Source organism: Dermacentor albipictus, unplaced genomic scaffold, assembly GCF_038994185.2.
Source record: "Dermacentor albipictus isolate Rhodes 1998 colony unplaced genomic scaffold, USDA_Dalb.pri_finalv2 scaffold_11, whole genome shotgun sequence".
Classification (NCBI taxonomy): domain Eukaryota; kingdom Metazoa; phylum Arthropoda; class Arachnida; order Ixodida; family Ixodidae; genus Dermacentor; species Dermacentor albipictus.
In genome coordinates, this window is record NW_027225565.1 from 4,843,466 (window position 1) to 4,902,272 (window position 58,807).

At 45.6% G+C, this 58,807-nt stretch overlaps 2 protein-coding genes across 3 annotated transcripts; both read left to right on the forward strand.

Annotated features, from left to right (window-relative positions):
- Positions 1–11,504: 11,504 nt before the first annotated feature.
- On the forward strand, positions 11,505–14,759 carry LOC139051360 (uncharacterized). The gene is made up of 6 exons (XM_070528379.1): positions 11,505–11,771; positions 12,177–12,364; positions 12,969–13,037; positions 13,466–13,513; positions 13,844–14,342; positions 14,750–14,759. Exons 1-6 carry the CDS (start codon positions 11,653–11,655, stop codon positions 14,757–14,759), a joined length of 933 nt encoding a protein of 310 aa, XP_070384480.1. The 5' UTR covers positions 11,505–11,652.
- Positions 14,760–19,087: 4,328 nt separating this feature from the next.
- Positions 19,088–58,333, forward strand: LOC135911378 (uncharacterized). 2 transcript variants are annotated; one of them, XM_070528275.1, is made up of 7 exons: positions 19,088–19,345; positions 22,588–22,852; positions 38,727–39,077; positions 54,735–55,088; positions 55,926–56,054; positions 56,184–56,283; positions 57,978–58,333. In XM_070528275.1, the coding sequence occupies exons 2-7, from the start codon at positions 22,589–22,591 to the stop codon at positions 58,010–58,012; spliced, it is 1,233 nt and encodes a 410-aa protein (XP_070384376.1). In that variant the 5' UTR covers positions 19,088–19,345; position 22,588; the 3' UTR covers positions 58,013–58,333. The 2 variants fall into 2 exon arrangements, with proteins under 2 accessions (XP_070384376.1, XP_065299694.1); XM_065443622.2 differs by having other exon boundaries at positions 55,926–56,283.
- The last annotated feature ends 474 nt before the right edge of the window (positions 58,334–58,807 follow it).

The window sequence follows — 58,807 nt, forward strand, 5'->3', positions numbered from 1 at the left end:
GATTCGGGTTCTAGCAAATGTTTTTGTATTTGCCCTTTCGTAACGTGAATTGTCCAAATTATTGATAAATGTTGTAAAGGTACTAGAAAGCAGGTTCACTTCAATCGTTCCACCGTACTTACTGAATCCGTTACTGCTTGAGGAATTTAGGGAAGTCACATTGCCAGAACTGGCGTACGTCGTTAGCTCTCTGCCTTTTTCAGCATCAGGTGCAGCTGGAGTTTCCGCAGCCGTGATAAAACTTCTGTATAAATTTTACCCCGCAAAAAATTCTAAACATGATCAATTACTCTTCAAAAAATAGATGGATACCTTCAGAATGGAAGCTTGCTAAAGTAATTCCGATCCCTAGAAAACAGGGAGGGGGGCATAGTTTTGATAATGTTACACCAATTTCTCTCGCATCAAATCTGGTTAAACTAATTGAAATAATTTAAAATTGCCGCACGACGACCAATTTTTCTGTAAATTCAATACTTAGCCACAGTCAAATTGGCTTTAGATCTGGGTCCTCGACATAGTGTTGCCACGCAGGCATAGACAGTCGCACACAACATGCTCGTTGCCGAAGAGAATATTCAGCACTAGTGACCCTACATCTAGCTAAAGCGTATGATTCTGTGGAGCATGGCATGCTGATAAAGCAACTACAGAATTACAGGGTTTCGAAGTACACCACGGCATGAGTTTCAGAGTTTTTAAGAGAAAGAATTCATACCCAGGAATTCTGAATATGCGTTTAGTTTCTATTTTCGCCACCACGTGGCGTATCAACTTTAAAGATTTGAAATTCGCGCCATGACGTATGCCATGACGCTAACTAAAGAAAACACAATAAAAAGAAGCACACACCCTGAGAGTGTTGCTTCCCCTCGGCACTTGGAAACGAGCGCGCTTATGTATCAGCGTTATCTTGAAGACAACCTGCTACTTGCTCGACTTGCAATGAATCGATGATTTTGCCAGACACCTTGCCAGACAGCTCGTCGGCATTCCGGGTGAGATGTCTGGCCGAGATAACAGCCCCCGCAAAGCTTCGTTGGGTTCCCTTTCTTCGTTTTTTTCTCTTTATTTGTGCACGACTGCGGCCGCGGGCTTCGGTATAGTCAGCGTTATTAACGCGACAGCGTTAAGGAGCTCGTGTCGCAGAAAACCCGGTGTCGTCGGCGTCGGTGTCGGCGTCCGCGGCGTTGACCGTGAGCGATAAATCCCAGTAGGCACTTCATAAATAAAAAACATCTTGCAACATGGGCTGGTGGGAATCGAACCAGGGTCTCCGGAGTGTGAGACGGAGACGCTGCCACTCAGCCACGAGTTCGTTCCTTCAAAGCGGGACAAAATCGCCTCTAGTGAATGCAGTGTGGCCTTCGAAACGTGCAGTCGAAAGTTATACTGCGGTGTATATCGGTAATTATGACCATGTAACTTACAGAAGTCGCAGTTTCACGAGTAGCGAAGTACGTTTCCACTAAATTTCTTCTGCGCTCTGCGCACACGCAGGGCCATCTTGCGGCAAAAACAGAAGACCTCTCCTCGGAATGTACGGCGCTGCCCCGACACGTGGCGCGCCACTCGCCCCATGATCGCTTCCGCCTTCATGGCGCGTCGGGGCCCGGTTATCTGTGGCGATCGCGACGTTTGGCTGGCGTAGCGCGTTTGAGTAGGCGGTGCGAACGGGGTGCGATAACGCTATCGCGTTCCACTCTTGAAGGCGAAGCTTAAGCGTCCTCCAATTTTTTTTTCTTGCGTTTTCTAAGAACCAGTGTGATTCAATAAGAGGAAGCTTTAGCTCGGGCCCTTCTTCGATGCCGGCTGCTCAAATACATGCAAAATGCATAAATGATTTTATGAGAAAATCGCTCTAACGATATGAATGAAAATTGTTGCATTCAAGAGAGAACGTTTGATCACAGTGATCGCTGCAATAATAATATTGAACTAGGCCATGGCATTATTGACAAGAATTATAGGAAATCGGGACATTTGAAAAAGAAGTACGAAGTTTACAAATCCGTTAGTTTGGATAAAAACTGATATCGCCTCCCTCTAAACTGCATCCCTTGGAACATCTCAATCGGACAAATCCGATGTATGAATTTATAACTTATGTGAAGTTACAATGCCTGTTAAGATTTTGCGAATACCATATTCAGGAGTTAGGGGTGTATTTCAGGGTGTCATGTGATATATCATTTTTGTCTGCAATAAATGAAATATTAGGTGCACCTTAGAGAATTCCGATATCGCTTTTAGTTGCTAAGGTACAGAGTCGTATACTTTGAGTATTGTTTCTTGAGATTTCGCATTTTTTTTAAATTAGAAAAGTGGAAGCTAAATAAAAATTGGCTTTCCGAAATCTAATTTTAACTGTTTCTTTTAAGTTCAACATAACTCATGAGTTGCGCTGCAGTGGTTGTAAGAGGAAAGGATTGATGATTTCCCAGGTAGGAGCTAAAGCTTCCCGTTAAGTTAGGTTTAGACTAATACTTTTGCTGAGAGAAGAAGCAAGACGAGTATACCGCATATACATTATGGCGGCCACAGTTCGATGGGGGCGAAATGCGGAGACACACGCGTACTTAGATTTAGGTGTACGTTAAAGATGCCCAGGGAAACGAAATTTTCCAGATTCCCCAACTACGCCATGCCTCATAATCAGATCGTGGTCTTGTCACGTAAAACCCCATATTTTTGTATTTGCAGAATGTGCAGTAATTTACAGTAATTGACAAAGCCAAGCCTAGAGCATGCTAGTCATTAAAGCGTTCTCTTCTTCAGACCTAAGCTCGTGCTCATCTTCCTCAGCTTTGTGCAGAGCTGCGCATCATATTTCCACTTGGTGTGGAAGCGCCCTCCCGATGCGTTTTAGGCAGAAAAGGACTGGTAGCGTTTTAGGCGGCTGACCTGAACGACGTCATGGGAAGTCTGGATGGAGCGAGTAGTAGGTGTGACCGGAGACATATCGTAGGTCACGTAGGTTACCTGACAGAGAACCCGGTAAGCGCCGGAGTAGCGGGATATCAGTTTTTCCGAGAGGCCGAAACGGCGGGTGGGAGATCGAAGAGGGACAAGATCACCGAGAATATAATCGGCGTCCCGGTGACTACTGTCACAAATGTTCTTGTTCTGTCTCTTGTTCTGAGAAGCACAAAGGCGACGGTGAGCAACTTGGTGTGTTTCTTGGGCTCGAGCAATGGCATCGCTTTTATACTATGACACAGACTCTTGAGGGGTAGGCAGTATAGTATTAAAAAGCAATACTGAATCTCGGCCGCACAACAAATAAAATGGCGAGTAACGTGCAGTGTCGTGGCGTGATGAATTGTACGCTAATATGACAAACGGGCGAACAGTATCCCAGTCACGATGGTCATCAGAAACAGACATGAAGAGCATGTCTGTTAATATTCGATGAAGCCGCTCTGTAAGACCATTGGTCTGCGGATGACATGCATTAGTAAATTTATGCTTGGAATAAGGATGGAGGAAGTCGCCCACAACTGGATAGATGGATGGATATTATGAGCATCCCCTTTGGAACGGGGTGGTGGGTTGCGCCACCAAGCTCTTGCTATTATACTGCCTAATGTCCTACCTACGTTAAACAATAAGAAAGCACTATAGACTACCACACCCAAATTTTCTGATACCCTAATGCCAAATGTGCTTTTGTACGTCTCCGTTTTTTGTCGTTTCCCTACTTTTCTTCCACCAATCCTCCAATCGCCTTTTAGTAATGCCTATTGCGGACATGTTTACTTTTCCACTGCTCCCGCTTAACCTAAGGGCGTCAAGCAGGCCAGTGGGGCCACAATCGACCGCTGGGTAGACGTCTTCACATTCTAACAAAATATGCACCGTAGTTTCCTTAACTTTACCGCAGCAAGCACATGCTTCTTCTTCCTTCTTATATCAGGCTTTATAGTAGCGTGTTCTAAGGCATCCCGATCTCGCTTCGAAAAGTAATGAGCTTCCGTCTGAGTTATCATAAATGATTTCTTTCCTGATTTCGTTTTTTCCTCTGAAGTAGTTACTCATGGCAGGTTTCTTTTCCATTGCCGCCACCCATGAGATTATTTCAGGCTCTCTGACTTTCAGCTTGACGTTCTTTGTTGCTGTGTTGCCCACCCTACAGGCCGCATACTTGCTGGTAAGTTTCCTAGTTCTTTTCCTCAACTGCGAATCAATGTTTTTCCTGTACAGATACCTCAACACTCTCCCAGCCCAGTTACTTTCTTCCATATTCCTCAGCCATTCGCCATACTCAATTTTACTGCGAGCTTCCCTCACTTCAAAACTAGTCCAGCCGTATCACCCTGCACAGCTTCATTTGTAGTCTTCCCGTGAGCACCCAATGCGGGGCGATCCACTGACCTTTGGTTCCCATTGAGTCCTGATTGTACCCCTGATTTAAAGGAAACAACCGCATTTCCAAAAGTAAGTCATGGAACCATTACACCTTTCCACACACCTCGGAGGACCTCGTCCTCCGAGGTAAAGAGAAAGGAGCGACCCCTGTCGGTAAAAAGTTGACGAGGAGCGCCGGGGCGAACAATGAGGTTGTGCAGTACAACAGTAAGTAGGCTACGCCAGTTGGAAGTTTACCCGCCATGCTTGCTCAGTGGCTATGGTGTTGGGCTGTTGAGCTGTTGAACACGAGGGAGGGGGAACGAATCCCGGCCAGATTTAGGTGCACGTTAAAGATCCCCAGGTGGGCGAAATTCCCGGAGTGCTCCACTACGGCGTGCCTCATAATCAGAAAGTGGTTTTGGCACGTTAAACCCCATAATTAGGTTACGTCAGTTGGAAGGGCTCTAGTGAACGCGAACCAAATTGTATAATGTGTTGCGACGGCAATACACTTGTTGTATCAGTCAGATCTGGGGAAAGGTACCAAGAGATCTACACCAACGCGATAGAAGGGAAATTTGTCATAATGTACAAATGCGTCAATTTTGCTTCTTTAAAGAAATCAAACGGAAATCAACCTCAAAAATGATAGGAATGCGGTCGCTGTTTGCAGCACAGTATACAGCATTCCATAAGCATATGTTTAAAGACAAGCTGGAAAATGTAAGCTGTATTACTGGTTCAGACTAGCCGCGAACAAATGAACAAACGCACACACACACAACAACAACAACAAAAAAACAAAGTGAGGGAAGTAACGCTCAGCAGCAAGAAACCGCCTTCTCTTCTGTGGGCGCAATGTTTTCAACTGTCTTATTGGATAGTGACGTCAGAGTGCATTTTTTGGTCCGAGAGGAAGTTCGGGTTCATTTCTGTGAGATCGAGACACCATGGGTGCTTTCTCCCTCCGATTAGCCAGTAGGCAAAAGAGAAGTGGCAAAAAATGTAACTGAAGACAGTGGAGTGCGCCACTTGCCACTACAGCTTCATTTGACAAATATAAAGTTCGCTGATGTACAAGCAGTTTGACACGGTAGCTAATTTGAGATTGAATTGAGTTTGGTTCCCCACACTTTTCCTTTCCTTTTTTTTTCAGGCGCCTCCTGGGAGTGCGTCGCCGTTTCCTTTTGGTGCGTGTGCTGTGCACATGCGTGCGTGCGTGCGTGTGTCTAATGAAAATTTGCGTTCTATATTTTTTTGCAGGGATTGGTAGCTCTATACGAATATGTATATATAGCTTATGTATACAATAATTTTGACCTCTTCAATGCGTCGAACAGTACTTTGGGTGCTATGTACGTTAGCATGGAGGTTCTGTTTTCTTTTTTGGGAGTATTGTATAAATATTGTATAATCTTGTTTTGTTTCCTTTTGTACTTGCTCATTATTGTATACCTGTTATTACCATGTGCAATTGTATTTGTTTTAAAAGTCTCGCTGTACAGGCTCTGCCAAGCGAAAGGGGGCTGCGGCTTTGTCAATCTGTATCTGACAGCATTTTCTGCGCCTCCGCGATCTGTACCTTTACAAGGCAGAAATGAATAATTTGAATTTTAATAAATATTTATCGTCAAAGCATCACGTCTATATGTGCACGAAGTTCGATAGGTGCGTGCATGCATACACAGTCAATACGCTTTCCAGGGAGATTCGCACGGAAATGTCAGATATGCTTCACAGGAGACGGCGCTTGAAAAAACACTCATGATATACCATGAAGTTATTAATTCTTGACTGCTATGATTGTTGAATGCCATTAGTTCATTGAGCAAAAATTGGAAGAATTTGATCTAACTCTAGTTCTTCCCAATCAAATGCACGTCGACAGCGGAAATGCTCCATTTTATGATTTACATTGACTGGCATGCAGCCTTAATCATTCTCAGACGAATAGACAATAGCTACAAAAATTGCAGATTTTGACATCTCTTCACAATTCGGCTTCGTATAATCGCTTCTTCCACCCTCCCCAGTGAAAACATCCAACTGAAATGTTTTCCTAGAACTGTACACTCCACGAATCGCCTGCGCTTAGATCGTTTGACGATTGTTGCTGTGCTGCAATAGGGCCGTTTACAATAACAAGGCGTTCGCGAACAATTTTGCTTTACTCTTTCCGCAGTTCAGATGACTATTACGAGAACTGTCTAATGCAATATCCACTTGAGTAAATTTTGTTCCCAGTTCAATAGTTATTTTCTCGATAGTATACACTTAGACAAAAATTAAAGAAAGCAATAATGAACGATGTAATAGTGTTAGAAACATATCCGTTTTCAAAGTATTGAAATCTCGCGATTTTTCGTAAAGGAAATGTAATACTTCCGCCACGTGTATTCTTCCTGCTACTTCCACATTGTCCACTAACAGTTATTCTCATAATAGTGGGCCGACTGTTTTCGGACGTCGGGTGGCCAAGCTGCCGACTATTTCCTAACAATCGGCCAATCATCGGCAGTCGCCTAGGGTTGCTTGGGTATACGGCCGGGCATGCGGTTTCCGCTACGCTCCCAAGCACTGGCGCTGCTTCGAACACCGCGTACTGCGAACAAGCGGTAGGTCATCGGACGCATACGATCTTATTACAATAAATTATGGGGTTAAAACCACGATCTCGTCATGAGGCACGCCGCAGTGGAGGACTCCGGAATAATTTGGGCCACCCGGAGTTCTTTAACGTTACGGGTGCTTTCGCATTTCGCCCCCGTCGAAATGCGGCCGCCGTGATCGGGATTCGATCCCGCGATCTCGTGCTTAGCAGCCCAACACCATATGGCCATTAAGCAACCACGGCGGGTAAAACATATAACATATGTTTTACATGATACATATGTATCGGCGAGCGAAAGAGAAAGGTGCACTCCAACTCAAGCTAAGCTTTGCTTAAAGGGAAGCTGAAACACTTTTCGAAAAAAATGAGTTCTCTGCGGCATTCTACAGTTTTGAGTCCCCTGAACACGAATATCTCGTTCAAGAAGGGCGGAAACAAGCGCAAGCGGCTGTTTTTTCATGAAAACGCGCACCAGCGCCTCAGAGTAGCGCGCGAACGCCGCTGTTGCCCGTGATTGGTCGGAGCCGCTGTGACGTCAGTGGCGGCAGTCGCCGGTCGGCGCCGCCGTTTGAGAGCGTAGCACGCTGTTCTGTTCTGGCTGCATAGCTGAGTTGTAAGCATTATGGAACGTTATCGCTGTCTCGGACAGCTTGTATTTTCGCCGTACATGTTCGGACCGACAGCCGATACGGAAAACGATGGCGGCAACGGCGGCAACGACAATGTTGAGTGTGCCAAAAGCGAGAGCGATGTGTACACCTTCTCGCGTGCTGGAAATCTTAGCTGTTACGTATGCTTTTTTTTTTCATGTAGCTGCACGTTCCAATGACGGGAGAAAAAATGCGCTAAAGTGTCACTGGGAACTTGCTGCTGGAAGAATGCCGAAGCACTAACTTCTCATTAGATTGTAAACACGGGTACAATTCCGCGATGTCAAGCACCTTGCCGCTGCTTGTCTGAAGTCCCGTGGTTTTCTGAGCGTTGATACACGATCGCGAACATAAGTGCCGCGTTTCAAAGCGCGCACATGCAGTGCTGCGAGGTACAGTCATGGAAGTTGCTTATCATACACATCCAGATCGAGATGGTCAGGGGGATTATATGTGCAATATTCAGAATATGGTTCGACGACTTTGCGATTGTGGCTCGATCAAGAAACGGTATATGCGCGCTCCGTGCTAGTGTTGACATAAAGATATTAGGCAGTTTTAGCACCGCCGTGTGGTAAACATGATAACTGCAACCGTACGTCGAATGTCACTAGGCAAGCCTATACTGAAATTTATACCTCAGGTGCAACGCTGTGGAAGCTACGCACGAAGTCTGGTTACCAAAATTTATTACTGCGCGCGTTTCCGTCTATGGTTCGCAGCGTGCCAGCGGCATTTGCTCGCGCGAGCATGCACGTGAAGCTGCCGCGACGGGCTGCAATTAAAGAATGCCGAAAAGAAAATTGATTTAAAAGAACGTGTTAGCAGCCGTATAAGTACACGGATTGTTTCTATGGGTAAATTCTTTTTATGCGAAGCATATTACGAGAGCTCAACCCAGCTCCTCAGGCGCGGCGGTGTCGCCATGAAACCACGTGACACCGTGACGTCACGACAGAGGAGAAGTGGCTTTGGCTCAACTCTTGCAAGACGGGCTGGGTGGGAATCGAACCAGGGTCTCCGGAGTGTGGGACGGAGACGCTACCACTGAGCCACGAGTACGATGCTTCAAAGCGCTACAAAAGCGCCTCTAGTGAATGCGGTGTTGCCTTAGAAACAAGCTGTTTCTAAGGCTCAGGCGTGCGTCGCTTGCTCAGGCGCACATTTCGTTGCCGCGCCGAACGCTGCTTTGCTCGACGCTCACCGCGTCCAATGCGGGGCGCATAGTCGCTGCCCTGTAGCCCATTGTCTTACACCCCTTGGCGGGTCGACGGGAACGCTGTCGCGTTCCACTCTTGAAGGCGAAGCAGTAATGCATGAGTTGTTTCTTCGTCTAGCCGAACCAAATATAGCCAAGCAACAGCAGTTCACCAGGCTAAACAAGGGTTCAACAACTAAAATAAAGGCTAGTATGCTTCGCATCCTGGGCTTAACCTTACCTAAGCCACAGCCATTTTTTTTTCATTCAGAACTGAGCTTATATATGAAAAGTTTTCTCAAAAATCGGGTCAAGAAACACCGAACTTTTTCTAAGTGCGAACGCAGCCACTGCAAGAAGTATCTCAAGCCTCCACAGCGTTGCACCTGATGTATGAAACGGAGTATAGCAACGCTAGCAACAACGCGTTTCCGCATTTGTCGTAAGGCTATCCGGCTATCGCGGAAATAGTCCGAGCACAGCACAGTTGATTTCGTCGGCACGAACTTATCTCTCCTCACCGCACTGCGCTGCAAGCTTCTTGTGCTTCGGGAACCTGTGAAACACCACATCGTCTCGCCCGCGTGTGTTCGCGCAGCCGAATGCTGCACAGAACGAGGGCATGTTGGGCGCCCTTGGCTGTAGGCACTCATGCAGCACAGAAGGAAAGAACAGTTTACGAAAATCGCAAAACAAACGTGAGCGGCGGCGGCGGCAAATCTCTCGTAGCGTCGTTCAGTAAAGTGCAGGACGGAAAGAGGCATGCCAGCGCATGCCAGCACGCCGGTCCGGCAGCTCGGTCCCCGCCAGTGACGTCACTCTCGCCGGTTCTCTCCTCTGGTAACCTCCTCACCCGGCGCTCCGGGAAGCGATGGGGGCGTGTCCGCGGGGGTGATTTAGAAAGCGATTTCCGCCCCTTATATTAACAAAACGAAGAAAAAAATTTCGTAACCGTAAATTATTAGGTCTATTCTTCCCAATCCCAGCAATTCATGGATATTGAAAACCACTTCAGCTTCCCTTTAATCCTTCACACGAGAACTGACCAGCCTACAAAACAGTTTTTAGCCTCACTTTATATAAGTGAAGGATATGCCGGCTTAGCTTCTGAAACGACAACAGACATCACTACGCAATTTACTGCAACACGAACCGCAGCGCACACTTGTCGCAAAAGCAGTCAGCAGTGTAGCAACGCCGCGCACCTTTCAGAGAAGCCTACAAGATTTGCCTTGAACTTCCGACACGCTTGAGAGGCACTCTCTCAGATGCGGCTCGCCGAACGGACACGCATAGTGGAACGCCGCGATTTGATGCTTGAACGCGGCAGAAAGCGAAAGTGCCGCGATGGTAGCCATGTTTTTGTTTGTTTGAAGAGCTTCAAATGGTTTCGAATGTGTATCGAAAAACAACAAAAGTCAACCAGGAGTAATAAAACCTACCGCGCGCTCTGACGCTTCTACACGTGTTGGGCCGCCATAAGGATTCAATCGCGTTGCTGGCGTTGCGGTGTGCTCCCTCCTATTATTTTCATCCTCCATTATAGCAAGTATATTCTAGGCCTTCAAGGCACTCTACTCTAGTGGTGTCGAAGTACACGCTCCCATAACAAAAAAATAATAATAATCTATGGAGGCTCCATAGCGATACGCTTTGAATTTAATATGCCGATCCTAAAGGCTATACTTGTGGCGAAAGTGATAATGACAGCCGTAAACACGTCACAGACATTAAGTATTTCGTTGTCCAGCAGCGCTGTCATCAGTTCATTATCATCATCATCATCATCACCGTATTTCATGTGTTTCATGTGATGTTTCTGTCAGCTCACGTAGCGCCATGGTAGCGCTAGTTACTCCCGTTCGTTGATTGGCAGTCCGGCCAGGCTGGCGGAGTGTCAGCAGTTGTTCCAGGGGGGGGGGGACACTCCTCGGCTCCGGTGGCACAGGAAATTGGCGCCATCTCTGTAACGGGCGACGCGAAAATTCGGTTCCCTTGCATGGGCTCGTAGATCGTCGCGCGCACGCGCGCCGATCCAGGTGGCCAAGCCCTTACCCCCGCTCAACTCCTCTCCCTACGCCCTCTCTCGTAATACCCTCTCAACTCCCTCACCTTCGACCACGGAGGAAGGAAACTAAGGAGAGGCCCTGACGTCACTCTTTGTGAAGCAAAAGTGAAGCCGGAAGTTGGCGTTGCTCATGGCGATGCTCCGCCTTTTGTGCCACCCTCCTCTCTTGTTTACATCTTTCGCGAAACCACGCCGCGCTGCGCGTGGTTTCGCGCGCGGAGCGCTCGCGCTCGCGCAACATCCGGCAGAGCACGGTGCAGGTAACACAGCGCAACAAGACACGGTGACTAACGCAAACCCGCCCACACAGCGCCTTTGCCACGGCACGAAACCCTACCAGAGCAACACGTGTGCGCGCTCAAACAACGCCGCCATTGTGACCCAAAAGGCGTGACCATACAGCAAAAAAAAAATAAAAAAGCAGCAAAAAATGAGAACCTACTACGTCATTTCCGCCACACTTTTTTCCTAGCGCGCGGAGGGGGTAGGGCCTCTCCTTAGTTTCCTTCCTCCGTGCCTTCGACTGTCTACGGCGCCGCCGTGCCCTTCCCGCCGGCCCGGCGGCTGCTAAGTCCGCTACGTAACGCTTTATTTTTGTTATCTACTGTCATCGAGGTGCGTGCACGGCGCCAGCGGCACCGCGCCAATTTAGCGCTCTACATGAATTGCATATTTCGCTATCTGTTGTTATCGGGAAGCGTGCGTTGCGTGTGTTTGCCGGCATGGTCAGTTTCGTCAGTTTCGCGGCCATCAGTAACTGTGCTAGCGCTCCGCGATGTTTCCGATGTTTCGCCCGTTCCAGGACTGCGCGCACCGCACATGCATTGTGCAATGGTGCACGAATACCCCGAAAACGAGCCATGCAAGGTTCTTCCGGGTGCCTAAAGACAGCAGGTGAGCGGACAGCTTGCTTCCCGGCTTTCATTTGTGCTAATTAGTGTGCGCAGTCATACATAGCCGTTCTGGAGTGAGGCAAAAGTTAATTGCAAGTATGGCTGATTTGAGAAGAACAAATATGTTGCAGTAACACCGTTGGACCAACAAGCAGCTAACACAAACCACTTGAAACATACTGTATAGTTTCACCTTTGCGTCTCTCATATAACCACGTGCTTGGGTGTGTGCTTTGTATTTGTCTCCTACTGAAAACTAATTATCGTTGAAAAACTCGTTTCTGAGCCTCAAGGTAGATGTATCACAACTTTTGCTGTGCCGAGATGACGAAACGAGTTTTTATGCGTGATCCGAGTGCCCACTTTATCACGTTGGAATTTATGCTTTTCACTTACGTTTCTTCAGGATGGAAGCATATCTCGAGTACTCTGGGAGGCAAGACCTCATGGGTTTGCCCAGGCAGAAGGTCAGCAACTACAGAATCTGCTCGGCGCACTTCACGGATGGAGACTTTTTGGACCCGGCGGGACACAGGCTCGTTTGGTCAGCCGTGCCAACCGTGAAAGCGCCATTTGAGCGGTTCGAGTCAAAAGGTAGGTCCAGTTTAAACTTTTTAGCTAGACTACGTGGGCCTTATCTTACACTCCCCATTAAATAACACAGCTTTCTCGCACCATTGTCTTTTCATCAACTGGAAAAAAGCGTCGGCCCGTTTTGAAAGTGCACTTCTTTTTCTGGAATTTACTATGTGGTGAATATGTACTCTTCACTTTGTAAACTCCATAGAAAGAATAACTCTATTGTCAACTTTGCTGGCATACATTTAGTTTCCTTAATGGCACTTCCATTCGATTGGCACTTCAATTCGATCAAGGTAGGCTGCATTTAACTTGTTGATTGTTTAACAGTTGTAAAAATTCATGACGTATTGTAGCTTAACTATTACAAAAGCAAAAATTTATTTGGGGCACTATATATAGACATTAAGAAAGTAACTCAACATGCGTCCTAAATTCAGAGCCCTTCATTGTATAGGTATTGTAAACACAAACGAAGCTGGTGGCTTGTGCTATTATTCTGGCAATCAGCACATTTTGCACTTGCCACTGCTAATCACCCGTGTTTGCTGTTTCTTATGCAATAACTGCTGTATGAAAATGTGGCTCGACAGCTGAGCTTCTATATAACTTTACCCAGATGACGCTGCCAGCCCTGCGCCCCTGCGGGAGCGGACACCTGAGCCAGGACCGTCTGGACTATGCAGAGGTGGGCACATTGTTGCAGCACATTACATAGCACAAAGATTTGTTAAATACTTTAACAAACAGTTGTAATCCACGAAACAACCCAGTGTGGGTCCTAAATTCAGAGCTCGTCTAACATGCAAACATTGTGACGCATGACATAGTAAAATAAAATGTATAAAGCATTTGAAAAGACGGAAACAAAAATGGTGATCCCAACACAGGCACTAGCCCTCGCATTGCACCCTTCCTTTTCGTTTCTGTCTTTTCAAACACTTTTTACCTGTTGCCATACCTCAGCAAATCTGAATGTCAGCACACTGCACATGCATCTAATGCAGTCAATCTGTGCTCCTATAGTGGCAATTTTATAAACGCATAGCGTAAGCTTAGACTTAAGACCTGTTTTTGGGAAGCCGTTTCATCATGTGTACTAATTGCTTTTTACAGCTACACCAGCTACTGGCACTCCAACAGGACGGCGCCTAGGCACTGAACGTAAGTTTACTCCATAAAGCAGTGCACATGCATGTGGTAGAGTCTCTCAGACAAACATCACCAGTAATATAATACAAGCTCCCCGTTATTGTAGTCAAGGCAGTGAAGTGATGTTTACATTGATATTGCACTTGTAAGATACCCCTAGACTCCCACATCGTCAATTATGAATGCTTTTCTCTAAACGTTTTCCATATTTTCCCATTACTAATTGTTGTCTTTGACATAAGTTGAGCAATACCCACAGAATAAGAGCTATTTCATACAAATAAAGTGTGTTTTGACTTCTATGAAACTGCGCATTATAACAACGATGCACTACTCTTGTAGGTACACCTTCATGGCGTGGGCGGAAGGAGAAGCTCTTCAGCCCTGGCACGGGGAGAATTCTAAAGAGGTGCAAAGCAGATGCTCGCAGGTACCGGAGAGCCGTGTCACGGTTGCAAAAGCGTAAGAGTCCTCGTAAGGTTACTAAGAGGGATGCCATGGAAACCCTAAGGTCGTGCCTGACACCAGAGTTTTACAAGCTCGTGAGCAGTCAGGTCGTGCTCCATGGTCGCAAAATGAAGGGAAGGAGGTGGCCACAGGAAATGAAAGAGTTTGCCCTGAGCACATACTTTCATAGCCCGGTGGCATACAGGCACCTTTCCAATGTGCTTGCTTTGCCAACCTCGAGGTCTCTTCGGAGGTGGCTGACAGAAGTGCCAATGACAACCGGAATTATTCCTAATGTAATTGATGTACTTAAAGAAGCAACCACTGATTGGCATTTACTGGATCGGGCCTGTGTCATCATATTTGATGAAATGTCTCTGCGACAAAACTTGCAGTATGACATCAAAAACGATATTGTCATTGGCTTTTCAGATAATGGCTCTGAATGGACACCGAGTGTGGCAAACCAAGCCTTTGTAGTCCTCCTTTCTGGAATTTCTAAACCATGGGTGCAGCCTTTGGCGTTTGCAGTGGCACGAACCAAACTGTATGCTCCTTACATCAGGAGGCTGCTATTTGCCTTAATTGAACAGCTAAGCTCAATTCAGCTGTTCGTTAAGGCAGTGGTGTGCGATCAGGGGACAAGTAATGTTACACTTTCAGAGCAGTTAAACGTAACTCCAGATGAACCATTCTTCGAAGTGGGTGGTCACAAAGTTTATTTTCTGTTTGACACTCCACACCTTTTGAAGTGCACCAGAAATAACCTGCGTGCCCCTCACAAACTTGTTATTGGCACAGACATTATTGAATGGAAGCACATTGTGGAGTTATATAAGAGCTCTGATCCAATTGGAATGAAATTGGCAAGGAAACTGACAGATGATCATATATACAAGAGGGCTTTCAACAGTATGAAGGTAAAGTTTGCCGCCGAGGCACTGAGCGAGTCAGTGTCGGTGGCATTGACTGTCATGATTGCTCTGGGGAAAATGGATGGGACTGCCAAGTCTACAGCAGACTTTATTGATAGAATTGACAAGCTATTTGACTGTCTCAACAGCAAAAGCATCACTGCCAGGCCTGGCAAGATGGACTATGCCATCAGTGCTGACTCTGGTCATGTGGAGTTTTTGCAGGAGGCATTCAAATGGATCAAATGCTGGAGATTTGACAGCCCCAGACAGCCCCATGTAATTCGTGGCTGGCTTGTCACCATCCAGGCTGTCCTCTTGCTGTGGAAAGACCTCTGCCAAAATTTTGACTTCACTTTTCTCCTGACACGCCATTTGCAGCAGGACCGTCTTGAGAATCTTTTTGGCACTGTGAGAAGGAATCTTGGCTGTAATGAACATCCTAATGTGTTTCAGTTCATTGCTGCTCTGAAACACATTTCTTTCGGGAAACTAAGGAACCTGTTGCCTCGTGGGAACTGTGAAATCGGAGACACCTATTTATTGGCAAAAGTAATGGGTGGCGGTGCTGCTGCACCGCCACTCATTGCTGATGAGGCAGAGGTGCCAAGTTCCTGCGACACATCAGGTGGTGACCTTCTAGATGCCGAAGAGCAGAATGCACTGTACTGCTTTACGGCTCACCTCATGCAGCAATTTCTTAAAAAACGTCCTGCGGAGTGTGTTTGCAGCCGATTTTTAAGACATGAGGAGGAGGCACTAGTAGGTTCCCATCAGTTTATGGCCATGCTTCACGCTCATGGTAAGCCAGGGGGACTCTTTGCCGGCCTGACACAGCCTTCCGAATGCCTCTTTGGGGCGGTTAAGGACATATAAAAGGATTTTCTAGAAAACATTGGTGTTGTAGCTCATCTACCACGTGTAGTGCATGTGTTAGAGGAAAAACTGTGCGACAGCCTTTCCCAGGCACTGTTTTGCTCCACAAGCTGTCGTACGGACTTCCTCCAACAGTTTTGTCGGGCGAGGCTGCTGCTTCATATAAGGCAAGTAAATCGAGTTCTGCGTAAACAGCGGGAAAAAAGATCGTCCTCAAAAAGAAAATTGCGAAAACTGCAAAATTAAATTTTCATAATATACATACTCTCCTGAAACATTTTCTGTGCCTACAGGTTAAAGAGAACAATTTGTCATTATTGTGTCATTGGTGTCCTTATTTTACGTCCCTTATTTGGTCAGCAGCCTTAATCATAATGCACTGTCATGGGCTTTGGCTGAAATTGCAGCTGATTCTTTCATATTTTTGATCCGTGGTTCTTTCACCATTTTCATAGGTTCCTCATATTCGAAGTTGTGCTAATTCAGTTGTTATCGCAACATGTCTTACCTGTAGTAGACTATAAAATATGCAGAACATAAAATCAGATTTTCTTCTTTCTCTTTGCCACGAGCTGTGGTAATTATTGCAGTAGAAGACGCGCCAGTGATGGCATGAGAACTTTTTGCCTGCATTTAAATGGCCATGTTGTACTATGACATTTCCATGGCACTTTCTGGGTCCTTAAATGAACTGTATGTGACAATTGCACTTGTTTGCCAAGCCCATGACATTGCTCTACAACACCATAGCTATTCAATACTGCAGTGGCTAACGTGAGCACTTGTTCTGCGTCTGATATGTTACCCTTCAAGTGAAATCATGTAGCTCATAATTGTGCACTGATGTTGTTGCCCTGAGGTTCTTTAACATGCATCTGTGTTCACACAGAAGCAAATAAATGATTAAATGCTAGGGTTGTATGTACGAAAGCCGTGGTGTGATTATGAAGATACCGTAATGGTGGACTCCTGAATAATTCTGACCGTATGGGGCTCTTTAGTGTGCTCCAAAACCTAGGTACACAAGCTGTCTTGCACGATGTCCGTAGTGAAACGCGGCCGCTGAGGCTGGGATTTACCTAGCAACCTTGCGCTCTGCAGCGCAACGCCAGAGCCACTCGGCTACCGTGACGAGCTGATGTAGAAGCATCTCATTTTTTTACATTCGGCTTACATTGCATTGTGCCAGGAGCAGCTGAACACCTTCACTTTTTAGCCACTGCAGTTGGTTCCTTTAGAAAATCTTTTTCTATGTTGCGAGTGTTCTGCGCACTTCGCGATTTGGTCTGTGTGGATGTGGCTTGGCACAGAAAGACAAAGGCCAGTAGACAAAGAATGGCGATAAAGGCTTATTGGTAATTCATCTTGGGAAGCGTTAAATGGAGTGAAAGACCCTAGGACATACGACGGTGCATGTACACGAGCACGGCTTTATGCATGTGTATGTTCCATGTCATCGCGCCTTGACTGTGCTGCACTTTGCTCTTACCAGTAGACAAAGTTCACAAATAGATGTTCCTCCTCATAAAAAATTAAATAATGGGGTTTTACATCCCAAAAGCACCACCTGATTTTCAGGCATGCCGTAGTGGGGGACTCCGGATTAATTTGGACCACCAGGGAATCTTTAACATGCCCCCGATGCATGGGACATGGGTGTTCTCGCATTTCACCCCCATCGAAATGTGTCCGCCATGGCCGGAATTCGATCCCGCGACCTAGTGCTTTGCAGCCCAACAACATAGCCACTAAGTAACCACGACAGGTTATTCCTCCTCATTGTCATCTGCTATTCGGCTACTGTTTTTCTGTGCCGAGCCTCATTCTGCAACTTCAGAATCTCGCCCAGCTTACCATTCCGTTGCCAGTCATTTTTCTGTGTGATCATTCTATAAGCATACTAACATCTGAAAAATTACTGTTCATGTTTATGTATTATCTAAGTAATTGCTGATGGGAAAAACCGCGTGAACAACCTTCATGTGTAGGCATGATACGCTTTTCTTCTTGAAAGCATGAGCATTGGAAGTGTCCGGTTTGAAGAAATTTCGCAGTTTGTGTTTATTACACAATGGAGTGCCCAGTTACAAGGTATGACTTAGTGCCGTCAGTGATGAAATTTTTCTGCTAAACATTGCATTCTTGGTGAAAGTTGTGTCGGCTTACTTCACCGGGTCTTTGATGGATGAATAGGCTTTTCTGCCAAGGTGTTCTATGTGCTCCTACAAAAGGTGACTACCTTCTGCTACTAGTTGCCATAGTTACGGAAGTAGTGGCCAAGTGCAGAATAATGTGTATTTACGTTTTTCGTACAATGTTATTTTTGTCCTGCCATGTCTGCGTTTTCATTTTCTTCAGTAGTAATGAACATGTCGCGCATTTCATATACTTTTGTGCAGGTATGTAAGTAATTTACAGCTTTTTTTGGTATGACTGTCAATAAAAAAAATCTGCTTTTGGTTGCACTTTTTAGGTATCTTGCATGCCATCGTATTTGTCATTGCCAGTGAATTTTCACTTCCTTTAGTTGTCATGACTATGTCATACACGTCTTCCAGTTTTGTGCAATATCTTGGAGCATATACCAGAAGCTCGTCTACATTTCGGTCTTGAGGCCATTAAATAAAGGCCTTGTTTTGTTTATATGTGTGTGTACATGAAACGGCCTTCGCGTTTCTCAGCGCTTTTTTGTTATTTCACTGTCTGAACATTTGTGTTTAGTACTCTTGTATATGTCATGTACCTTTCACCTTTGCTCATTTTTTGAACGTGAGTCACCACCACATTATAACAAAAATCTGTTTTCGGAAACGAAGTCAATAAAGCGAGACCAAAAGATCTGTTGTGTTGGAAGTGGAATGTTTTTTTATGTCCCGGCATATGCTGGTATAATATAAGTATACCACCGTGGGCCTGCCAACGCATGGCCCACGGCGCACTACGCGCCAGCTCGCAAGCAATGCCAATGCGCTGCGTAGCGCGCGCATTGCTTGCGAGCTGGCGCGCGGCGCGCCGTAACAAGCGCGCTAAAAAAAAAAAAAACGCGCCGGTTACGGGTTAAAAAAAAAAGTGAGTGGCGCGCGCGGCATGGGGGAATGGGGGAAAGAGAGAGGAGCGAATCGGCATAATAAAACAAAAAGGAAAGAAAAACTTTTGGGAGAGGAGGTGCCGCGCGGCTGCTATTGCTGTTGCCATGACAACGTTAAAGTTCATGTGCGCCGCCATTTTTTTAATGCATCGCCCGTTGGTTAGGACGGTAACTGAAGGGGACCTTGGCGCTAGCGTCGAAAGAGCGTCTGCTCGAAAACGGCCAATGGGATGTATACGGAGTGTCCGGCCCCTGGTTGTTCTTTATTCTATGGTCACTATGGTGTCAGCGTAGAGCAAGTAACTTCTTTCTCTATGGTACAGCGAAGGGCGAGCCACATCCGTCTCGCGTGCTCGTCTTTATTTAGACAGGGGTTCTCGGATGTGGTGCTACGGACAACTCGGGAAAACGCGCCGCACGTGAGTCGAGCGCTCTCGTGATCGCGTTCTATTCCACGTGAGGCTTTCAATGCAGGCTGTTCTGTCTTGCACCGAGTTGGCGGCAGCAGCGCGTCGAAAGGTAAGCTTGGCCTACCCACGTTCGCCGAGTCGTGAAGGTTTGGCCAGCTTGCAGTTTGGTGCCTTGTCGCAGTGTCCATTATCTACAGTGGTTTGTTCTTCCTATTCTAACTCGGGTATGCTCGGGTTTTATTCCCCGTGCCCCGTTTTAGCCTAGGCACTGGCCATTAAATTTTTGTCGCGCATGGCATGCGCTTTGTCACTCGTGACAACAGCTAGCGCACGGCAAAACTGTAAGGACACGGAAAAAGACGGGAGAAGCGCTGTCCTCTTTTCGTGTATGCATCTTGTCTTGCCGTGCACTGCTGTGATAGATATGTACCAACTCGCCCGAACCGCCATCCTTGTACAGTTCAGTCGAGGCCGACTGGTACCGTACGTGCTATCGGCACAGTAAAGAAAAAGGATTTTGCATATTTTGCACAGCGCTGGCACTTGAAACATATTGCCGTAATGCACATTCTTTGCGAGAGTTGACAAATTTCGTCTCCGTTGTGGGCTATCGAATGTTCACCATACATCGTGCGTGAGCGCGTGCAGACGGCAGGGTGCAGGCCTCCGCGTGCGTCGTCTGCTGCTGAGCGTTCTGTGGCCTGGCTGCGCATATACCAAATTTTCCAAATGACAAGTGAAACATCGTGTTATTCGTATCGGATTGACTCAGAACTTTAAATTAATTACGAATAATCCGAGTCGACTTGGCAGAAACTAAAAAAAAAAATGAACCAATAGCGATGGAGTTACTGGTGTTAATCACGTACGACGCGTACCCCGCATGGCATTCTCTGAAACATTGCTGAGAAACTGTAGCAGGTCGTCGCCCTCCACAAGCTATAGGCTGGCAAACGCGCGTGCCGCCCGTACGCAGCAGCGTACTCACATATGCATGCTTGCTGTGAATTGATCGTTTGTTTTCCGTATCACCGTGGCGAGGAGGCGAATATAGCTGCCCCCAAAACATGTAGGCTGTGAAATCAGCGTTGCGGATCGAGCTCGGGGCCGAACAAGCAATCAGAGTTGTCACGTATACGTGACCACTCACATGACCCGAGTTTGTCGGAGCACGGTCGCGCTCCCAGGTAGAAGGTAGCGGCGCCTCCGAGCGTAGAGTTTCGTACTCTGTGCCTCCGAGTGCTCCGAATAACCCATTCGAATGTGTTCCGAGCGCTCGATTTAAAGCGCACCGCAAGAATTAACGCACTCGAAAGCGTCTTGTCGAACGTATACCTGATGACGCTTTCGCTTGGAGACTTCTAATTGCGTGCGATTAATAAGGAAATCGTTTTTCTCGGCAGCTGCTACGCCGAACTTGAAGTTTTTGTTACATGCAAAAGAAATAAATTCAAGTCTAGTTAGTGACTGTGGGCAACATATCTTCTGTGTAGGCCGCCGATATTTAAAAATAAAATTGGTTGAAAATCGCAACATTTTAAAAAGGGGAATATAATTTTTACAACTCTAACTCGGCAATGAAAAACGACACCAAGTCTGTAAACTACACCCATGAATACATCTAAAGCAGATAGCTTTAATGTATTATACTGTACTCAGAAACACCACTAATGTGCAAGTGGGACTTCTGCAGAGCCCTTGTAAACGTATATTGTAATGAATTCACGTAAGCTGTAAATTCATATATAATAAGAGTTGTCTATTTTAGATATTCTAATGGATGCAGTTTACAAAACAGCGATGCTTGTTTTTAATGCAGACTAGCAGATTTGTAAACATTGTGTGTGCGTAGTGTGTGTGTAATACTGATTTCTGGCAATTTCTGTATGATTCAGGCTCTAAATCAAAATTCTGCTTGTAATGTCATTCGAGTTTAATGTCCTTTCATATGCAACAAATTTCATTCAGATTGGTCCAGGGGTTTCATAAAAGCGTTTTTGTGTTTTACGTGTATTTGATTAGGCGGCATCCAAGTTGGACAGGAGCTAAAAGTTCCTCTTAAAATTTTTATTTGTCATTAATTCGACAAAAATTTGCTCAGTTTATTCAGTTTGTAAAGAAAACCATGACTCAAATATTAGTGGCTATATTTGAAATCGGATAAAGCGAATCACACCTGTCAGCGGCGGGCGGCAGTTATGCTTTTTCATTATGAATACACAACCCACCATTTCTTGACCCCCTATTTGTTTGGGCTTTTATTTCTTCCCAAATTTCTTTGTCTTGTCCCCATAAGTTCTGTTTCTAACTGGTTCATAAAAAAAACCACGCCCACACCCTGCTCTTCTATCATATAGTTTTATCTTTGCATTTGTGTAATATATTACACAAACTGCTCAGCCTTCTTGTTTTCTAAAGGTATATGTGGCTTGCTTATCAATTGTGTAGATATTGACAAATACTCTAAATTGTTCGTTAAGTTTCTGAAACCTGTATTCAACTTGTATTTAAGAAAGTTGGAAGGAACTCAAACTGCGGGTAAACGCATTGGTGTGAATATAACTTTCAGTGACATCCTACCGTGGGTGTTACCTAATGTTACTGATAAGCATGGACAGGATTTTCGCACAGGAGACTATAGTTATCCAGGTAAATCTTTGCAAAATGTGAGAAGACCCGGTGCCAATATCGGTAAGATACTGCCTGGCAAAATAGTAAAGCCAGCGAGTAATGACCATATATTTTGCAATTTTGTTGTAAAGCATTAACTTAAGGACGAGGCTTTACGTAAGGGAAAGCTGTAATGAAATTTCAGGCTACATGGAAAGCCTAGTTTCAGATAGCATAGATGCATACCGGCCTTCATGCAAAATTTTGTTGACATGAGTGGATGTTCCTTGAAACGCTAATAAAAATAATTTCTGATTCAAAAACTGGACAAAATACTACCGTTATCCCTCAGTGGAAGTCACGCAGAATCTGAAATGTTAAGAATTAGTGTGGGTCCTCGCCATGATTTTCAGATGAATTGGCCTGTTACCCCATGACACTTGAGAGATCCTGAATGAACCAGAACTAACAACTGAGCGAATGCAATGCATTCACCATGGTTGCTTAGTGGTCACATTCTGCTGCAGAGCATAAAATCGGACATTCGGCTGCCCACAGTCAAATTTTGGCGAAGAGCGGAATGCAAAAAGGCTGATCTTGTGTGCTTTGGATGCGTGTTAACGAACCACGGCTGGTCGAAATTCACTAAGAGTGCCCCCGTCTGCTATGGCGTCCCTCATAATTCATTGTGCAGCTTTGCAGCAATGAATTGCAGAATTCAATTTCCTAAATACTATGCAGCATGCCCGCCACGTGCCACCAGCTGAAGCTTCAAGTGTGGTGGATCCTGTCTGACCGCAGAGAAAGCCACGACAGGTACCTTGACGAGTACCGAGTCTTCTTCAGCGAGCAGGCCCTGTTGCTGGACGTCGACGCAACATTTTCGTTCAGCAAGGTATACCACGAGCCCAGCAGGAACTTCTATGAAGAGCCAATCTACCAGCTGGACTGTACCATCGAGTGGCCCGGCATCACCTGGTTTGGCCCATCTGCGAAGCACCTGCAGGTGAGAGTTCACAGCCTGGAGAGATCAATGGCGATCATCTTTGTGACACAGTTTGTGTGCGACACCATCTAACCGCTCTGCTGAGCATTGTCGTTAAATGTAGTATAGGAAGTCCGTAACGCAAATTGCTGTTTCTGGAACACTGGAATCTTGAGACATAGACGTCGTAAACAGCAAAATTGGTGGTGCCATGTTGGGGCACAAAGCAGTGGCGTAGCCAGAAATTCGTGCGAGGGGGGGGGGGGTTATGGAGGGATCAAATACATGAATAATAACTGCATTTCTGTTGCCAAAGTTGCTGCAAACAAATTCTTAAACGCTACGCACTTGTCAAGGCAAGTAAAATGTATTTTTTCATAAAAGAATACACTCATATGTGCCAAAAATTGTGTCCGAAATAACTGATATCAATGCTTCCACGCTATTTCAAAATATCGGTAAAAATTGATAGTCTCTCTAAGTTTAGCAAATTTTGTGAGTACGGGCCCCTGACGATAGAAAAAAAAAAAAGTAAACAACATCATTCCGGTAAAAATGACGGCCTTTGCTTTCTTTGGGGCTGGTGAATTCGAATGTTTCCACTGGAAGCTTTGCCATCGTGTTTCAGGCTCGCAGTAGTGGCGCCATGTTTCTTTCCCAGTCACAATTCCAGACACGAAGTCCCATGGAAGTCGTCACCCTTATTGTAATATCGGATCAGATGAGTCAAGGCAGCGCCGAACTTCTCCATCTTTGGGGTGGTTGAAAATATTGGGCATCCGTTGCGCACACAAGAGCCGATAACCGAGATGTTAAGGAATTATGGTGTGAACTGAACCGTGACTGATGTTCACACGCTCTGCGAGCTCAACGATGCTTATCCCCCGTTATTGTACAATCAGCTCATCAACCTGTGCAATTGTGTTGGGGGTGATTGCACGGTGGCTTGGACCCGATTTTGAATCGTCTTTGCAACTTTCACGCTCTTCTTTGAACCGTTTGTTCCAACGCGTCACAGTGGCCAATGAAATGCAATGTTCAACGTACCCGGCAGCCATACGGCATCTAAATTCTTTTTAGGAAAGACCTGCACCTGTCAAAAACGTGACGACACCACGTTGTTCAACTTTCGGAGTGTCCATTATGTCACGCAATTATGTTCAACCCATTGTATGAGAGCATTAAAGAATCTTTATCCTCACAACTGCGTGCCACCTTTGTAAAGGCAAGATGTCTGTGTGCCACGCGCATGCTTCATAGATAATGAACAGAACCATTACTGCCCAGGGTTGGTTGGCTGGCTTTCATTTGACTCGTTCTCGTACATTAGAAATGCAAAGGTACAATGGAATGTACGAATGCGAAGAAACAGCTTGATAAAGGCCAAAAAAGTGTCACCGGCAACAAAATTCACTGCACGTATACACAAAACCTCGCAATTAGATATTGAAATATAATATAAGTCTCCAATAAATCTACCTGTTTAAGAAAAAGTCATGGTATATAATGTATCAAACAAGACAAATAAACATGTTGCGCAATCGCCAATTCACAGATGACAGAAACCAAAGTTCCCCCACTCTCCATCCACTCCCCCTGATGTATCGCGTTTGATGGAAGGTATCGTGCTTCCTTCGCGCCTTTCTCCCTTGCGCACACAAGACTGAGCCACCATCGTCGGCTCACCCATGCCACACCCCCACCCTCTTTCACTCGCACTTACAGCATGCGGCATGCAGTCATGTTGTTATTGCCCTTAGACTTTATACGAAACATGAGGACGATGGCGACAGCAGGAATGCACCTGGAGTGTTCGTATAATTGCTATCGCAATAATATTGTTACGCGAACAAAGGGTTAAGAGGGGAGACTATTTACAAGGTATATTTACAAAAGTTACCTGCAACGCTGGCCAGTTCAGCCGACAGCTCGAAAGCCAGAGAGCGTTCATCGTCTTCATCCGGGCGCCCACGTGCATCGGCCACAAGAAACACTCAATATGCATGTATCATTACCCCCTGCTGCAGAAGCACCATCCCGGGGTGTCTAAATATCGGTGATAACATGAGTAATATGAATTGAGACGTGCGACATGCACGACGTCAGTGGAATTTGGGGCATATGAGGCACTGGTACTGACTGGGGTGATTTCGTAGGCAACTGGAGTCACGGCCCGCAGCACGCAATATGGGCCTGTGTACCGAGACAGGAGTTTTTTTGACAGGCCAACGTGACGAGTCGGGGACCATAGGAGTACCAGAGATCTAGGTGAAAAGTGGACGTCTCTGTGTTGGCGATGGTACAGGTGCGTTGCTTGTCTTGAGAGATCAGGAGGTGAGCGTGGGCAATTTCGCGTGCTTGGGCGTTCCCTGGTGATGGCGTCGAGTGCATACACGCTGGTCTCTGCTATGGCGCATGGAAGGGATGCATCCAGTGCCAATGTGGGTTCTCGTCCGAACAGCAGAAAGAACGAGGAATAGCCGGCCATGTTGTGACGCGAAGAATTATGTGCAAAAGTTACATAAGGTAGGGCAAGGTCCTAATCAGTATGTTCGGACGAGACATACTTTGCAAGCATGTCTGTTAAGGTGCGATTCAGATGCTCAGTGAGACCATTAGTCTGTGGATGGTAAGACATAGTCAGCTTGTGCTTGGTGGAGCGGGACTGCAGGATGTCGGCTATGACTGGAGAAAGAAATGTCCAACCACGGTCTGTGAGCAGTTGGCGTCCAGCACCATGCTACAGAATCGCGTCGTGTGAAAGAAAATTGGTGACATCTGTGGCACAGCTTGTTGGAAGCGCTCTGGTGATAGCGTAGCGCGTGGTGTAATCTGTTGCCACAGCGACACATTTGTTGCCAAACAGGGATAGTGGGAAAGGGCCAAGTAAGTCCTAGCCAACGCAAAAGAACGGCTCCGAAGGAATATCGAGCGGTTGAAGGCACCCAGCAGGGAGCATCGATGGTGTTTTTCGGCGGTGGCATTTTTCGCACGCCGCACTGTATTTCCGGATGGAGCGGGCAAGGTGCTGGCCAAAAGAAGCGTCGGCGGATCAGGTCGTAGGTGTGGGAAACGTCAAGGTGACCTGCCGTTGGTATATCGTGAAGTTCTTCGAGAAGAGCTGACCGGAGGTGCTTAGGAATGACGAGGAGTAGGGCAGGACCGTCGAGGCGTACATTGTGGCGGTATAATACACCATCCCGGAGTACAAACAGGTGAAGGGACGAATCAGAAGGCAAAGATTCCAAGCCATCAGTGATGGCGCACAAAATGGCATCACGGTGTTGCTCGTCGGCAACGTGTAACAGCTGAGAAACGGAGAAAACGCAAGCATCGGGGTCAGGGTCGCCGGGTTGTTCATCTACTGGATAGTGTGATAAATAGTCTGCGTCTTGATGTAATAGGCCTGACTTGTACACTACTGTATAGGAATATTCTTGCAGCCGCAGAGCCCAGCGAACCAAGTAGGCCGATAGGATCCTTGAGTGAGAAAAGCTAGCAGAGCGCGTGGTGTTCTCTTATTACGGAGAAGTGCGTGCCATACAAGTACGGGCGGAATTTTGAAACTGCCCAAACGCGAGCCAGGCATTCACGATGTGTAATCGAATAGTTGTGCTCCGCAGCTGTGAGGCGGCTAGCGTATGCGATAATGAAATTTTGACCCTGTTGGTGCTGGGCTAAGACAGCTCCGATACAGTGACCACTGGCATCGGTACGCACCTCTGTAGTAGAGGATGGGTGAAAGTGGGCCAATATAGGTGGCGTGGTGGGAATGTTGGTGAGGTGGGTAAACGCGGCATTTTGAGCGGAGCCCCATATAAATGGCACGTCCTTCCTCAGAAGATCAGTAAGAGGTCAGCCAATCGCTGAACTTTGAATTGGTATAGACCATTTGGAGTGACGAACATGATCTTCTCTTGGTCTTTTTCATCCACAGAAATCTGCCAATAACCAGAACGCAGGTCTACTGATGAAAAGTAGTTGGCACCGTGGAGACAATCGAGGGCGTTGTCAATGCAAGGCAAGGGACAGACGTGTTTCTTGGTAATGTGGTTTAGATAACGATAAACTATGCAGAAACGCCATGTGCCATCTTTCTTTTTAACAAGCACCGCGGGCGAGTGAAGTGAATTGAGAGTAAGTGAAAGAGTGAGTGAATTGCGAGTGAAGTATGGCTTCAGCCGCGAAACATGCATGACGTCAATGGGCGTCAGACTAGCGGATACATCAAACTGTAGCGGCGAAATCTCGTAATTTACGTCGGTAACTTGACGTAGGACTTCATAAGGCCCTGTGTAGCGACAGAGAAGCTTTTGGGAGAGGCCAGCCCGACGACATGGTGACCAGAGGAGCACCCAAGCACCTGGCACGAACTTAACATCGCGATGGCACCGTTCATAATGCTGTTGTTGTGTATGCTGCGAGGCTAATAAACGAGATCGGCCGACTTGACGTGCCAATGTGAGCACGATTGATGACTTCACGAGTGTACTCACTTGCAACATATGTGGCACGAAGGGAGGATGGGAGAAGGGACAACAGGCAGCTGGCGTAAGCTATCACGCACTCGGTGCCATTCTGTTGTTGGACGAGAACAGCGCCGATGCCATGGCCGCTTGCGTCAGTGCGAACTTCATTTGGTGCAGGTAGATAGAAGTGGCCAAGTATGGGAGGAGTAGTCAGAAAACCGATGAGGGCGGTGAGCGCATGAGCCTGCTCCGGGCCCCATGAGAATGGCGTGTTCTTCTTTAGAAGTTCTGTCAAAGGCCGAGCAACGTCCGCCGCGAAGTTTTCGATGAAACGGCGAAAGTTAGAACACAGGAGTAGGAAGCAGCGCACGTCAGAAGCAGAATGTGGCACAGGCAAACTGCATACGGTGCGAACTTTTTCTGGGTCTGGTTGAACACTGGATGTGTCGACCAGGGGCGCTATAACATAAAACTATTCCAATTCTTCAATCAGTGCACCGCGATTGGTGAAAAACTTTTTTGGAACACCCCACCTTCACCTGTCTGTCACGCAACGTCACAAAAACTGGGATAGCTATCCATCTGATATGATGTGTACACACTGATTATGTATAATTTGACCGCACAAAATAAAAATAGTTATTTCTGATTCGACGCATTTTTGCCATTAGCCCTCGGCTATTGGTCAAAAGTTTTTGGGCTGCACCCACTTCACCTGCCTGTTACGTGACGTCACAAAACCCCAAAAGCTTACCGCGTCAAAGTGAAGAGAAGCTTACCGCGTGAAGAGAAGCATTAATATGCCGAACAAAACTGAATTTTCTTCTGAATAGCCGCAGGCTGCCCCGTTCTTAAAAGAATGAAAGATGGCTGCCGCCGATCGCTCCGGCACTGGCTACTTAGTCCTGCCGGAGAGCATGGGTTTATTCGCATATAATAAAGCTCTTTGTGTTGCCAAGTAACCTTTTCGAGAACTTTCGGCACGTTTACGACCTCGGTTCTGCCAACTCTCCTTTGCTGAAGATCTGTTTTAGCGTCATTCTTAAGCTTCCGTTGCATGCTGCTGCGATTGTCGACGAGCCACTGCAAGCTAAGTAAGAGAAAGCGGACCAATCGCAGACGCCGGCATGACCCTCTTGATCTGGTTATCGCTATTCGGTGCAGTGGCTCGGCCCCATCGAATCCCTCTCCTCTTGAGCATGCTCCTCGCCTCTTGTGAGCCTATTAGATAAGAGAAGCTGCTCAGTGCAGGCAATGTTATTTGTTTTTCAAGCAAGCAAAAGTTACCTCTTATGAACGAGGGGAGCATTTGATTGGTTTGTTCAGAAAACCCTGCGACCGCCCGATGCTTGCCTCGGCGGTTACGCAAATTTGACGTCAGGAGATTGGAATAAAAACTTACGGGAATAGTTTTACGTTACGCGGCCCCAGGTGTCCCAACACGGTAACCTGACAGCGCCAGAATCGACACTTCGAGGAGTTCTGTTGGAGGCCAGCTTTTCGGAAGACTGCAAGAATGGTAGCGAGTCGGGCAATGTGGCTGCCGAACGTGGGAGAGAAAACAATAACGTCGTCAAGGTAACAAAGACAGGTGACCCATTTGTAGCCTCGCAGAAGAGAGTCCATCACACGTTCAAATGACGTAGGAGCATTGCATTGGTAAAAGGGCATGACTTTGAACTGATATAAACCAGCTGGCGTGATGAAGGCCACCTTCTTGCGGTCGATTTCATCAACTGAAATCTGCCAGTAGCCGGATCGAAGATGGATGGACGAGAAGTATTTAGCTCCGTGCAAGCAGTCCAAGTCGTCATCGATGCGTGGTAGTGGGTAGACGTCTTTGCACGTGATCTTGTTTAAGTGGCTATAAACGACGCAAGAATGCCCGGTACCATCTTTCTTTTTCACAAGGACGACAGGCGAGGACCAAGGGCTGGCTGATGGCTCGATGACCCCTTTGCAGAGCATTTTGTCCACTTCAGATTGGATGACTCGACGTCCAGCATGCGATACACGATAGGGACGCCGACGAATAGGATTCGTGTCTACAGTGTTTATACGGTGGTGAACGACAGATGTTTGGCCTGAAAGCTGGTCGCCGAAATCAAAGATGTCTTTGTGCAATTCAAGCAGGAGATGTATGTCCGTGGCCTGTGCTGAGGTGAGGTCAGATGCAATCATTTTCGCGAGGTCATCCATTAAGGAACCAGAGCTGTGAGCTGCAATTGGTGCTAAGAAACCACTCTCAGCATTCAGACTCTCAATGCAAAATTCGGAACCACTAGAAACGCTGGCCAAGAATATGCTGGCCGGAATCACATGAGGGCACAGGCTGAAATTCAGAAGCAGTAGAATGGTGTCGTTATTAGTAACCCTGACCAGGGTATGCGCTGCAACAACATTCCGGTTCAAAAGCACGTCAACGATTGGGCGAAGCACATATTCAGCATCAGGAACCTGTGGCTGAGCGGTCAAAGTGACGGAAGGAACTGCCTCGGATGCCAGACGCACATCGTAAAGCAAGCACAAGTGCGGTGGGGCTGTGCTCGGTGCATCGGCGAGTTGAGGCAGTTTTAATGAATGACGCTGGTTGCGCAGTCTATGAGAGCAGAATGAGTCGACAAAAAGTCCAAACCAAGGATAACGTCATGAGGGCAGTTGTCGATCACAGCAAACAGAACAGAAGTAGGGTGGCCGGCTATACTTAAACGCACAGTACACATTCCAAGAACAACCAACACGCTGCCGTCGGCCATACAAAGCACTCTGGTAGCTGCTTGGGTGAGGACCTTCTTTAAACGTCTACGTAATCATGCACTCATCACAGAAACGTGCGCTCCAGTGTCGATGAGTGCTTGGATAGGTATGCTGTCTCTTTTAACGTCAATTATGCTTTTCCTTATGGGCACTGACAGAGGATTTGCTGCAGTAGTAGGCAATGCAGCACCACCTCAGAGGGTTGCATTTCTTAGTTTTCCGAAAAGTTGCGGCCAAAAGCCGCAGGGGACGAAAGGCGATGTGGCTGCGGCAAACGGGAAGATGGGCGACATGTTTGCGGTGAGCACGACTAGTGTCCACGCGGCGACGATGGCTTGTACGAGGGGAACCAAAAAAGTGGTAGCATCAGGGCTACGCGAACAGGAAGCTGTATGTGCCCTCGCATCCAGTTCACGTTGAACGATTCGCACCACCTCCTCTGATTGGGACGCTTGTTGCTGTGCGGGTTGATCTTCATAAGTGGAGGTTGCGGCAGTATTGGGAAGTCTGGTGAATAGTTGCGAGACGCATTGGCTTTTTGCCTGCTGGAATTGGCGGCACTCTTTAATGGTGGCATCAACTGTAGAACAGCTTTTGCATATGAGCAGATAAAGCCATCGTCAGCAATGCCCTTAAGCACATGCCTGAGCTTTTCAACTTCTGTCATGTCGCAATCGGCTTTACGACAAAGTGCCAGCACGTCCTGGATGTACGATTCATAGGTCTCCATGGGGGATTGGGCACGGGAGGCCAGTTCCTGCTTTGCGGCAATGTTACGGCCGGCTGGTTTGCCATTGGTTTGCTCTTTGCATTGGCTGGTGAGCTCCTGTTCGTGGTTTTCGTACCACACCTTTGCCCTACCTTGTAGGTGGAACAACAGGTTGGCTAGCATAAGTGTAGGGTCCCGTCTGTTCATTCCACTCACGCGTTCATACATAGCCACCCACTCTTCAGCATCGGCGCCATCGGTCCCGCAGAAAGTTCCAGGATCCTTGGGTTGCACAGCCTCAACCGAAGGCGACAGCGACGTAGGTGGCGACGGGGACGTTGGAGGCAGAAACGACATTGATAACGTGTGCTCACCGTCATTCATGATGCAAACGGTCATGCGACATCCACTGCGGAGCTCTGTTCTGTATTTACAATATATATACAGGATGAGTCGGCGTAGACAAGATGGCTGACCACCAACAACACGCAGCAGCCAGCGTCTCGCAATCTTCTTCTTCGTCTTTATTTTTTCATCCTTCCAAAACAATATTGCACCTCAAAAGTGTTGTGGCGGGTGGCAGAGTGACGGAGACGATCCAAGAGCACGTACCGCACTCTTTATTTCAGTGACAGCAAACTAGATATATAGGCTGCTTGCCTATGATGTAACATAAAAAGAACTAATCATGTTTGACACGTGTGGCACAGCACTTCATATCAAAAAGGACATCAGGAACAGGTGTGGCGACGTAATCACCATCGGGCACAGGAAAAGATTATAGCAAATCGACGAAAGTCAAGGATTGAGGCGGCACGGGGACGAAGGCGGCCGTACTAAAGTTAAGCAGTTCAGCACGAATATGCGCGATTAGAGAAAGTTGGAGGCAAAGGATAGCGGCAGAACAGTCGATCAAAGCTGAATGCGCCATAAGAAAGTCGAGTCTGAGGATTAGGTCATTGGGAGAATTGGTCAGCACTGTAAAAGGAACAGGAATGTGGCAGCTGGCGATACTTATACGAGAAGTACACATTCCAGTAACGTCAACAGCGCTGCCATCGGCCACGCGTACGGCTCGAGGAGTAGGAGGCGTGAGAACTTTCCGCAGTCAACGACGGAGGTTACAACTCATTATGGACACCTGGGCTCCAATATCTATTAACACCGTCAAAGGGACACCGTCGACCTTAACATCAAGTAACTTCTGGTTCGTTGGGAGCGTCAATGGAGGATTTCGACACGACGAAGATAATGCAGCACTGCCTCCAGGAGCTGCATGGTCTAGTTTTGCGTCCGGGATGGTTCGTAATTGGTTGGCGATGAATAGTGGGGTGTCTAGGGCAACAGGGGTTGACGGTGCTGAGGTGGCGGCGAGCGAGCAGGATGACTGACATCAACGGATACATCAGAGGTAGGAGGCATGCGGCGAGGCGAGTAACGGCGCAGGTCAGCATATGGGGGCGAGGAGACAGGGAAAAGGAGCTCAAATACGGCAACGTCCAGGAGGTGCGGCAGTGGCGAGCAACGTGGCCAATGCGGAGGCAACGGAAGCAAATGGGCTTGTCGTTCGGAGTTCTCCACTCGGTAGGGTTGTGGTATCTGGGAGGGGAATACAGATCGCCGTGAGGCGAAGCAGTCGGCACTGGTCGGGCTTCAGGTTGGGAGACAGAGCAGGCAGCAGGAAAACCTAGGTGTGCAAATTCTTGCCGTGCAACTGCCGGAATGAGAGAGATCGCTGGGGTTGGTTGGTCAATGGTGGGTTCAAGTGGGCGTGAATGGAACGGTGCGGGACTGGTAGCCTCGAGTTCGCGGCGAACAATACGTGTGATGTGCTCATTTAAGGGTGGTCAAGTGGCAAGGTCAACGCACGACGACGTCACAGCTGTGTTAAGAAGCCATGAGAACTGTGGAATGACGCGGCGGCTTTTGGCGAGTTCAAAGCGGCGGCATTCCTTGACAATGACGTCAGTGGTGGACACATTGTTGAAGACCAACAAGTTGAAGGCGTCTTCCGCGATTCCTTTGAGTACTGGGCCGATTTTGTCAACCTTGGCCATTTTCTTGTCGACTTTCCGGCAGAGAGCGAGCATGTCTTGTATGTATGAGACATATGATTCAGTAGAAGACTGAACTTGGGTAGCAAGCTCTTTTCTAGCAGCCAGCTGCCGACCGGTGGGATTGCCAAAGAGGTCGACAGGCTTCTCCTTGAAAGCATCCCAGCTAGAGATCTTGTCCTCGTGTGTCCGGAACCGGACACGAGGAGTTCCGCCTAAGTAGGATAGGACATTGGCTAGCATAATGGTAGGGTCCGAGCGGTTGTTTTGGGTAACACACTCATACAGGTTGAGCCAATTCTCAACATCTACATTATCTTGGCCTAGAGAATATGCCAGGAATGTGGAGATTGGTAGCGGTAACGTATGTTGTTGGGGTTGCAGGAGTAGGAGATGAGGTGTCGTCACCGGGAGCCATGGCAGAAAGCAGGATGGTTCGGTCGCTGCGGAGCTCTGTGGCGAGGACAGGGAATGGCACCCTCCACCAAAATGGTACACGAACAGAGGATTAAGACTCGAGACTATTTACAAGGTATTCTTACAAAAGGTAACTGCAGTACAGGCCAGTTCAGCCGACAGCTGGAGAGCCAGAGAGCATTCGTCGTTTTCGTTGGGGCGCGCCCATGTGCATCAGCGACAAGAAACACGCAATATGCATGTATCAATATAATAAGAATATCTGGCAACTGAAACGTCCCGTTGCCCATTACTTTCCGCAAGAGAAGAAGTAACAAAATTGAACTTTCACCATGCGACAGTTTGTTGCGCCACAGCAATGTCTGTGTGTGTTTGGGGGGGGGGGGGGCACTGAAAAGAAGAAATGCAAAGGAAAGCATGTTGGCGGCACATTGGCCAAAATCGAATGCCTACTTGGGGCACCTAATGTGGCTACGGAATGAATATCGAAGAAAATGTGAGACGGTTGGTCGGTCCAAAGAGAACCATGCGCATACTGCTCGGTATCCTACACCGGTGAGACAAGACTTTCCGGAGAGGTTGCACTAAAGCGAATGCGTTGCAATACGTCAAGTCCCACAGAGATGGTGGCGAGCGACCTATGTTTCTTTTTCTCTTCTGCTAGCCAGAATGTGCCCAAAAACTGCCACGCCAGGATCTACTCGGCCAGAGAAAAACTAACGTGCACCGAAGTGCACCGTGCGGTAATTGGGGCAACACACAAAAAAAAAAAATGTGCTCTCGCTGGCTCTGGCAGCCTGCAGGTAGCGAGAACAATAAAATTGAAGAGGCCCAATGTGTCCTCGTGAATAAAAGTCGAAGTGCAAAAATAAATAGAACGTAGTTACATTTGCTGGCTTTAGTGTCTTGTCATTGATGCTTTGGCACAGGTGAAAAAATTTTATTTTTTTCTGTTATATGACGGCACAAATGAACCACCACAATACTTCGTCTCATCTGACCTCGTTGCATGCTTTGCCAACTTGTCTTGATAGTGTGTTGATTTGGCTTGTCTTGTTGTATGTTCCGTTGCATGACTTTATAAAAATCAATGACCTTTGAGTCAAATGTTTACACCAACATTAAGCCCACAAAATTCCGGAATTGAAAAACTAAAGCACGACCTTAGGAATGTCAATGCACCTTTGGCATGAAAAGTTTTGAGAACTTTATGTCCGTAAAGTTTCGGTATTGAAATCCATGCGCTCCATAGACACCGTGGCCTCAGCGAGATGACGCGACGAGCCTGCTCGCCATAAAAACGCCCTTGAAACTTTGTGCTCGGCTGGGGCTCCTTGCGTTATGCGACTCCTGGTGCATGGGCGTTGCCGCGAAATCCAGGCAGAGCTTGCAATGTCTTTTCAAGCGGGAAAAAGACAGTCTTGTCAAAATCCAGAATGATTTCAGGCACCGGGGATTATTTTGGTCGCTGATGCATGGACAGTACGAAAAAACGGGGTGGGGGGGGGGCTGAAACTCCATAAGCCCCCCATCCCTGGCTACGCCCCTGGCACAAAGTATAACCAGAGAAACCAGCCTTATTGCACGGACAAACTTTAATTTGTTGAGCGCAGCTGTAGAGCATCTGCAAAAACGGCCGTTAATGTGCGGCTCTCCTCTACAGTTTGCCTCATAATTCAATGTTAGTTTTGGCACGTAGAACCCCAGAATTTATTTTAGTGTATTCCTCATAGGATCTAGATGTTTTAAATTCTCTTTGCGCAGTCCTAATATTGACGCCAGATAGACAAAACAGCAGGGGTAGGGTAGCCAAAAAATTGCTCTCATTTAATGTGAGATGTATGGCTGTCATTTTCTCCAGTAATAATTGATAATTGACCTCTTTATTCTTAACAAATGAAAATGAGCATATTAAGACTACCACTCTAAACTGATTATCTGGTGTGGCTGATTGGTGTCTCCCTTTGATGTACCTGCAGCTGTTTCTGTGAATGTACAGCAGATTTCAGTGGTCCGGTGTTGTACTGTGCAGCAGCTGAAAAAACAACAAAGGAGAGCTTTAAATCATCCATGCCTGTGTATTACCCTTCGTGGTATACTGGGTTACCAAAGACATGGAGGGCAATAGCAACACTGGTGTAGCATTACCTTGTTGCACTTTGCCCAACCACAACACATACTCTAGAAATGGGATTGTCTTAACCATGTGTCCTTGTTAGAGTAAGATGAAACGAATGTGGACCATCACACTGGCTGCTGCTCAGAGCCAGCAGCAAAGTGAAACATGGTTGGTCACTATAATAATAGCTCTGTGGCCTGCACCATGTCATGGTACAGTTGAACGCACTTATAACGATATCGGATTTAACAATATATCGATTATAGCAATGAGAAGCTACTGCAAAGTCGACTTTTGTGTGTTTTCCATGGTGAAATGACCCGCTTACTACAATGCCCCGATGCTGCATTATCGGTATATGGATGAAGTCTGGCTGCTGGGTGTCCAAATCAAAAGGTAGTGAAATGCGAAATCCTTGAAAAGAAAAGAAAGAAAACGAGAAATCCAAGCCCCTGCACGACGGGCCGCTGTTCCAACAACCGCTGTGCACTCATTTTCTAACCATCTCCGCGCGGCTCTCTCCCGTCGCCCTTCCACCCCTCCGAACATGAATGGGCTGCGTCCATAGCTCTACGCCGCCTCACCCTCTGAAACACAAATGGACTGCGCCAACTGCGCTGCAAGCAGATTGCTCGCATGTTGCTCGCAGGCTCCTCATTCAGTGCAGTACTGCGAACAGCTTACCCGCCGTGGTTGCTGAGTGGCTATGGTGTTGGGATGCTGAGCACGAGGTCGCGGGATCGAATTCCGGCCACGGCGGCTGCATTTCGATGGGGGCGAAATGCGAAAACACGCAGTGTATTAAGATTTAGGCGCACGTTAAAGAACCTCAGGTGGTCAAAATTTCCGGAGTCCCCCACTACGGCGTGCCTCATAATGAGAAAGTGCTCCTGGCACCTAAAACCCAATAATTAAAAAAAAAAGCTTAATCGCTTACGTTAGTTTTTATTGGTTGTGTCGAAGTTGTTCCTGGCCATGCTGTTTCTCAACTTTGCTTGACTTGCCACCAAAACACAACATGGCTGATCCACCTGCTGATCATTTGCAATGCACGTCGTTGCCGGTGAAAAGAAAGAGCACAGCTATAGATTTGGAAACTAAGTGCTTCTAACTGATGAGCAATCGTCGCGAACGTACTTGCATCGGATAGCGACGGCGACAATGGCAGCGATGATGAGGTAGAGCAGGCTGCCTCAACGTTGTCCTCACAGAAGGCCCGGCATGATTCAGTCCCCTCCGGGACTTTGTTTTCACAAGGAACTTTCTGCTGCACTACGTGAAGCACTTGGATACCTTGGAGAAGGATGTCGGCAAGCTTCACCTAAAGCATGCATAGCCGACAGACATAAGCTTTTCTCTTGCAAGCCAGTGATAAGTACAGGGTGAGATGCTTGTGGCGATCTCTCCTCAGCATTTCTTCTGGATTTCTCAAGCTGATAGGCTGCTGTGTCAAAATTTTAAAAGGGTCCTTTTGGGGCCACTGAAGTGATGCCTCGGCAGTGCTCGCATATTGCTTGCCACCCTCCCGTGACACCTCTTTGCTGTTGTTAAAGCAGTCCCATTCTTTAACGGCGACAGCCGCGGCTTGTTACATGCGATCGGAGCGCCAAGGAAGCAGGCAAACAAGCGAACGCAATCAGCAGCCTGTCGGAGGAAGGTGGTGGTGAAGGGCACTGGCATCCCTGCCTATATAGTTTTCTCATATCAGCTCTGCCATCGCCCTATTTTGATTTTTTCATGCAACCCGGTTGTAACAATTACCGATTATAACAATCCAAAATCAAGAAAGGGGCTGACAGATGGAATAGCACACTGTGGTATAAAGTTTATAAACAGGGATAAGGTGCCTCAGACAGGCTGGCCAACGTTTCGATAGGAGGACGAAGATAGGTCCTCCTATCGAAACGTTGGCCAGCCTGTCTGAGGCACCTCATCCCTGTTTACAAACTTTATACCACGGTTATAACAATGTAATTTTCGTGGCACTTGAATATTGTTATAACTGGGTTCGACTGTATTACCATCACCGCTGTTTACATCTGTGGCTGAGTCCCAATACTCATAATTTACAGCTAAATGAACAGCAAAGCAGATAAGAGCCATTTTTTAAGTCTTGATCAGCTTCAGGCTGTAGTGGGCCTTCTGCTAGCCGGACCGCCGACGCAGAGAGTTCGGAAGCCGTTGGCATGTGAAGTGTCGTCAGCGTGGCTTACTTCTAGCCTATTAAATATTAGCCCTGGACCTTGTGTTCGTACAAGATGAAGCCGACAAAGCAGACAACTCTGTGAAGGCAGTGTCGCAGCTGATAACAATGCTGGCTATTTTGCCATCCATATGAGATGGCAACTTAGCAGCCTCCCGAGAAGCTTGGCCTACGCAGAAGAAACTATAGTCAGGCTTATTTTTTGCAATTAAAGTAAGCCACTTTGTGTGTTTCTTTTTTGCGCATACAAAGTATTAAAATACAGCATTGACATTTCTATTTATTACGTATTTTGTTGACACGAAGTGGCATCAAAGCACAAAGATGCGTTCGGCTACTTCGGATTGAAACATTCATTCTGGCCATCAATGCCAAAACACCATCAACAGGCTTCATTGCTGGCCAGAATTAGAGCACGGCCCATGTGCCCAGTAATACAGTATTCCATAAATGCTAATGCATGTACTGACATGCTGCCAAAGGCTTCTCTTAGAAGCATTATCGTTTTCCTTCCTCCCTATGAAGGTTTATGGTTAGCTACGACAAACAGACCGTACAATATCCACTGCCTGCAACATTGATTAAATATTGTGCCTCCCATAATGCTTATACTTTGCCTCCAACTTCTGTTAAATACTTTACCAAGGGAATCCATTATGATGCTGTTTTTTTAATGTTCAGTTTGTTTACATTCTTATCGTGTGCAATCTTGTCATAGATCTTTCATCTCCATACATTTCATACGGTGTCTTGTGCCCTTAATGGCTTAGATGCTATTTTTTTCTTGCATGCTGGCATACAGTGCGTGTAGGCTGCCCCTTTATGATGTGCATTTTCTGTGTCCCGCATGTCCTCAAGTGACCATTTTGTAGTTCTTTTTTTGGTCCTGGATTCCTACCCTAAGACTAATAAAAAGCACTGATTCATCTGCCGTGGTGGCTTAGTGGTTAAACATTGCACTCCTGGAAACGAGGTCATGGTCTTGATTCATAGTTGCAGTGGCCAACATTTGAATGGTGGCAAAAAGAAATTAGAAAAAAAGAGGTTCTGTACCTAAATTTACATGCAGCTGGTAAAAAAAGAAATTACTCCAGAATGCAGTTTTGTCACATGGAATCCCAGAATTATAATCAATTTTCAATATGTAATTTTGTTCATTCGTTCAAGGTTGGTCGCGCGTGGTGCAATGCCAGCCGGGATGAGGGGTGGGACAAGGCACTGTTCCAGTGGCTGGTGCCAAGCCCCCTCGAGGCCTTTCAGTTGGCCACACATCCTGTGGATCGGGACTTGAGGCTCTTGTCACTCTCCATTGGCACGCTGGTGAAGCTTGCGGCGTACATTCAGCACCATACGTTCTTCGCGTCTGTCCTTCATGGCCACCGCAACTATTGGGTGCGCGCAACCTTCCAGCACGACCAGCGCACCCTGCACGTTGATCTGCACCTCAACCACCATAGTGGCTGCGAAGATCGAATCACCGAGTACCGATTTGTCGTGCCCTATCTCAACATCCTCAAGGTGCGTACTTTCAGCCTAGTGTATTGGTGGTCACGGCATCATGCTACTGAGGGCTAGGCTGTGGGCTCGATTGGCGGCCACAGCCCGTGCATCCTAATGAGGGCAAAATTCAGAACTTGGTACACTCGAGCTTGAATGTAACGAACATGGAATGTAACAAATTATCACATATATAAAGAAATAAATGTGAAATTCACTAATTCTTTCGCCAATATTGGCATGTTTAATACCATTGTTATATCTCATCCGTTAAATACCCCTTCAAGTGGTACAATTGTTCACAAAAAGATTGCTTCAAACGCACTCGAAACCCAGCACAGCATTGTAACTTGCCACCTTTAGGTGCGAAATTATTCTGCCCATTGAAACTTTAGTTTCAGCATATTTCTTGCATCTTCAGACTCATGCAGAACATACTGCGGCAGAAAGGATTAAGAAATCTCTATGCTTCATTGTGCTTTGTCAGGATTACAGAATGTGGACTTTATGCGAGAACTTGCTACAAGCTTGTATAATATTAGGAGAACTATTTCACTTCTATCCAGCCATGTTAAATATATGCTGGATGTAAAGCATTAGGAAAAATGAAAAGTGAAGCTGCTACACACTTATGTACTGACACCAAAATCAAACACTCAGCTGTCTCATCTTCCAACTTATTTAACTAAAGGACATTACACATATCATTCAAACTTGCAGCACAGGTCCAATAATATGTGTTTCAAGGTGTTTGCGACACATTTTAACTATCATATTTCTTATCGGTGCATTTGCTCTCTAAGCACTCTTTTAGTTAACAATTGTAGCACTTGAAGTGGTTCCAACTTTAACGGACGAGATATAACAGTGGTATTTTCGTGTTGGATGCGACTTTTTTGTAACAAGGTCTGACTACTTATTTATTTCATTTATTTATTTAGAAATACTGTCAACTCTCAGTTGAGGGTCATATCAGGGAGAGATGTCACATATACGTTCATACAAGACAGCCAGATACAAAAGAAATATGCACATGCACTACAGTGTCCTACGGATACAATACAAGATACGATATACAGACTTTAAGACATGTATTCAAATTTTCAACCAGCTGCGGCACGCACACAAACTGAAAAAAAGGAAAAAGAGAAAAAGAAAAGAAAAACACTTTACAATATCCACATGGTACAGTTTTAGTAAAGAACCTTGATTGCATTTGTAAACAATGCAGTATCAGAACTGCGAACAATTTCTGCAGGCAGCTTGTTCCACAGCTCTATTGACTCTGGGGAGAACGAACAACGAAAGGCATTGGTTCGGGACAAGTACGGTTGAATAGCTTCACTATGCTTTAAGCGGGAGCTCAGTCTGCTTGGAGGTTTTAAATACAAATCTTTAATAATTTTTAGTTCGCCGTGAATTGTTTGAAATAATGTTTTTACTCTCTGCTTCTTGCACCGATCTTCCAATAATTCAAGACCGCAAAACTTTAACATCGCCGAAACTGAGTCTGTCCTTCTATATTTCGAACAAATAAAGCGCATCGCCCGGCGTTGCACCTTCTCTATTTTGGCCCACATTACCTTTTGATTTTGAGGCCAGTCTAGCAGTGCTATTGGAGGAATTAGAGGGCAGTAAATGGGATATCATAGGGCTCAGTAAAGTTAGGAGGCCAAAAGAAGCATATACAGTGCTAAAAAGCGGGCACGTCCTGTGCTACCGGGGCTTAGCGGAGAGAAGAGAACTAGGCGTCGGATTCCTGATTAATAAGAATATAGCGGGTAACATACAGGAATTCTATAGCATTAACGAGAGGGTGGCAGGTCTTGTTGTGAAACTTAACAAGAGGTACAAAATGAAAATTGTACAGGCCTACGCCCCTACATCTAGTCATGATGACCAGGAAGTCGAAAGCTTCTATGAAGACGTGGAATCGGCGATGGGTAGAGTGAAAACTAAATACGCTATACTAATGGGCGACTTTAATGCCAAGGTAGGCAAGAAGCAGGCTGGAGACAAGGCCGTGGGGGAATATGGCATAGGCACTAGGAATATCAGGGGAGAGTTATTAGTAGAGTTTGCGGAACAGAATAATTTGAGGATAATGAATACCTTCTTCCGCAAGCGGGATAGCCGAAAGTGGACGTGGAGGAGCCCGAACGGCGAGACTAGAAATGAAATAGACTTCATACTCTGCGCTAACCCTGGCATCATACAAGATGTGGACGTGCTCAGCAAGGTGCGCTGCAGTGACCACAGGATGGTAAGAACTCGAATTAGCCTAGACCTCAGAAGGGAACGGAAGAAACTGGTACAGAAGAAGCCGATCAATGAGTTAGCGGTAAGAGGGAAAATAGAGGTATTCCAGATCAAGCTACAGAACAGGTATTCGGCTTTAACTCAAGAAGAGGACCGTAGTGTTGAAGCAATGAACGACAATCTTGTGGGCATCATTAAGGAGTGTGCAATGGAATTCGGTGGTAACTCCGTTAGGCAGGATACCAGTAAACTATCGCAGGAGACGAAAGATCTGATCAAGAAACGCCAATGTATGAAAGCCTCTAACCCTACAGCTAGAATAGAACTGGCAGAACTTTCGAAGTTAATCAACAAGCGTAAGACAGCTGACATAAGGAAGTATAATATGGATAGAATTGAACATGCTCTCAGGAACGGAGGAAGCCTAAAAACAGTGAAGAAGAAACTGCGAATTGGCACGAATCAGATGTATGCGTTAAGAGACAAAGCCGGCAATATCATTACTAATATGGATGAGATAGTTCAAGTGGCTGAGGAGTTCTATAGAGATTTATACAGTACCAGTGGCACCCACGACAATAATGGAAGAGAAAATAGTCTAGACGAATTCGAAATCCCACAGGTAACGCCGGAAGAAGTAAAGAAAGCATTGGGAGATATGCAAAGGGGGAAGGCAGCTGGGGAGGATCAGGTAACAGCAGATTTGTTGAAGGATGGTGGGCAGATTGTTCTACAGAAACTGGCCACCCTGTATACCCAATGCCTCATAACGTCGAGTGTACCGGAATCTTGGAAAAACGCTAACATAATCCTAATCCATAAGAAAGGGGATGCCAAAGACTTGAAAAATTATAGACCGATAAGCTTGCTGTCTGTTGCCTACAAAGTATTTACTAAGGTAATCGCAAATAGAATCAGGAACACCTTAGACTTCTGTCAACCAAAGGACCAGGCAGGATTCCGTAAAGGCTACTCAACAATAGACCATATTCACACTATCAATCAGGTTATAGAGAAATGTGCGGAATATAACCAACCCTTATATATAGCTTTCATTGAGTACGAGAAAGCATTTGATTCTGTCGAAACCTCAGCAGTCATGCAGGCATTACGGAATCAGGGTGTAGACGAGCCGTATGTAAAAATACTGAAAGATATCTATAGCGGCTCCACAGCCACCGTAGTCCTCCATAAAGAAAGCAACAAAATCCCAATAAAGAAAGGCGTCAGGCAGGGAGATACGATCTCTCCAATGCTATTCACAGCGTGTTTACAGGAGGTATTCAGAGACCTGGATTGGGAAGAAATGGGGATAAAAGTTAATGGAGAATACCTTAGTAACTTGCGATTCGCTGATGATATTGCCTTGCTTAGTAACTCAGGGGACCAACTGCAATGCATGCTCACTGACCTCGAGAGGCAAAGCAGAAGAGTGGGTCTAAAAATTAATCTGCAGAAAACTAATGTTTAACAGTCTCGGAAGACAACAGCAATTTACAATAGGCAGCGAGGCACTGGAAGTCGTAAGGGAATACATCTACTTAGGGCACGTAGTGACTGCGGATCCGGATCATGAGACGGAAATAATCAGAAGAATAAGAATGGGCTGGGGTGCGTTTGGCAGGCATTCTCAGATCATGAACAGCAGGTTGCCATTATCCCTCAAGAGAAAAGTGTATAATAGCTGTGTCTTACCAGTACTCCCCTACGGGGCAGAAACCTGGAGGCTTACGAAAAGGGTTCTACTCAAATTGAGGACGACGCAACGAGCTATGGAAAGAAGAATGATAGGTGTAACGTTAAGGGATAAGAAAAGAGCAGATTGGGTGAGGGAACAAACGCGAGTTAATGACATCTTAGTTGAAATCAAGAAAAAGAAATGGGCATGGGCAGGACATGTAATGAGGAGGGAAGATAACCGATGGTCATTAAGGGTTACGGACTGGATTCCAAGGGAAGGGAAGCGTAGCAGGGGGCGGCAGAAAGTTAGGTGGGCGGATGAGATTAAGAAGTTTGCAGGGACGGCATGGCCACAATTAGTACATGACCGGGGTTGTTGGAGAAATATGGGAGAGGCCTTTGCCCTGCAGTGGGCGTGACCAGGCTGATGATGATGATGATGACCTTCTGATGGGGCGCCCATGCTACTAACGCATATTCTAGGGATGGTCGAATAAGAGATCTGTAAGCCGGCAGTTTAACATCTTTTGTTGCCCTCCCCAGTTTTGCTCTTAAAAAACCCAATTTCTTCTGTGCCGCAGAGCACACTCTTTCTACTTGATTGTGCCATTTTAAATCATGCGAAATAGAGACACCAAGATATTTTAAATAAGGAACATTAACTAGATTGTAACCTTGAATATCGTACTGAAAAGTAAAAATATTCTTTTTTGCAGTGATATGCGTGTATGTGGTCTTATCAAAATTAATTTGCATTTCCCACTTGTCACACCAACTCCCAAACGCCTGAAGGTTTCGGTTGAGCTTAATCTGATCCTCTAAACAAGATACCGGCGCAAGAATCAAGCAGTCATCTGCAAAGAGTTTTATCTTAGCAGAACTATCTAAAGCGGTTGCTACATCATTGATGTAAAGCAGAAAAAGTGTTGGCCCTAACAGGGACCCCTGTGGTACTCCTGAGTATACATCTACAAAACCAGACTCGGAACCATCAACGCGAACTGCCTGCTTGCGGTTAGTTAAATAATCTTCAATCCATTTTAGAACGTCGCCATTTATACCTGCTTTGTACAGTTTAAAAAGTAATTTACGATGGGGAACCTTATCAAAGGCTTTGGCAAAATCAACGCATATAACATCCATTTGTTCACGGTTGTCCATAGCTTTGGAAAAATCGTGTAATGTCTCAATGAGCTGTGTCACTGTGGAAAGTCCCCGTCGGAACCCATGCTGGCATGCGCAAAGGAGGCCATTTGATTCTAGGAAGATACCTATATGTTTTGCTATGAAGTGTTCCATAACCTTGCAGCAAACTGATGTAAGGGATACAGGACGGTAGTTATTCATTAGAGTACGATTGCCACTTTTAAATATGGGGATAACTACAGCACAACACCAGTCCTGTGGCACGGAATGGGTGCTTAGTGATTTCTGAAAAATAAATACCAAATAAAATGATATCCACTCAGCATACCTTTTCAAAAAGCCAGTAGGTATTCCGTCTGGCCCAGAAGCCTTCTTGTCATCTAACTGTAGCAACTGCTGGAATACGCCCCTCTGAGCAAAGTTGATAGCGTCCATGGAACTTTCGCTGAAAGATGCCCCATCATCTACTCGAAATGGTCGATCACTGCGCGTGAATACTGATTGGAAATATTTATTTAATCCATCAGCGATAACACCTTTTTCTTGCCCCATCATCTACTCGAAATGGTCGATCACTGCGCGTGCATACTGATTGGAAATATTTATTTAATCCATCAGCGATAACACCTTTTTCTTCTACTAGAACATTTCCTACAGTCATTTGCTTTATTTTTTCCTTTCTGTGGTCCAAATAACGCCAAAATTTTTCTGGGGAAGTCTTAAAAAAATCACTTAGAGTGCGATTAAAAAATGCTTGCTTCGAACTGAGTAACAAAGCCTTTAATCTCTGACGTACTGCGTGTATTTCCCTAGGATCTGCTTTTCCTTTGCGCAGCCTTTTTAATTTCCATTTCACGTGAACAATATCCCTAGTTATCCATGGGTTACTCCACTTCGTTTTCTTGAGTCGGGTCGGAACAAAGTGATCTATGCAGACTATAATAATAGCCTGAAAGCGCTGCCACAAATCTTCAACTGTTTCGACCTCGGAGACATTTTCGAATTCGTTGAAACACTTTTCTAAGTAATCTAGAATAGACGTATCATCGGCCTTAGCGTAGTCTTTGATTTCAACACGTACAGTAGGTTTTGTAGGTGGTGGTGTACAAGATAGCACATTCATCAAAATGATTTTGTGATCGGATATACCATCGGTGACTGCCATTTCATAATCGCCTACTTTATAGGAAAGAAACACCAAGTCAAGCAATGACTGCGATTGGGACGTTATACGTGTGTTTTCCTTCACTATTTGCCTTAAGTTATGAAAAAATGTGATATCCAATAATTTTTCGGCACTAGAAATTTATGTATTTCCAGGCGAAATAAGTTCCTAATCGATATGTGGCAAATTAAAATCACCAGTCATTATTAGCCTGGTGTTCCTGTTTACATGTGAGCAAAGAAACATATTTAACATATCTAGAAAATCAGGTGAAGTAGTTGGCGGCCTCTAAACGACTCCTATGAGGTATGACATGCCAGAAAACATGATTTTACACCACACCTATTCCGACATGTAACACATAACCGTACAGGCTGTCAGCGATGATTTAACAATAATGGCCACACCACCACCACGAGAGTCCCGATCCCACCTGAACATTGTGTAGCCAGGTGGGATAATGCAGTCGCAAGAAATAGCACTGTTGAGCCATGTTTCTGTAATGCAAACCACGTGCGGTCGCTCAGATAGCAACAGACATTCTAATTCAGTAACTTGTTAAGAATACGGCGGGCATTGAACGAAACGATTCTGAGCTATGCTGTATTTGAACTGCAGGAAGGCATGCCCTCCTTGTCATTGCAAGCTTCCCCTGACACTTTGCGATTGCTATGGCGGCCCTTATCACGGCGTTCTTGGCAAAGAATACGCTCGTTGCGACTGTGATCCTAGGCATATAGACGGTCATCAATCTTAAGCTTATCATGAACCAGAGACACCTTTCGCTTGTTGTCGCTTTCTACAATGGCAGTATCCCATAGTTTCTTTCTAACGTCTGCAGTTTCTTTTTCATAATCATTGCTGACGTGAACAGATTTTCCCTTAAGTTTCTTGCAATTCTTTAGAATGCTGTCCTTTTCCCTGCTGTCATAGAATTTGATTATGATAGGTCTATGTTTTTCTGACTTCTTCCTTCCAATACGGTGATCGAATTCTTTCTATTGTGGTGACATGGACACCTAGTTCTTTTTCAAAAATGTTATCTGCAACAACTGCCCTGAGATCTGACTCTGTTTCGTTCTCCTCTTCCGGGACACCAAACACTAAAAGGTTGTTACGCCGATGACGTAATTCTCGAAAGAAGCTTGTCGACGAATCGGAAATCCGTCATGTCCCCCATGCGGCCAAGTAGGAATGACGGGCCACGCGGCTTGCATGTTGTTGCATCCGATAGCATGTCGTTGTCGAGATGATACGGCAGGCAGGATGGCAATCCATCCCAAGTGATCGCTGTACCCGAAAACCACGACGTGACCTGCAAAACGAGCAGTAGCTTTTCAGCCATGCTGTCCCTCAGGCGTGTGCCGTGCCCTCTATAAAATGCTCATTAAAGATCCCCGTGGGTGTGAAATTTAATCTGGAGCTCCCTACAACGGTGTTCCTAATAGCCCATGTGTTGTCATAACTGGATATTTATATAATTGCCTACTTTCTGGATGCAGTGCGTGTACTCTGTTCCATAATTATGGTGCAAGGGTGCAAAAGGTAGCGCTACCATGTGCACTGCGACATTTTCAAACAAAAAAGTAGGGTCATATATCAGAAAAAAAGAAACATTAGATGATTAGACTTTCTTCATGAAATAAAAACCATACATAACATAGCTATATACTAACAAATTACGGTATGTAGGTGGTTTCTAATGCATTGCCTTGTTTTCTTTCTGCCTGCTTTCTTCCCCACGGTGTTTTCGCTAGTGTTTCACAATTAACTGATTGAAATTGCATCGGAAATGTCTTGGCAAATGTTCCTCTTGTGTATTGAATGCCGTCTGTGGCATTAGGATATAGAAATAACTTCATTTCTATGAGGATATAGATACATTCTATTTGACATGTTCTGACAAGTTTTCTGTGTAAACAAGATAGCGAGAGGTGTCAGTGCAAGGGTGCCCACTCAAGTGTCACTCAAGTGGGAGACCAGAAATGGGTGTAGTAACGCTGCGGCGACGATGTTGTAAACGTAGCAGCAGTAAGTAACGACAGTTTGCTTGGAAGTTGGTTCATAGGCGACGCATCTTCAATGCTGTTGGCATGCAGCGAAAGCAATACCATAACCATTGCCTGCACATACTTTGCGGTGCCATGCACATGTAATATCGCAAACCTCGTTATTGTCATCAGAAGAAACGGCACGCAGTTTACTCGGGGTATACATTCATGCAATTCCCCATAAACACTAAAGCAATTCACATTCTTTTGATTTAGAGTTATGTGTCCAAACCACTTGATCACAAAATCGGTGGTGCACATGGCAGGCTCTCCTAAGTCACGACCAGCACCTTGCCACTGTGCTTGAAAAGTACTACACAGAAGCTTGGGAAGAGGCTAAGGACTGTGCAACAAGCAACAGAATGAAATGAGTGCATAAGGCTAAGAGTTGAGGAGATGCAGGTATACCTGATACCTAGATTATGATGAATTTCAATGGCAGAGTCGAAGCAGCCAATCGACTCCACAAGCAAGCAACCCTGTTTGGCACAGAGAAACGGCTCCTAATTTACAAATGGAACAAAACCCATGTCGCCCGAGCGTAGCGTGACAATGGAAGCACGCTACCGGATCCAGAGTAACCCAGGATACCCTCCGTGTGGTCGTTCGGTTCTAACCCCCTAATCCATTATCCGGTATAACCCGGTAATCCATTATCATTATCCGTTATCATATAAGAGTTAGAATATCACGTAATTCAATATTACCCAAATTTGCCTACAACTTAAACAAACTTCTGTGATGCTCTCATTGTACACGGATTTGTTACCTACAGTGCCGAAGACAACCCAGGGAGGAATTGTCATAGTAGGCAGTATAAAAGATGAAATGCTTTTAGCCCCCATTGTCGGCGACCTTCAAGTGACCTTGAGCCAAAATCCAGAGCCGTTATCTGGGCACTCAAACGAGAACATCCAGGCATCGCTGCAAGAACAAAATGAGATCATCTGGGCAATCAGTCAATCTAAACTTTAAACAATGCGGTCTCTGGCCCCCAACCCTTTGTACAGAACTGCATTACATACACTAGTTGCCGTCTAAACAAGTTACAAAAATGATTGCTTCCGAGTTCTTTGTAATGTTAGTTCACGATATCACTCAAGCTATAACTATTAGGCTGACGCTGAAGTTTTATTTGTCATTTCCAACAGCGACATTGAAAAGGGAGATACAGGGCACCATACACTTTGTTGTCATCTTTTGGCGCTGACACGGGATTGCCTGTACTCTTCTGAATGCCAGCGGTCCGCGAGTTCCGCTGCACGCATTTTGCGTCGTTTCAAGAGATGGTGCCCCACAGCATGGCGCCTCCTTCAGGTGGTTTTCTTCTTCGAGATGGGCAGTGTGCTCTGTCTGCCTGGCTTCTTTTGCTGCCTGTCATGCTGCCTTCAGACGATTTTCTTTTAGCTGGGCAGTGCCCATATGGACCAGTGCACAGTATGGTATGGTGCGTTGGGATGTGCTGTTGCAAACATCCACTACACCTATTTTAAGATTGTGGCTGGTATCATCTCCAACCAATCTGCCTTGGCGGTTGCTCTTTCATGCTTACACCTAATCTTGATTATGGGAGAGCCAGCAATTTTTTTACATGTACCTTGTAGTGTTCATCGACATCACTGAGAATGGCGTTCTCAAGGCGCAAGATCATGCGGATGTGCTCTAGTCCGCTTCCCTCTACGTTGTCTCGGTGCTGGCGGAGCACGTCCACCGCACAACTGCATCCTAATGCATCGGGCGAGGCAGCTCCTCACTTAAGAGTGGACAGCCCCTCAAGTTTGATATATCAAATGTTCAGTTTGCTGTAAGGAAGTTATTTTGCTCGAGTATCTTTCGGTAAGTTCCGAGTGTTGCATGTAGAGAATAGTTTGTTATATTCGAGTTCAACAGTGCTCTGGTATACTTTGCAAACAATGCTGTGGAAGCTATGCAAGTAGTGTGGCTCATGGAAATGTCACTTTGCACATTTCTTTGTGAGCTGGCTTTCGATCTGCTACGTTTTCAACAGAATATATAATATGAAGCAACCATAATAACGTATGGAGTTGACATTTAGTCAAATCGTGCATTGTTTGTCTGCCTTGTGCTTCCAGTACGTACCGAGTGCACTATGTTTTGGTCATGAATGCAGGTAGTGTGCTGTGGAAGTTGTGTAGCAGGTGCGGTCAGTCGAGCATGTTGCTCTGTTGTTGTTGTGCCGTCATGGTTCAAGGCCCATATGCACAAAGAGCTCTAGGGCTAGAATTTTCGTAAGAGAAACTCTCAGCCAATTCCAAGTTGTGCGTATTATTATTTGCAAAATTGGCGGGCCAATAGCAAACAGCACTTACAAAAGAAAAGTTATGTAAGTTTGACCTCAGATCTGCAATGTGCTCATGTCATAATTGCTTTATAGATTGCACCTGTAACACACGAAGCCAGCGAAATGCCAAATTATCTATCGCATTCTTATTTCTTGCTCTCTTGTGCAACACAATACTTTTTGGTCACAGATGCAAGTAATGTGAAATGTTGCACTAGCATCTGCAGTGTTGCCGGCTACATAGGGAACGGAATATAGATGGAGGTTTCCGCTCCAATGTCTGAGCGAGTTATGAAATAAATATTAATGTGGAGCATCCCACTATGGCATTCCCCGTGGTCCCTCTCTTGGTTTGGGACAGTAACCCCCATCAGCCGGGGACTTTAAGAGTAGTATGTATTCTCATAGAGAGCAAACACAGGTAATGTGGCACTCCGTACTTCTTCTGATACCTGGCAGGCAGTGCTTTGGAATCTGCGCAAGCAGTCCGGTCATAAAAATCTCATGCTGCGTCTTCTGCAGTGCACTTGTCAATCGGTGACACCTTCAGTGGGATAGCTACTTCTCATTTACAACTACAACTTGTGAATGTAAAATAATGTCAAATCATGTATTTGTGCGTCTTTATGTTTGCTGCATGCGGCATACTATGTTTTCGTCACAAGCGCAGCCTGTGCATTGAGGCAGCCTGTCGCAGAAATGTGTCAGTCAATAGTCCAAGTGCAGTCTAAGTGCAATACTAAGTATGCTCATATCTGCAATGCCTTTCATGGAGTTACTATATCGTATCTTGCAACATAACAGTATGAGACCTAATGTCACATCAAATTACATGACACATGCTATAATTTTGTCTCGTGTGTGACACTATTTATTGCGAACACAAGCAGTAGAAATGCATTTAGCCTTTGTAGCATTGTCAGCTATAGTTGTGGACTATAGTTGGGATTAAGAAGCAGTATAGTTGAAGCTTATTTAATGTGCAGAGCAGGGCCCTTTGATCTGTTGCAATAACAGAGTGGTTGCCGAGGGAAATGAAGCACAGTCGAGGACGCCAGAGGATTATGGCAAGGTGAGATTATGAAATTCAGTCACAGGCTGAAGCTGTCCGATGGTTAACATGAAGTAACTGGTGCTTTCTGCCTGCAGTGGATGAAAATGAATTGATGTTAACGTGTTAAGTTGCTCCTGTCCCTTGCATTTTTCTTCACTTTATTACAATTTCACTTCCTCTTTTTATCTCCGTGCTTGTTTTCACGTTCAGTAATAGCATTGGAAAATAGATGAGAAAGTGACAAGAAAATCAAACAAAACGGATGACTTAAGGTGCATGTCGATGCCTGACTTGGCTCCTGACCTGCATGCCTTCCGACTATCCTGAATTTACCATAACGTTTATGAAGCCGGTGCTCGTTCTATAATTTTACGAAAGCTGCATCAAGTATTATGAAAAATGTATCCATTTCGTGAAAACGTATAGCTCATTTGTCTCGGACCCTGTTGCTATCTTCTGCATAACGATGGAGGGACACTAGAAGGGTAGCTGCTTTGAGCAAGCTTACATAGAAAAATTCCTGAAGCAGGTGAAATCGGCAACAGCAAAGGCATAAAAAAAGTGTTGCTGTGGTCTAAATACACTGTGCTTCTTGCCAGTCTCTGCTATTCCAAACTTGCTGCTGCTCAGTGTGCCAAGTCTAAAGGCAAAACAGCATTAATAAAGTGCATTAGTATACCACTTTAAAAAAAGAAATTAATGCTAACCCCCCCCACCCCCCCGAAGCCTCCCGAGAAGCTTGGCCTACACACAAGAAACCATACGTAGGCTTCGTTTTTGCACTTAAAGTAAGCCAAATTGTGTGTTTTTTTTTGGGGGGGGGGGGAGGGTTCGCACACGCAAATTATTAAAATACTGCATTGACATTTGTTTTTATTACCTTTTTTGTTGACACAAAAGTGTCAAGTCACACGGATGCGTTCCGATACTTCGGCTTGAAACTGTCTTTCTGGCCATCAATGCGAAAAGGCCATCGACAGGCTTCATTGCTGGCCAGAATTAGAGCATGGCCCTTGTGCCCAGTAACACAATATTCCAAAAATGCTAATGCATCTACTGACATTTGCCAAAGGCTTCTCTTGGAAGCATTGTTGTTTTCCTTCCTCCCTACGAAGGCCTATGGTTAGCTACGACAAACCGACCGCACAATATACACTGCCTGAGACATTGATTAAATATGGTGCCTCCCATGGTGCTTATACTTAGCCTCCCACTTCCGTTAAATGCTTTACTAAATGAATCCATTATGATGCTGTTTTTCTAATCTTCAGTTTGTTTACATTCTTATCGTGTGCAATCTTGTCATAGATCTTTCACCTCCAAACGTTTCATTCTCTTGTGCCCTTGGTGGCTGAGATGCTATTTTATTGTTGCATGCTGGCATACAATGCGTGTAGGCTGCCCCTGTATGATGTGCATTTTCTGTGTCCCACGTGTCCTCAAGTGACTTTCTTGTAGAATTTTTTTCTTCAGGGTTCCTACCCTAAGACGAATAAAAAGCACTCATTCATCTGCCGTGGTGGCTTAGTGGTTAAACATTGCACTCCTGGAAACGAGGTCATGGTCTTGATTCATAGTTGCAGTGGCCAACATTTGAATGGTGGCAAAAAGAAAAAGAAAAAAAGTGGTTCTGTACCTAAATTTACATGCAGCTGGTAAAAAAAAAAATTACTCCAGACTGCAGTTTTGTAACATGGAATGCCAGAATTATAATCAATTTTCAATATGTAATTTTGTTCATTCGTTCAAGGTTGGTCGCGCGTGGTGCAATGCCAGCCGGGACGGGGGGTGGGACAAGGCACTGTTCCAGTGGCTGGTGCCAAGCCCCCTCGAGGCCTTTCAGTTGGCCTTACATCCTGTGGATCGGGACTTGAGGCTCTTGTCACTCTCCATTGGCACGCTGGTGAAGCTTGCGGCGTACTTTCAACACCAGACGTTCGCGTCCGTCCTTCATGGCCACCGCAACTACTGGTTGCGCGCAACCTTCCAGCACGACCAGCGCACCCTGCACGTTGATCTGCACCTCAACCACCATAGTGGCTGAGAAGATCGAATCGCCAAGTACCGATTTGTCGTGCCCTATCTCAACATCCTCAAGGTGCGTACTTTCATCCTAGTGTATTGGTGGCCACGGCATCATGCTACTGAGGGCTAGGTTGTGGGCTTGATTTGCGGCCACAGCCTCTGCATCCTAATGAGGGCAAAATTCAGAACTTGGGTACACTCGAGCTTCAATTTAACAAACGTGGAATGTAAGAAATAATCACATACATAAAGAAATAAATGCACACTGTACAAATCAGCAAGTGCACCTGCTAGCTCTCTCTAATATTTCATGAAGGTTACAAATTTGGGTGCATTTTAAAACTTTAGAAGCGAAGAATTTTTGCTGGTAGGTCCTCGAACTTTTCGCTGGGAGTTTGTGATGGTGAAGAAATGCAAGCGTAGAATACTATTTTCAAACTGATTCATGGCGACGAGTTCCCAAAGCAGGAAAAATTTGCAACACCAAAGTCATCGAAAAGGCCACTGTGATCCTAAAACAATGCTTTCCTGTCAGTCAGTATTTCCTGCGAAAAAAGTTTTTTGGCTTGTGAGCTATGCCTAAAAGTAAATAATCTTGTAAAGTGCTTATGCGTGCTGGAAGAGGTGTGTTCTTAGGGCAAGCTCTTTCAAAAATATATAGTGCTGTCTCTTCCTGACTGTTGTCTGCAAAAATTCCTAAAATTCAGTTTTATGTAATTAATTAAAATTAATTTATTAAGCAGGCATGCACATATTTTGCTTGCAAGAGGAGCAACAGTTTGATCTTGCTGTAATGTTGCAGATAAGAAAATGTATGCCATAAGTTGTACAAGCTGTCGCATGATGTAACAAAATCAACATAAACGTTTCGACAGGAAGTACATCAACAAGCAGAGAGATGCTCCTGTCGCGAGGAAAATCAACTGAAACTTTCGCGTTGAAGAGAAATAATGTTACACATTTCAGTGAATTCAACAAAGAACAAATTCTATCTGTTCTAGCATGAACACAATGACAGCAAAGTAAAACTATAGGAAAGCTTACCTTGGCAAGTTATATCCTACTGGATCAACGGCCATTCAAAAAGAAGCAAAGTATAAAGAGGCCCTAAAACAATTCCTGGACATACTAAGAAAACATTGCCGACCTGTACAGGAGGCTCCTGTACACGTTGGCCATATATTGTCGCACTGCATGCAGCAGGGAATTCACAATGTCTTGTGAAAAACAGTGTAAAATCACTTGCTTTTGCTGCCACAATGTCTTCGTGCACAGTCACTGCAAGCAGCTGGACCCACCTACAGCTGTTGGCCCGATTTCGTGATTGTGAGAACATTCTCAATAATACATAATCACTAATTTGGAGCTTAATACATGGAAACATATATGTCTGAAATTGCAGAGAGACAGAAAATAAATTTCATCTTTGCAGTGCCAATCTACACACAACAGCTGTACGCAGCTGCATCTGCTGTGTGTGGATTTCAAGAGAGCTGCGGCATGCTGTGTAGTGCAGACTACTGGAGCTGCCACGGAACGTTGCGACAAGCCCTTATGCTGCTGAGACGCTCAAGTTTTGGACAGGACTTCCCCCCCCCCCCTGGCTTCTCCCCTATGTAGCTTCCAGCATGCTAGCAGACACTGAAAAATAAAGCCACGTATCAGTTGGATAACGCGGCATGAGATTCTTGAGACGTCTTTTAATACTGAAGCCGTACTATGATTATTTTGATAAGTGTTTCAGTGCCCCTTTGCAGTAGGAATGACGCATATTTGTGAAGTTGTAGGAATGCAGACCTTATTATTTAATTAGCTTTGAGACAGTTTGTTTGCTTTTCTCGGTGTTGGATTTTTTTTGCTAAACAATGACTTCTGCAGGAATTATTGGACCAGAAATGGTTAGCAAGAGGAGAGGTAGTTCATTGACACAGCATTTTACGATATAACTCGCTGGCATGTCTCCGGAGTGGTGTTACCCCTGTACTTGACATTTCAGGTGCCGATCAACGAGAGGAACCGCTTTGTCGAGCTCTACCTTCACCTCAAGATACCGGGGATGCTGATGAGCGAAGTGGTGAACGGCCTTCCATCGAGGCCCGGCAGCGCAGGGGCTCTGCTCCGCTGGGAGCTCTATCTTGCCGTTGGGTGCAACTGCATCGGCGGTGCCGTGTATACGGCCTCCCTCTGCAGAGGCCTCTTCCTCAAGCTGGTCATACAGGACCGATCCCTTGCGAGGTGTGTGGTTCGGAGGCTCTCGCAGTGGTGCTCCCATGGGGCCCTCATCTGCTACGCACCCATTCGAACCTACTGCCCCGACAGTGCAGCGGTCCGGTGGACCCACAAGGTTCAGGTATGGGTGCTGCAGTGTTCCTAATGTAGGTAACAATACTATCGCTGCAAACATGGTTGTGAACGTGGTTGCAGCCTCCTCGGGTTGAGACAGCTTAGGTGTAATGGCTTCTCTAGTCCGTTCTTATTACGAACCGTTGTCGCATTATGAATACACAGCTTTAGAATAGTATTGGCCACCTTGCATACATTAAACGCAACCTGGACATGCTGTACATTTCAGTCAACCATGCGCACGAAAAATTTTTGTTCTGAAAACCTGGTACCATTCCCTGGTGCAGCATTCTCATCAAAATAATAAAGTGGCTACTAAAACAACTCTGTGGCAGTCGATTGATCAAAGGAAATCGCTGGACTAGTGAGACTCATCGTTGGCACGGAATTTATTGGAGCAATTATGGGAGTGCAGCTATCTTGACAAATCACATTGAAAGGAGGGTAACGGGTGCTGCTATATTTTTAACAATGCTATTTCTTAGCTTGAGTAAAAACAATGTACGATGAATGTGCAATATAATGTGTGTTAACATAATGCGTGTAAGCCACAGAAACTCAGTAGTGTAAAAAGCATGCGCAGTGAGGAGAAAGCAATTTTATGTATGTATGGTGCATGTTTGCTTGCAAACAAGGAAAGCCAGAATTTGGGAGCACCAGTTCGGGCTTCTTCCGCTGCCTGCCTAAAGTATACTGCAGGTTGATGGAACAGTGCGTGTGTGTGTGTACGCTTGCATTCAACACTGTTCAACAAGACGTCAACACTATTATTGCAGCTAGAGTGTCTGTATCATTGCTTTTGCAATAAAAGAAACGGGTGGTCCTGCTGTTCACAATCTTCTAGGAGCGGGTCGAGACGATGGAGAGGACTCTGCCATTTCCCTGTGCCTACGCATTCAAGGCGGCCCTCCACATCACCTTTGATGCCCTTTACCAGATGGTCCTCATGTCCGAGTCGGAATTTGACAAGCTGGTGAGGGAGATCGAGAGGCGATCTGAGAAGGAGGCGTTAGTGGTGGAGCGGGCGCACAGCCCGAGTTGCGTTCAGCATCGATGCAGGCCATTGCGTGGTGTTTTCACGCGCCTTCTATCCCGCCTGCAGCCTGTTCCACGACGAGAAGCCGCCACAGCTGGCCCATTGCACCAGCCTCCTATGCAGCGCGTTTGTCACACCAGGCCGGCTCATTTTACGTCCCGCACAGGTGTGTAGATTCAGCGCCGCGGAGTCCTTTCTAGCAGCAGGCACGGCACCAGCTGTGTATACGTTCACATTTACATGATTTAAACAGTACGCGCATGGGAGGTACGATTGTTAGAACTTACTGCCAGCCATCTCTCGTGACCATGCAATAAGAAATGCAAGAGCATTTTAGTGTTACATTTCGATGGACAGAATATGTAAGGTGTAAGTTTAATGAAAAAAATTGCCATCATTCTGCATGAAATTCGGCTGAATAGACAGTCCTCTCAAGGATGTCTTAAAGTGTCTCAAAACAAGTGAAATATAGTTCATACACAAAATGCCTAAAAATTCAGATTGCTTACTGACTTAATTGTTGACTGGTGATGGTAATAAATTTACTTGGCTGACAACAAGCAGATTTTGAGGGGTTTTTGCGGTTCGCACAGATTCACGTGACGTAGCTGTTGAGCAGGCTTAAGATAACTCCTGGCATCAATCTGTTGTGCCATCTCATAGATGGAAATCAAAACACTTTCACAGCAATGGTAGGCACCCTTCATTATGCCTAAGACATACTTGCCAATTCATCCAATCGTGCCGGCAGGGCCATGAATCTCCCATAAAACCGTCCCAACCCCAACGCAGAAGAATAAAGGAAAAAAATATATATACTTGCACAATTGCATGGTAATAGCCATTACGCGCTATGTAACTAGCCAGACTCTGATTCACATCCACACCATTTGTGTGTAGGCAGTGTAGGCTTAGGGGAGATGCTACTTGAACAATTTTATTATTTGTGCTAGAGGCTTGAAAATTTTGCCGATTAGAGAGTTTTTCGAGAAGATTTAGAATATGCCATTAGTTTTCGTCTAGCTGCTACATTTTTTATGTCCTACACGACGTCAAACTATAGTGATCTTTGTGGGCACTTTGTTGCATGTTAATCTTTCACAAAAAGCATCCTGCTGTAGTTTATTTACCTCTTTGTAGACTGCAAAGTGCCAATATCTATCCAAACAGCATGTACAATTACTAGTGGAACTATGCAAAAAAAGGTCAGTACACTTCAACTAAATTTTTTCACAGTCCCATGAAGTATAACCTTGTTCTTTCAGGACTAATGTTGAGAGATATTGCACTTTCAAAGAGATATCGGTATTCTACATATCTTGAAGTGTATATATGCCAAATTTCGTTGGTATAGAAAATTAAGTGCACAAGGTTATTCTTGTGCACAGAATAAGGATGTTCCCAAGTTTCCAAGCTCGTATTTTGGCAGAGCTATGCCTACAGTGTCACAAGGAATAGCCAATCTCAAAAACAATGCAAGATTACTAATATTTTGTCCTTAAAGTCAGTAATTAAAGCTAAGCAAAAGTCGATTTTATCATTTGTTTCTGGCTGTCACGAAGCGCAAGTAGGAAAGGCAAGTTCTTATTGAAGTGGCTGGCCTGGGTGCAGTTATGTTGTTACACTGGCTACGCAAGACACCCAAGGTAGTTAGTGTGCGTACGTAATGCACAAAGCCCTTCTCTGCATTTTTTTTTTTTTTTGCGGTCGCTTTGGGCCTGCTATATTACGGTATTGCACATGTGCTTCGCATATGCTGCAGTAAAACTCTGAATTGCATTCTGCCGCTCCACATGTTTACTTCGAGAACAGGATCCTGCGACAGTTCAACACCAAATTCGCCATTCATGTTTCCTTCAGGGCCGACAACCTGGACAAGCTGTCGTACACGCTGAATCTGCACTCGGCTCGGCACACTATGCTGAACGCCCTTGTCGGAACCTTCCTGCATCAGGGAGTGTGTGTGTGCACCCGAAAAATCAAGTTCCTGCCGTCTTGCACGAGCCAGCTCCCTGACCCCGGCTGCATAATGAGAAGAGCCGTTTATGCTTGTTAGTTGTGTGGGGCAATATAGCGAATGTTTTTGGATATTATAACAAATTCTTTTTTGTGTAAGAAATTTATTTATATGAAATTTTAAACGTGAAGAATATTAAAGTGCGACTTACCTTACGAATTTTTATGTACAGTACCAGTTTTTAAGTGTGGTGAAGTAATAAGTGTGGTGTAAATAAAAGTGATGTTCTAATTGGTGCATGCAACTAAATTCAAATAAATGCAAGGCCATGCGTATATCTCGTAACACTACCACGCACACATACTTTATTAATGATGCACCTGTGACATCAGTTACCTCTTGCAAGTATCTCTGCCTTCACATATCAAATAACCTTTCTCGGCACTCGCATATTGACTATGTTACTAAAAACACTAACCGCATGCTCGGTTACTTGCGCCGTAATTTTAGCTCTGCCCCTTTTTCCCTGAAGCTAACTCTTTACAAAACTTTACTTCGCTCCAAATTTGAGTATGCTTCAACCGTTTGGGATCCAACTCAGTCTTCATTAGTTTCTACTCTTGAAAGTATTCAAAACTGTGGTGCGCGCTTTGTCTTATCTAATTATTCTCGCTATGTAAGTATCTCTTCAATGAAACGAACTCTTAACTTACCTGATCTTTTGTCACGCCAG

What these genes read in the sequence shown, in the direction of transcription:
- LOC139051360 (XM_070528379.1), top strand. Translation starts at nt 11,653, where the DNA reads ATGTTTCCGATGTTTCGCCCGTTCCAGGACTGCGCGCACCGCACATGC. An exon ending in TGAGCGGTTCGAGTCAAAAG is followed by an intron (nt 12,365 to 12,968) that starts GTAGGTCCAGTT and finishes AACTTTACCCAG; the next exon opens with ATGACGCTGCCAGCCCTGCG. An exon ending in ACCGTCTGGACTATGCAGAG is followed by an intron (nt 13,038 to 13,465) that starts GTGGGCACATTG and finishes TGCTTTTTACAG; the next exon opens with CTACACCAGCTACTGGCACT.
- LOC135911378 (XM_065443622.2), top strand. Translation starts at nt 22,589, where the DNA reads ATGCCCGCCACGTGCCACCAGCTGAAGCTTCAAGTGTGGTGGATCCTG. An exon ending in CCTATCTCAACATCCTCAAG is followed by an intron (nt 39,078 to 54,734) that starts GTGCGTACTTTC and finishes TTGACATTTCAG; the next exon opens with GTGCCGATCAACGAGAGGAA. An exon ending in GGTGGACCCACAAGGTTCAG is followed by an intron (nt 55,089 to 55,925) that starts GTATGGGTGCTG and finishes ACAATCTTCTAG; the next exon opens with GAGCGGGTCGAGACGATGGA.